The 60,948-nt window shown below is 42.7% G+C and overlaps 3 protein-coding genes across 3 annotated transcripts; 2 read left to right on the forward strand and 1 right to left on the reverse strand.

Moving 5' to 3' along the window:
• The first annotated feature begins 7,160 nt into the window (after positions 1-7,160).
• On the forward strand, positions 7,161-13,381 carry SEBOX (SEBOX homeobox). Its single transcript, XM_073669301.1, has 3 exons — positions 7,161-7,245; positions 9,016-9,209; positions 12,816-13,381. Exons 1-3 carry the CDS (start codon positions 7,161-7,163, stop codon positions 13,356-13,358), a joined length of 822 nt encoding a protein of 273 aa, XP_073525402.1. The 3' UTR covers positions 13,359-13,381.
• A 5,878-nt stretch (positions 13,382-19,259) lies between these two features.
• On the reverse strand, positions 19,260-36,012 carry VMA12 (vacuolar ATPase assembly factor VMA12). The gene is made up of 6 exons (XM_073667668.1): positions 35,762-36,012; positions 31,083-31,156; positions 28,643-28,732; positions 28,231-28,270; positions 28,022-28,134; positions 19,260-22,762 (listed from the first exon to the last, which is right to left on the reverse strand). Exons 1-6 carry the CDS (start codon positions 35,931-35,933, stop codon positions 22,667-22,669), a joined length of 585 nt encoding a protein of 194 aa, XP_073523769.1. The 5' UTR covers positions 35,934-36,012; the 3' UTR covers positions 19,260-22,666.
• Positions 35,982-60,187, forward strand: POLDIP2 (DNA polymerase delta interacting protein 2). Its single transcript, XM_073667667.1, has 11 exons — positions 35,982-36,211; positions 38,419-38,500; positions 48,959-49,056; positions 49,160-49,256; positions 49,716-49,791; positions 53,832-53,939; positions 54,269-54,405; positions 55,716-55,742; positions 57,782-57,907; positions 57,995-58,074; positions 59,747-60,187. The coding sequence occupies exons 1-11, from the start codon at positions 36,051-36,053 to the stop codon at positions 59,859-59,861; spliced, it is 1,107 nt and encodes a 368-aa protein (XP_073523768.1). The 5' UTR covers positions 35,982-36,050; the 3' UTR covers positions 59,862-60,187.
• Positions 60,188-60,948: the final 761 nt, after the last annotated feature.

The raw sequence follows: 60,948 nt of genomic DNA on the forward strand, positions 1-60,948 counted from the left end.
ACCAGCAACCAATGGGCTCCTACCTACGCTCAGGAACCAACCTCTATCTGCTCCTACATCACTAGGTATTCCTCCCCCCTCCCCACTCCAGCCAGGGACATGGTCTGTCGTACCTGCATTTCTGTCTAATGGGAGTAACGTTGAGCTGTCCCTCGGAAATGGGGTGAGTGTGCTGTATGCAGCTAACTGAGCCCTGGTCCATACTCCATCCTTACCCGGGAGTGGAATATCACACCTCTGGCAGAGGTGCAATACCCCTGTAGCGGCCGAGCCCTCGGGGCGCTACACTGTCATCTCTGGACAGGCCGTGAGGGGAGGGTCTGTACAGCAGAGGTGATGGTGCTAGGAGAGGAGAGCTAATAGAAGGGTTTGCAATATGGCACTGCTAAACTCAGTTGTACTGCCCTCCCCCACAGGGACCTTATATAAAAGGTGAGAGTCAACTGTGCTCTAATCTCCCAGTACTTCCTAATCATGCAGGAGGTTAGACCAGGAGAGCAGAGCTGTATCCTTACATCTCACACGCTGAGAAACCTGCTATAAGCTATGATGAGGGTGTTCTTTTCGATTGGTCAGCATCATACATGGAGTAGAAGTACATGCCCATGATAAAAAATGTCTCATAAAACCCACTTGGATTTAAAAAAAGGTTAACTTATTAGGTGCCAAATACTGTGATTGCCAATACCTCTGCAATAAAGGAGTGAAATTTAAAAAAAAATGTTTCATTCTGCTCTGCAGCTGCTATTGCATCCTGTGTACAGTTCAACATGAAATATTTGGTGACCGGTCCTGTCTATGGAATTATGGGTCAAGGAGTCTATCAGTCACTGTTTGAGACCATTGAGCTATAGGTCCAGCACATCATTGTGGCGTGCATTAAAAATGCAGATGTCTTTTATCAAAATCAAAGCTCCAACATTAGGTAGTGGTATACAACCCCAAACTTGCACTGACCTTTGACATGGTGGTAGGCATAATTTTAAAGCTGGATTCGCACTTGCATTCAGAGTTGATTCTCTCTTTTCTTTTCTGTTTTTTTTTTTTGCAAAAAATGTTTCTTACAACTGTGACATAATGCCTATAAAGGCGTCTGTTTGGGTGTCCATTCTTTTTTACAGAAAAGATTACAGTGATAGAATTTGTGGAGGTTCCAACACAAACGTGAACTTTGTTTTAGTCTTTTTCTTTTGTGGGGGACGCATGGTAGATTTTAGCATCATGTCTATACCAAAAGCCAGAAAACTGGTCTCCAAAAAGTTGAAAAATAAGTTTAAAGTAGTATTTTGTTCAAAAATGTTGTGCTATTTGTGCCAGGGGGCATGGTGCATCTCAGTCCGGTTTCCCCTGGAGTAAGGTTTCTGGAGGAGTTTTCAATTTGGAGCATTTTTGCAACTTTTTTAAGGACTTGCGATAAATGTGAGCAGCCTGTGTGGCGCCCCTGAGGTTTCGGTCATCACAGAGGTACTGCATCTCACCCAGAGGTGTGGTATCTCACTCTCAGGTAAGGAAGGAGTAAAGCCCGGGACCCTAACACCTGCATCCAACACATTCCACTTCAGTGGGTGCAGGGCGAGATTGATCCTAAGGGAGAGCACAGTCCCTGGTCCCTAGCTGAAGGGTGGAACCATGTAGTGGGTGTGGGTAGAGGACGTAGTTCAGGGGAGCACAGGAAAGGAAGTGATATAAAAGAGGGAACCATCTTGAAAGGATGGGTCAGTGAGAAGTGAGTTCAGTCAGAGGAGGAGTTGGGAGCAGGAGCTCTGTAGGAGCTCTGCTCTGGAGGAGGGCCTGAGGAGAGGCCCAGGACGGAAGGAGAGAGGAGCAGGAGAGAAGGCTCCAGGAACTCGGAAGGGACCCCAGGGGTACGGGCAGTGCTGAAGGCCACCCGTACGCCCGAATCTACCAGGAGGTGGAGGGGTCAGGCCGCACAAAGGGAGCCGGTCCCTCAACTAGCAGAGTACTTCATGTCTCAACTAGAAACCAGAGGCTGCAGTATTTCAAGTCCTGCAGCCAACAGTCCACATCAGTCTCACCAAGAAGGTAGCCATAGAGGACCCAGGGGACAGAAGAGACGTCGCCCGACAAGGCCCGCGGTTACTGGATTGGGACACTAGGTGTGAAGTGTAGGAAGACGGCCAGAGAGAGAGAACACACAGAAAGGGGTCCCGCTAAGTACTCCGGAGATATCTGAGAGTGGACTGAACCCCTCCCTGAGTAAGCGCAGCACGACGAGGGAAGTTACACCGGTACCTGTAACTTGGATTGCAACAACCGTGAGTAAAGACCCTGAAGACTGCACCCCACTGTCTCTGTGATTATTATCTGCGCCATCACCCCTGCACTACAACGCCCAGCATCATCTATAACATCTACAACATTTCTACGCTGCCCTGGAGCTAAGCTCTACCTGTGGAAAGCCAAACCAACTCTGCTGCCTTAAACACCAGCTCCAGAGGACCTGCACAGCAGCGGCGGCTACCCATAGCCGCATACCACAGGTGGCGTGACGAACTTTATACCTAAAAGCTATAAATCCCCTGTAAATAAACCCCTTTTGAATGACCGCCCTGGGTCACGGACCGGGTCACCGCCACTGTGACATCTCCCCAAGCAAAGACCGGCCCAGCACCGAGTACCCCACGGCCCAGGGGGCGCGTCACCTGCGTGGCCTAAATGTGTTACCATGGCCTGCAGCATTTCCAGACTTATTTCCCATCGATCACATCTAGGACGTCATTGGTCGGCAATTACAGAGGGAGCTGACAGTAAAGCATCTTGATGATTTCACCAGGTGAGGTGGATCCACTAAGCCACTGGTTTGGGTGGGCACACAACCCCAGACATTGGTGCAGCTTTCAGAGGACACGGGGAATCGTTGGGACTAGGACTAAATGGAAACTCAGGAGCTGACTAACAGAGAGTGGAACCCAGCAGGGATGGATGCAAGTTGAAAACAAAGTAGTACAGATAATGGAGCATACCCAGGTTAATGGAGTGGAGCCTGGAATACCTGGGACAAGTGTGTAACTGTACCCTCTGCTCTTAGGGCCCCTCACATATGAGTCTGTGGCAGCATAGAGAAGATACTTAGTATGATGTCTCTTGGGCAGTATAGTAGCATCTATGTCTTTTATAGGCACCCAAGATCTCTCCTCAGGACCACGAGTCATTTCACAGTCCAGAATTTGGTTAATTTCATATTCCGTGATTGGATCTGAAGCAGGAACTGTTTTGAATGTAGAAGACCCGTTGAGGGCCAGAAAACGACCTGCAGATGGAAAATTGGAAAATGAAGAGGTAGAAACATGGATATATTCACGTTTAATTACATCTTCCCTGCGGTTCTTTTTGGTCCAATGCTTGGAGAAGACATCTGCAGAGTCTTGATAAGAGGCTGGAATATTAGAGGCAGTGGATGCAGAGTAGAGATTCTGAGAAGGAGGTTGAGGCAAAATTTTGAATCAGTTATGAAAACAAGATGATCACCGTATAGTACACCAATATGAAGAGTTATCTTCACTGTCCGGAATTAGATGCCTCCCAGGTAGAGTGTTAAGCTGTGGAAGGTGTTGAGGAGCTGATGGTTAAACTGTAGGAATCTGGGACAGTGTATCCACACATGGCTTGTGTTTTTTTTTGGCAAGCACCAAAATTATTATAGTCTTGCAGCAAAGCTACATTCTTTTTGCATACATCCGGCAGTTGCTTCTTTTTTTTCAGACAAAATGGACATGGTTTAGCACGACAGATGGTTTTAGGCGTATACATTTATTTTATTTTACTGGCTTATAAAGCGCCATTCATTTCCACAGCTCTTTACAGACATCATCATCACTGTCCTCATTGGGGCTCATTTAGCAATTGTGACTTTTAAAAAAAATCATAAATTCAATTGAATCTATCAAAAAATGCTCCTGATAAGACATGAACCCCCAAAAATTTAGATGATAGATACAATAGATAGATAAAACCCTTGACAGTGACCCACCAACGATCTGTACAGAAATCCAAAAGTAACAGGCAGCTCTCCAATAGGTTTCAATATGTTTTACCAAGTTTTAATGGCTTAATAGCTGTTCAAATGGCCCATTAAAACTTGTTAAAATGTATTGAATACTATTGGAGAGCTGCCTGATTCTTTTCAATTTCTAGATAGATTGATATATAAACAGATGATCAAATTTAGATAGATATGTGATCGATAGATAGATAGATATGTGATAGACAGATAGATACATTGGTGGCCAAAAGTATTGGCACCCCTGCAATTCTGTCAGATAATACTCAGTTTCTTCCTGAAAATGATTGCAATCACAAATTCTTTAGTATTATTATCTTCATTTAATTTGTCTTCAATGAAAAAAACACAAAAAGAATTGTCCTAAAGCCAAATTGGATACAATTCCACACCAAACCTAAAAAAGGGGTGGACAAAAGTATTGGCACTGTTTGAAAAATCATGTGATGCTTCTCTAATTCGTGTAATTAACAGCACCTGTAACTTACCTGTGGCACCTAACAGGTGTTGGCAATAACTAAATCACACTTGCAGCCAGCTAACATGGATTAAAGTTGACTCAACCTCTGTCCTGTGTCCTTGTGTGTACCACATTGAGCATGGAGAAAAGAAAGAAGACCAAAGAACTGTCTGAGGACTTGAGAAACCAAATTGTGAGGAAGCATGAGCAATCTCAAGGCTACAAGTCCATCTCCAAAGACCTGAATGTTCCTGTGTCTTCCGTGCGCAGTGTCATCAAGAAGTTTAAAGCCCATGGCACTGTGGCTAACCTCCCTAGATGTGGACGGAAAAGAAAAATTGACGAGAGATTTCAACGCAAGATTGTGCGGATGGTGGATAAAGAACCTTGACTAACATCCAAACAAGTTCAAGGTGCCCTGCAGTCCGAGGGTACAACTATCCGTCGGCGTCTGAATGAAAAGGGACTGTATGGTAGGATACACAGGAAGACCCCACTTCTTACCCCGAGACATAAAAAAGCCAGGCTGGAGTTTGCCAAAACTTACTTGAGAAAGCCTAAAACGTTTTGGAAGAATGTTCTCTGGTCAGATGAGACAAAAGTAGAGCTTTTTGGCAAAAAGCATCAACATAGAGTGTACAGAAAAAAAAGAGGCATTCAGAGAAAAGAACACGATCCCTACAGTCAAACATGGCGGAGGTTCCCTGATGTTTTGGGGTTGCTTTGCTGCCTCTGGCACTGGACTGCTTGACATTGTGCATGGCATTATGAAGTCTGAAGACTACCAACAAATTTTGCAGCATAATGTAGGGCCCAGTGTGAGAAAGCTGGGTCTCCCTCAGAGGTCATGGGTCTTCCAGGAGAACAATGACCCAAAACACACTTCCAAAAGCACTATAAAATGGTTTAAGAGAAAGCACTGGAGACTTCTAAGGTGGCCAGCAATGAGTCCAGACCTGAATCCCATAGAACACCTGTGGAGAGATCTCAAAATGGCAGTTTGGAGAAGGCACCCTTCAAATATCAGGGACCTGGAGCAGTTTGCCAAAGAAGAATGGTCTACAATTCCAGCAGAGCATTGTAAGAAACTCATTGATGGTTACCGGAAGCGGTTGTTCGCAGTTATTTTGGCTAAACATTGTGCAACCAAATATTAGGCTGAGGGTGCCAATACTTTTGTCTGGCCCATTTTTGGAGTTTTGAGTGAAATGATCAATGATTTGATTTTTGCTTCATTCTTTTTGTGTTTTTTTCCTTGCAAGCAAATTAAATGAAGATAATAATACCAAAGAATTTGTGATTGCAATCATTTTCAGGAAGAAACTGAGTATTATCTGACAGAATTGCAGGGGTGCCAATACTTTTGGCCACCACTGTAGATATAGATAGATAGATAGATAGATAGATAGATAGATAGATATAGATAGATAGGCAGCACACCAACTTGTAAAGGTGAAAAAAGTGCTATTTAATAGCCCATAATGGTGACGTTTCTGGTCCAAGTGTGAGCCTTTCTCAAGCATTTATGGGCATTATAGGCTATTAAATAGCACTTTTTTCACCTTTACAAGTTGGTGCGCTGCCTCCATTTTTTTCTAATTGATAGATATGTGATGGCTAGGTAGCTAGATAGATAGATAGATAGATAGATAGATAGATAGATAGATAGATAGATAATGTGATAGTAGTAAAAAAGGCAGGCAGCACTCCAAAATATTTTTTGAAAAAAAAAAAAGGACTTTATTCGCAATGTTTCAGTTGTGACCAACCTTTGTCAAAAAAGTTTTTTGTTTTTTTTTTACAAAGGTTAGTCACAAGCGAAACATTGCCACACCATATGGGCGAAAAAAGTCCATTTATTTTCAAAAAATCTTTTGGCGTGCTGCCTGCCTTTTTTACTACTATTGCTACTACAAACTGATATTTGTTTGAGGGCCTTGCACCCAGGACTAAATCATACGGTACTGTTCCAATTTTTTTCTAAATATGTGATAGCTGGCTATAAGATGGCTAGATAGATAGCTATAAGATGGATAGATGGATGGATAGATAGATAGATAGATACTGTAGATAGATAGATGGATGGATGGATGGATGGAGGGATGGACTGGATAGATAGATGGATGGATAGATAGATGGATAGATGGATGGATAGATGAATAGATAGATAGATAGATAGATAGATAGCTATAAGATGGATAGATGGATGGATAGATAGATGGATGGATGGATAGATGGATGGATGGATAGATGGAGGGATGGATGGATGGATGGATGGATAGATAGGATTATAGATCATAGATTACAGATGACTGGAAGGATGGAGGGATGGAGAGTTATCTTACAGATGGTGGCCTGGTGCTGTATACATGTAGACACTGATTTCCTGGCAGTGTTGGGTGGGGGGCAGCCCCCTTCCTGTGTGAGGAAGTCTAGTGTAGTCTGGCCCAGGGAGGACGTGGATTGGAAGTGATGGGCAGCAGAGGACAAGGCAGGTGTCAGACACCTTGTATTGTTATCTATTGGGATCAAAGGAAGTGTGTGAGCAGCCACTTCACAGGCTGCGGGTGAGTGAGGTGGAGCCTGGACCCCCGGGGTCTTCTATAGACGGGAAGGGATTAGAGCTATAAAGCTGCGCTGCAGGTACAGGCAGATCTCACAGCCATCACACCAGACGCCATGGAGAAGGTCCTGCGGGCCGCCTTCTTCCCGAACTCCCAGCCAGCGCCACTGAGGAGCTGCCCGGACACTGTGCCAGCTGCGGGTATGTACGGGGCGCCCACTCCGCGGGGCACCAACCCCCCCACTCAAAAACTTTTCTCTGTTTTATTATTAGACACATTATTCTCATCTATATCTCATGTATTGATCTGCTTCATTTATAATTATACACATTATTCAGTTCAGTCATTTATTCCTCATTGCATCATTTAGTATAATATATAAATATTATTATTGTATTAGCATTTTATTAGTAAATAAGTATATATTTAATACTTCCTACTCGGTGACTATTGCACACATTTACCAGTGTAGCATTATTGATTGCTCCATGTTTTCCTGCCCTTCTCTTGGATGGTGATTGTGGCATATTTATCAGTCTGATATTAGAGATGCCGCTTTATAACAAGCATGTATTTATCATGACATATTACAATCACTATAGGCGGCCATGGATTTAGCTGAGGTTCTGCATGGTCAGATTCAGACATTTCAGCCTTCCACATTTTTTATTTTATTTTTTTTTAGTTCAAAAAGAAAGTCTGTGCATTGATATAGTAACATTGCGTTTTTCTCAATGGAGCATCATTCCTATAGTTAGAAACTATAAGTATTAATTCCTGACATGGGGAATTCCTAAGTGTAAAGGTGGTGAGTATAATCTAGTAAGAAATACTATTTAGGGCTCATTCAGACGTCTGTTTTTCATGTTCGCCTTCTATTCATGTTTTTTGTGATATTGCATTATAGCCTATCGGGGCTGTTCACATGACCATATTTTAAAGGTCCAAACATCCACAAAAAAAATGTGAAAATGTCTGTTTTTGATCTGCGTCATGGATCATACTCACCAATGCAAGGCGATGGCTCCATAAAAAATAGATAGTACTCAGATATCATCCGAGTGCTCTCTGTTTTTAATGTTTAGAAGATTCAAAAATTTTTTTGTGTACAAGAACAGATGTCACACTGATAATGATAATGGAAACAAACCAAAAATAATGAAAACTGGATCTAGCACAATGATGAAAAAGGTCTAATTTGCTTGTACTCAAAAAAATGGAGGCCTAATTCAGAAATGAACTGACAATTTATTGCAAGCTGTAATTTTGTAATGTTTCATGCGACTTTCTGGTTTTACCTTATTAAAGAGGTTGTCCACTACTTTAACATTGATGACCTATTTCCAGGATAGGTCATCAATGTCTGATCAGTGGAGGTGCTATACCAGGCACCCCCGCTGGTTAGCTGTTCTCAGTCCCGGCGGATGCTGGAAGCGCTCAGTTACAGAGCTGCTCCATCTACTAATCGTGGCCACGGCCGGTACTGCACATCCACCCTCTATTGATTTGAATAGGGGGAGGATATGCAGTATCCACCGTCCGCGGCCACTATCCGTAGATGGAGAAGCACTGAGCAATTCTGGCAGCCACCAGCACCTAGAACAGCTGATCAGCGATGGTGCTGAGTGTCGCATCCCCACTGATCAGACATTGATGATCTATCCTAAAACTTTATCACTGTGCAATGAAATTTATGCATAATTTTACTTCTTTTCTACCTCTGCTTGCTGGCAGTGGATAGGAACATCCATATTTACATCTACAGGCTGAAAACCATCAGACCTAAAACTTCACAGAGCTGAGATTTTGCTGTATATGCATTCATTCTAGATAACAAATTGCCTGATAAAAAGTCTGAAATTCAATTTGATATATTTACCTACTGATACATTATTGCCAACTTTCTTAGAGTTTGCAAAAAAGTTTAAACAAGCAGAAAACAAAAGCAAAATGAATGTTTTACTTTTCAGAAACAGGAGTTCAACCAAAGGAATCATGTATCCCTGTGAATGGGATACCCAGCCAGAGGAAGCGGAAGAGGACCTTGTACAGTAAATGGCAGCAGGTGGAACTAGAGAGCGTCTTCGAAGTGATCCCTTATCCAGACATCAGTACAAGGGAGCATTTAGCCAAGATTATCTGTCTACCCGAGTCCAAAGTTCAAGTACGTCAGGGGATGTTAGTCAATGATATCGTATGTGAAGTTATTGTAAATATATCCATGGGAATTTTTATTAGGTTTTATTATGGCACAGAATGATGCATTTCAGAAAAATATAAATGGAATCGTGTCCTACAATGTTGTAACTTACAAAAGTTATGTGTCCACAATGGTGGTGGTATGATACAAAATAGGGACCTGGAATGGGTTTATAAACATGCAAATCAGCTCTCCTCCAGGAAGAAAAACTCTCATATTAACCAATCCAGAGTAATATAAGACAGGTGTGTTCCTTCTATAGGGGAGCTAATTTGCATACTTATTTCACATGGGATATTGCATGTCTCTGTACATTGTCAATGAGAACCAATACTCCCAGGCCTTAGCAAGCAGTATAAGGGCTTCCTTCCACTTGCGTGTATAATCGACGAGTGAAATGCAAGAAAACATAACATTGCACTCACACTAATGTTATTAAATGAGGCAGTGCTCATCTGCGAATTTTTTCCTCCGATCTAATCGGACTGAGGAAAAAATCGCAGCATGTGATTGCGTAAATCTGACAGGACTCGTCAATGCAAGTCTATGGGGGGGCGAGAAAAAAATTGGACAACACATAGACCATGCGTATGCCGCCCGATTTTTACGCACACATCTCAAAGGAAACCCGAAATTTCATTAGCTGAGTACAGTAAATTCAGAGCCAGAATCCTCAGAATAGAGAGATAAAATATAGATAGATAGGATAGATGTCCTGTAACTATTTAATGTCACAAGTCCCCAACATATAATAAACTTGCACCCTTTATTGCCTTCCATGTAGCACTAAAGGGTGGTTAGCCTTATTTAATCTATTAAATAAATAGTTTAAAAAAATTACGTGGGGTGCCCCCTATTTTTGATAACCAGCAAAGGTAAAGCAGACAGGTGTGGGCTTATATTATCAGGTTGGGAAGGTCTCTGGTTATTGGGCCCTTCCCAGACTAAAAATACAAGCCCACAGCCGTCCAAGAAGTGGCACATCACATTAGATGCGCCAATTCTGGCACTTTGCCCAGTTCAGTAATGGTAGTTGGGGTTGATGACAGCTGCAATTTGTCAAAAATCACATCTGCCATCAACCACTGGGGTTTGTAATGGAGAGGTGTCTGTCAGACACCCCCATTATTAATCCGGTTGTCAAAAATAAAAAACACACACACACAGAAAGAAAAAAAATTATTTGAATAAAGACTCCCCCACACTATCCCTCGTTCATCAATTTATTGAAAAAAAAATCCCATGCAGGTCCGCAGTAATCCACCAAATCTGAAGTAGTCCAGAAAAGGATACCTCAAAAATATAAAAAAAAACAGAAAGAAAAACAAGAAACAGTCCCTCGTTCACCAATTTATTACCCAAAATGTTCCCACGAAGCTCCGCCGTAGTCCATGTTCCCCGAATTTGGCTCCAGCGACTGTGAATAACAGTAAAGTGACCGCTATTCACAGGTGCAAGGTAGTGACCACAACAATCATCATTGTCGCTGGCTCCCGCAGCGAGACCCGGCAGCTCTGATGAGCATTATCGTCACTACCCGGCGCCTGTGAATAGTTGTAACTTTACTGCTCTTAACAGTCGCCTGAGCCAAATTCGGGGAACATGGACTATGGCGGAGCTTCGTGGGAACATTTTGGGTAATAAATTGGTAAACAAGGGGCTGTCTATTGTTTTTATTTCTATATGTTTATGTTTTTCAGGTATCCTGTTCTGGACTTCTTCAGATTCGGTGGATTACAGCAGACCAGCATGGGATTTTTTTTCTTCATTTTTTCAATAAATTGGTGAACGAGGGATAGTGTGGGGGAGTCTTTACTCAAGTAAAGTGTTTTTTTCTGTGTGTGCTTTTTTATTTTTGATTACTGGGTTAGTAACAGGGATGTCTGATAGACACCTCTCCATTACTAACCCCAGGGTTTGATGGCAGATGTGATTTTTGAGAAATCACAGCTGTCATCAATCCCAACTACCATTACCCCAATTGCCACCACACCCGGGCAGTCGGTAAGAGCCAAGGTAAAGCGCCACAATTGCCTCATCTCATGTGATGCGCCAATTCTGGGGTGGGTTGTAATTTTAGGCTGGGAAGGGCCCAATAACCATTGACCTTCTGAGCCTGATAATATAAGCACGCAACTGTCTGCTTTACCTTGGCTGGGCGTCAAAAATAAGGGGGGACCCCACATTGTTATTTAAATTATTTATTTAATAGGTTAAATAATGCTAAACACCCTTTAGTGCCACATGAAAGGCACTAAAGGGTGCTAGTTTATTATATGTAGGGGACTTGTGAAATTATATATTTACAAGATATCTATCTATTCTATTTATCTATTCTATTTATTATCTATTATATATCTAATATCTTTCTATCATCTCTCCATATCTTTATATAAGATTGCTTTAATACATGGTGGGCCATTTATATGGATACACCTAAATTAAATGGGAATGGTTGGTGATATCAACTTCCTGTTTGTGGCACATTAGTATATGGGAGGGGGAAAACTTTTCCAGATGGATGGTGACCACTGACCATGGCTGCCATTTTGAAGTTGGCCATTTTGGATCCAACTTTATTTTTTTCAATGGGAAAAGGGTCATGTGACACATCAAACTTATTGAGAATTTCAAAAGAAAAACAATGGTGTGCTTGGTTTTAACGTAACTTTATTATTTCATGAGTTTTTTACAACTTTATGACCACTTATAAAATGTGTTCAAAGTGCTGCCCATTGTGTTGGATTGTCAATGCAACCCTCTTCTCCCACTGTTGACACACTAATAGCAACACCGCAGAAGAAATGCTAGCACAGGCTTCCAGTGTCCATTGTTTCAGATGCTGCACATCTCGTATCTTGATGGTATGGTGTGGTACATGGGGTACAAAGATAGTGGGGCCATTCTTCATCAGTGTAAACCTCAATGCCACTGGACATCTGAAATTGCTACATGATGATGTGTTGCCCTCTTTATGCACTGAAGATGGCACGTTCCCTGAGTTTTTCCAACATGATGGTGCACCACCACATTATCATTATAGGTGTCAGGTCCGAGCATTTCTACATGAACAGTTTCCTGGAAAGTGGATTGGTCGTCGTGGGCCAGTTGAATGGCCACCAAGGTCTCCCGATCTGACCCCCTTAGACTTTTATCTTTGGGGTCATCTGAAGGCAATTGTCTATGCTGTGAAGATATGATATGTGCAGCATCTGAAATAACGGATACTGGAAGCCTGTGCTAGCATTCCCCCTCCCATATACTAATGTGCCACAAACTGGAAGTTGATATCACCAACCATTCCCATTTAATTTAGGTGTATCCATATAACTGGCCCACCATGTAGTTTGTAAACTAGCTTTAAATTAAATAGAGAATTACTGTATGTAAAAGATTATGTTAAAAATGCATTGCATACGGATTTCATATGCATGTCATACAGATGCTAGGTGAGAAAAATCGCATTGTACTTGCATGACACTCGTCCTACTTTTCTGGATCAACATCTGAGCGATTTTTTTAATGCTGATGTGAGTGAGACCTAAAGGTAATTTTTTTGTTTGCCCACAGGTTTGGTTCCAAAATAGGAGAGCCAGGAAAAATAAGAGTGGCAAGTTCAACAGGTTTCTTTATAGAAGAGGATCTTCATTTCGAGCTCGTCATTTCTGCTGGAGTTCAGCATCACCCTCTCGGAGTTGTAGTCAAAGAGACCCTCTAATTCCCATGCCCCAACCTTCAAACCAGTCTGTAACACATGGGCATCCTAGTCACCAAGTATCCTCGATGCAACAAAGTGGATATCCATCCTTTGTCCCACCAACAGAAGCCCATCAGATATCCCCTCCAGTTCCAGAGCAGTTCTCTGATGAGTCTTATGTGCACACCTACGAGGAGCAGAATCTGCAATGGCAGAACGTCACCTCCAGTTCTGAATATGGCTGTGATGCCATGTTGTGTGATACCCAAGGTGAGCCATTCACCATTCCTTCACAAGGCTCATATTGGGAGATGTTCCCTCAGACAATGAATGAAAATGGGCAGCAGACATCCCTAGGGTATATATCTGATGTCATATACAATGCAGCCATACTTACTAACATAGGAGATGTCTAGATTGGTCATTATATTCCCATGAAACCTCTAGATCAGTGTTCCCCAACTCCAGTCCTCAAGGTCCACCAACAGGTCATGTTCTCAGGATTTCCCTAGTATTACACAGGTGATGGAATTATTGCCTGTGCAGGTGATGGAATTATCACCTGTGTAATACTAAGGAAATCCTGAAAACATGGCCTGTTGGTGGGCCTTGAGGACTGGAGTTGGGGAACCCTGCTCTACATGATTACTGTAAATGCCTGTTCTTACTGCACAATCCATATCAGATACATTTATAAGATTACATGGTAATGATGAACCTTGATAACCTCTCAATCATGTTATCGGGTGAAGGCTATCCAGCTGTTTTTTTATGAATACATTTGTGGACAAAAACTATAAAAAAGGAAAAATATATTTTACTGTTATTTCATTTATTTGGTAGAATGTAGAATGAGTTTGAAAAAATAAACTAATAGATTAGAGTGTGAAACTTCCTTACCTGTATCATGAAGTCATACAAATATCACACCATGCTCGGGACTATACAAAGAGATGGGTAGAGGAAAAGCAGTTATGCTTAGTAGAGCGCAAAGAGATGCTTTCTTCAAAGCACAGCACCACTGTTATACATAGGCTGTGACTGGTATTGCAGCTGGGTCCTATTCAATGAATGGGGCTGAGCTGCAGTACCAGAGACAGACTGTGGTCAGTAAGGGGCGCTGCGGTGTGCGGAGTATCTGCCATGACTGAAGTCCACAGTGCATTCTGTTCACTGCTATTACTGTTATTGGGGGTTCTCAGGGCTATTAGGGGGCATGGGCTACTGGGAGTCTTGTGACTATTGTTCTTATGTTATTAGGATAGGGGTAGCTTACCACCCAAAAATTTGCGGATGATTGTGAATTTTGCCGCATTGTTGGAAGGTTCACGTCCCCTATATCATTCAGTCATTACCAGACTTTGTGGAGTGTTTTTCCTGGTGCAGGAGGTTTGTAAGGCTATGGACCCACTATCAGTATTTGGTCAGTATTTGGTCAGTATTTCTTCTCAGGAGTGGGAGCCTAAACCAGGTGAGGGACAATCAGAGAAAAGATATAATAGAAACAAGTCACCAATTCTGCATTTATCACCCACTCCTGGTTTTGTCTCCCACTCCTGAGAAAAAATACTGACCGAATACTGACCAAATACTGATAGTGGGGTCGTGGCCTTACTCTGTAATACCACTCTCTGCACAATCATAGAGAAAACCATGGGGAAGTCCGCTCTCCGCTTTGTATTCCATCCATGTGCCAGTGCTCAGAGCACCATGAAGTAACTGGCTTAAACACACAAATAATGAAGTGTCCAGCATCACAGCAGATTTTTGGTATTACAATTTTGTTCTTTTTTATTTATCGATATATGTGACATAAAATCACATCCAAGCTATGGAACTCTGGCCCTGGTCGGCTGGCATGCCTCCGATCTCATGGACCCTTCAGCTATGACTAAGGGCCCTTGTGAGCAGAAACGAGTCGGCTATTCATGATTAATATTCCATATCTTAGATGTGACAGTTAAATATCCTCGTTATAAAAAAAATATGGAAAAAAAAGAACCTGCACACCTATAGTAATAACTTAATATGCAGGTGCACAAAAACGCTGAGGCCGATATACAAACATCTACAAGAGAAAAATCTTCAGCTCACCCAATGTAGTAAATCCAATTAAGTAAACTTCCCATTATGGACGGTAAACGGATCAAGGCTTTGTGTTGATAGCAAGCAGAATAAATCCAAATAAAGTGAAAAAGTCCAAAATATGTTCAATATATAAACAAGATTTATCAGTATGGGTTAAAAAGTAGCACGTTAAAAGAAAAAAAATTAAGAAAGTGACTTTCTTTTTAGCCTATATTAATACATTATGTTTTTATATTGAACGTATTTTAGACGTGATACCGGACTTTTTCACTTTATTTAAACATATATACATACACTATGTATCATCACACTGCGATTAATAAATACATGAATTCTATTATTGCTATACACATAAAAAGTGTATAAGTCCACCTGCCAGCGACAAGGTGACCTCAATAGATGGACCCTACATCTTTAAATTGACCTCCCCTTGTGCCAACATGGCCTCAAATAAATGGAAAAAATATGGGATGCAACTTGGCTGTAAGTAAAATCTCTCTGGGAAAGATGGGTGAATAAAGGTGAACGGCACAGGAGGCCACTACACCTAATGCACAAAACAAAAACAACTTAAACCTAAAACAAGGATAGCACACCGATAATATTGAATTAATCACAGGGGCACAAATACGATGTGGCCAATATACAAACATGTATGCACACACTGTGCGTCAGCGCACTGCAATCGTTGTGCCCTCTGAACCATGCACCATTGGCACCCAACTTTCCAAGACAGGTTTTAATTAGATCGAAGTCAGAGCCTAAGTATTTCCAAAGTTTATATTGAGGCCTTTTTGGGCACATGAAGAGGTCAGTTTTAAGATGTAGGGACCATCCATATGAGGTCACCTTGTCACTGGTGGGTGGGCTTATACACTTTCTGATCAAAAAATGTTAACCAAGTTAACCAACATTTTTTTACATGTATTGCAATTGTGTAAACATTTATTCATTAATTGTAGTGTGCTGATACATAGCGTATGTATGAATATTAGTTATATATCCTCGTTCTGAAATTATGAAGCACCAACATACAGCGGAGTGCCCCTATGTGACCAGTAGTGGCTATGATCATTCACTTTGACAATTGTGTATTCACTCATTTTACAACTCCAGCATTGAAGCAATATTCTTGGTGTGCATGGTTACATTACAGAAGGGTTTGTACTATCTGGGACATTTATGGCATATCTACTGGTGGCACGTACCCTCGAGAACAGGACCTGTCATTTGAAGAGGTGCCCATGCATGTTTAGTTTTCTCTACTAATTTTTTATTAGAGTTCCCAAAATTGTCTAGTAGGCATGCTTGGCAGTTTTCAGAATTCCCAGTTGGTGCGCAACAGGACTCCATTTTTTTAGATACATGATGGGACCCGTATATATCAGACATGCCCTACACAGGAATAACCATTTAAATGTCAATTAAAACAATAACTATCATTTTTGTTGCCATTCCTTCATAACGCATAATAGGAAAGGGTCTCATAATAGGTGTGCCTAAAATAAAAAGTGATCTACTAATTCAATTGCTTAATTTGCCCTCCTCTATTAATATGTTTATTCTGCTGTTTTCTATTTATCTGTCGCTTGAAAATCAGGGTGCCATCAGGTCGTTGAATGGTGGTCTGACATTTTATGCAACATCACATCCCTCAGAATATTTGTTCCCCAGAGGCGACTCAAGCAGGTGAAATGGGACTTTTGAAGTGATGAGTATAGTTCTGCTTGGTTTGATCCCCTTTGGTGGTGAAATCCCATGTAGAAGCCCCCATTACAAGAAGAAAAGCATTGGCAGGTAGGGGGAGTGAAATATGGGCCAAGGATCGGAGAGGTGGTCTAGCGGAAGCTATAAATGTGACCACTCCAGCCATACTCCAGCTTTTCCAGAACTATATATACCTGTAAACACACAAAAGAATTGAAAGAGGTGATTTTTGGCAGAAATACGCTGAGCAGGTCTACACCTACTTTACTAAATAATGCCTAGCTTTTCCAGCATATTCATCCCAATGATTGTTTTACCATAATATCTCCTAAAGGACAAGTACACAATAATATTTAGGTCTAAAATCCTCTAATCTTAACATTGTAAATCAAGGTTTTCCGCCTTATCTTCTATCGGGAGACTATTTATTAGACCTTTGTATTGTTTATTACATTGGTTATAGACAATCTTCCTCTCTGCCATCAGCTTATCTCTTATTTTAATTTTCGATAGCATTATATTTCAGTTGATTCTTGAGGAACTTCATGTTATGAGCCGCAATACCAGTGAATATCACAATCATCTGTAATACCAACTAATCTTCATGAACATTACTTTAATCCAGCCCCTAATTTCCAGATGATTGTGAGAGAGATGGAGCTGTGGATTTACTTACATTACCTAATCCCGCCATAACTTTACAGAGCCAGGTTAGAGCTGTACATACCGCAAAAATAAAATATTAAGTGTCTTTTAGAAGGGGCTTAGCAGATATCAAAACATTAATCGACAATGTTAAAGTCCCACAGTCTGTCTCATGTGTGGGGTTTAGCTGCAATTTCACAAGCTCATCACAGCAAGTGGAACAAACGTCACATCTATGTGAGCAAGTGAGACCACCAGCACATTACAAGGTATATGCATCTATATGGCCAACGCTCTTCTGTATACACTGAAGAGCAGGAAAACTGCACTATAGTGGTAGTTAAAATTACTTCAATCCAGCATCAATAAGACTTGATAAATGTTGGATTAGGAGACATTCGGAATTATCAGATGGAGCAGGCTACTTGGATGGTTAAAACAGGTGTAGAATAGTTGAAAAATAGAAGGGTCTGATGGGGTAAGGGTTTGGAGAGGGAGGAAAAAAAAAATAGTCCTCTCCTCATCCCTAAAATTATACTTATCTGGTCCTCTCCTCATCCCTAAAGTTATACTTAGCTGGTCCTCTTCGATCTGGAGATTCTTCATATTAGAGGTTTCAACAGGATTCTCTCTTCATTCCCAAGTAGTGATCATTGCCCGCCCAGGAAATAATTCTCTGCATGCCACATATAAAGATGAGTCTAAGAATGAAACCAGTGACGTGGATAACATTTGATATTTTATGAAAATGGCACCTGTGAACAGGTGGAATATTAGCAGGTGAATAGTCAGTCATTGAAGCTGATATGTTGGAAACAGGAAAAATAAACAAGCAAAGGGCTCAAGTGACTTTAAGGCCGAAATTGTGATTCATAAAGGACTGGGTCAGAGCAGCTCCATGACGGCAGATCATGTGAGGTGTTCTAGTTATCAGTTTGACATCTATAAAAGATTTATTCCCAAAAAAGCATGCCCATAGATAGATATGTGAAAAACATGCATAAAACAAATACTTTGAATGGGGCATCAGAAGCAGATGCAACATGGATGACATTATACAGCTATAATGTGGACAGTATTAGTCTGACTATAGCTCCAAGGTGAGATAAGATTGTTACTAGATTTTGCACTTCTACCAGCTCTCTGATTCTTCTCTGCTCTATGTAGAAACAGGAAGTCTCTTGTCCATGCATTTATCATCCCCTCTCCAGCTACTGACCTGACTCAGCTGGTCCCTCCTTCCTCCCCCTGCTATAGACTTTTGCAGCGAATCGTGAGTCATACAGGGAAAACTGACCTCCTGTTTCTACATAGAGCTTAGAAGGATTCAGCTAGTCAGTTTTTAATCACATGATGTCATAGACCTACTGGAAAAGAGAAGAAGTAGCTGGGTAGAAAGGTAAAATGAGCAATTGTAAGTACATAGTGTTATATAAATATGATGACTGTAATATATTAAAGAGGATAAAAACTTTGATGGGAGGAGGAGTGCTTCTTCAAAAACAAAATAACACCCATCACACACAGTGGCAGAAAGAGGAAGCAGTCACTGGTTGCCACCAGATTCCCGAGGCGGCAGGTGGTCAAAAACAATATATGGAGTGACTAAAAGACCTGCAGAAATATTTGGCAGCAGCAGACACAGAGGATTCAGTTTGCACAGCATCTGTATGACGCGAGGTACCGCATTATATGTACAAACTACCTAAACCACACAATATAATCTATAGTTTGAGCAGTTTGTAGAAAGAATAACTTTCCAAATATTGTAAAACTAGAAATAAAAATACTGAAATACATTTATGGTGAAATAAAGAATAGAGAACTTTTTCTTTTATTATGTAGTCACTAAAAATTCAAGGGTCATGACACAAATATGAGGATTTGTAATGATCTTTATTGTGGTCAACTTGAAATATAAAATTAATAGTGGGACATTTTCTGAAAGGTTTTCAGATGAGCCTGCAACAATAAATACAAAATCACAAAGAAAAGTAATGTAACATAACACATTCAAAGACAGTAATTAAAAGGATTCTCCATGTCCAGTAATATAACAGAGCTCTATATACATTTACCCTGCATCTTATACATATGCGCTAACTTTTAGAAACTCGTCTCCAGAGAAATCAGAAATGTGGTGCACTATGAGCAAGGACTTTTTTTTTTTTTTAAAGCATAAGCACGCTGCTTTTGTAGATCACGCTTTATTCCACAATCAAGTCACACCACATGGATAAGATTTTTGCAAGCTAGATTCATTCCAGCATTCTGCCAGGGCAGAGACTGCCAAAACACTCAAAGATCTCCGCTGATTTACCGTAGACTCTGTGGTACATTGGCGATTTCGAAAATAGTTGGCAAATCTCCAAATCAAGCTCTATAAATTAACGAAAAATATTTAGAGATTTGTGATCAGTAGTTTGGAAGAGAATAAACCACAAGACACATTGTACCTCAAGAAGTGCAAGTTTCTATAGCTTATATGGTAGCTATGAAACAGTGCAAAAGGTTAAGTGTATGGAAGATGCTTTCAAATGTCTCCCAGAGGCTGAAGATTGTTATATGTATCCTACAAAACACATGTAGGAGTTTCTAAACCATAGAAATGGATAAACGTGATATAAACAATTGCTCTCCAAGGCTAGATTTAACTGTTGTGTTTATGAATCTAGGAAACTATGGGTCAGTGCGCTATCCAGCACCTGGACATGTCACACGGATGTGTGAATGGAGCCCAAGTGTGAGTTTTTTTAACCAATTGAATGAAATTGGAGCATCCAGCAAGAAACCTCACACATTTTAAAGATCTTAAGATAATACAGACTCCCTGCAATCAATGCCAGATTCATATACTCATTCCTGCCATACGGTGGATACATCAGCGGCACATGCTCTCCAAGTGTTAAACTCGGAGACAACAGCCATGAAAGTTGTTCCTTGACATAAATCTCATTCATAAGACCGGTTTTGTGACACAGGTCCGTATAGCAGGCTAAATGGGAAGACATTGTGTGTAACCATGGCAAGTGCATTTTGGCATAGTGCAATTATTTTAGCGACGTCCATACAATCTCAGAGGAATTCTAAAGCGGCATTTCAGAAAAAAAACTGTATGAAGAGCCGGTTGCGGACTATAGGGAGAGACAAGAATAGTCCACTGCCACTACTGGCTGGCTTCTCTCTGCAATGCTCCAATTGATTGACAGGTCTCTCCCAATGAACACACATGAAAGAGACCTGTCAATCAACTACAGCAGAGCAAGTAGAAACCGGGCAAGCGCAGTGCCGGGCTAACCTCATCTCTCCCTATAGTCCCTTGCCAGTTATTCAAATTATGGTATGTTTTCTCTGACATTTTTGGCATTTTAGAAAACCACAGCCAAGCTCTGATTCATGTTAATTGTGGGTTGTACATCTGTTAAAAAGCTGTAAAAACCTTTAGATTTTGCAGTTCAGTACTACAGTAAGTAGCAATAGTTTGTCTCATTTATAAAGCTTTTTTTTCATTCACAATTGTATTTAAATGGGATATTCCAGCCCCAAATGTATAAACTAACTAAAAGGAGTACTAATCCCCAGCTGATCCTGGTTTGCAATGATCTAGTTTACCAGGCTACAGCACTGACATGTCAACATGTTACCACTGCAACCATTTGTTTCTGCTCTTCCATCTTTACTAGTGCACAAGTCAACGCAATGAAGAAAATCACAAAGCAGAACCAAAATGTCCCAAATATTGTGATAGGGGCTCAGTCTCTCCTTTTGTTATTTTTTATCACTGTAAACATTTTGTACAAACTGTCTAAAGGCTAGAAAATTCCTTTAACCTTTGGTCCACATCATACCAGTGACCGGTATATGTTTACCATATAGTGCCCCGGTAACAATGCTCGGCATGGACAAAATGTCAATGTAGAAGGCACATTTTGGATCCTGTTGCTCATTTACTAGAAAAACAAGAGGTGTCTGTTCGACTTCTACACAAATACTTCAGGTGGTCAACAAGAGGATCCAAAAAAAAAAAAAAAAAGGTCTTGTATGTATTCACGGTACAAGTGTGCCATTACACATGCCTCTATATCTAAACTGATACTAACCATGTTGGGCAGTAGATATACCGGAAACAACGGCCAATCAAAATACAAGATGAAAAACTGTACTTTCCAGACAAGCTTAGACTGTGTACGATCCGGCTAATAAGTTTGTGTTTCAGAAGCCGACCAGGAACAACTGATTGATGTTTATCAGCTGACCAGGTATTTCTGTGTACATGGGTTTATTAGGCACCTCTTGTATTGTATGGGATGTGATATTACCACCTTATATATACTCAGTACAGGAAACTGGCTAATGCAGATTATAGAAAAATTCCTAATATATCGTTTTCTGAAGTTGTAAGCCATTTTATGGTGTATACCCCCATTCGCGGATTATATAAAAAAAAGTGACCAACCCCTTTTCTCATGCTCGGTTCTTCAGGAGTGCAGCACTCCTGTGTCTACCAGTTTCCTCCTGAAGACTGACAGTTCAGGCTGGTGGTAGGCAGTGGTGTGGGCCTGAACTGTGCCCCTTCCCGTGCTTCTAGTAGAGGCAGCCTTGCCTCTGCAGCACAGGAGAAGCACAGGGGCACCGAGACTGGCCACATCCCGCTTTCTTCAGAACAGCACTTGCAGTTGGATAGTAAACAGCTTGCAAGCATGAGCTGCTTCCCTAGGAGACTGGTTCCGGCCACCTTTAAAGATGGACAAATGCAACAAACCATAAAATATAGAAATATTAATTAATCCCTCTGTTGTGGAGAACAAGAGGATTTTTAATAAGAGGTAAATTGCAAAAGTTGCTTGCACATGCACTTAGCAATTGTACGCATTTAATTGGATGAGACCAAACTTTTATAGCCAAGTACATAAGATCGTGGTCTTTGCAGGTTTAGGCAGGTCTCTGGCTACTACCACAATCTGCACACTGAGGGACTGGATTCACATATAAAAGCAGTAAGTGAAGAAAAAAGAAACAAACCCTGCCTGTTGTTTTTTGCTCACTCATTCACTTTAGTAGCAATTTGGTCTGAGCAGTGTTAGATGTAAAAACTGAGGTTTCTTTACACTGTATTCTCCCTAATCTTAAAATAGAAGAGCTCTAAACATTTCTTTAAAAATGAGAATAGGAATCATGTAATCTAGCAATGTAAAGTAGAGTACATCTAATGCAGTCACAACAGGTTCATTTGGAGTCCAGTTTAGTAATTTAGTAGTCATTTTAGATTTCTTGAAATGCATTACTAAAGTTCTCCAAGTTGCCCCTCCATAGTCCGGACCAGTACGTACAGCTCTGCTAATCCCACTAATGAAGCCACAATCACAGAGGACAGGACCCGCTGGAAGAGAAGGAAGAAAAGTATATTGAGAAACATATTTCATTATTCTGAGATTATAAAAAAAAACAAATTTCAAAATAGTTTTAGATCTGAAGTTCTGTACAGATTAATTTCCCAATACATCTTTAGTGGCTAGAGCTCTGCAGGACATGCAGCCACCACTAGAGGGCACTCAGTGCATGCAATGTCATTATTGAGAACAATGCCCATGTATTCTGCAGTGAGCTCCTCTACTCATCACCGCATGTAGTCAGCATGTGTTCATGAGTGATGCCCACAAAACATATAAATTATGAAACTGTTGAGCCTTTGCGCAGAATATATATACAGTGGGGAAAATAAGTATTTGATACTCTGTCGATTTTGCAAGTTTTTCCATCTACAAAAAGTGGAGAGGTCTGCAATTTTTATCGTAGGTACACTTCTACTGTGAGAGACAGAATCTAAAAAAAATAAATAAATAAAATAATCCAGAAAATCACATTGTATGATTTTTACACATTGCATGCAATAAAATGCAATTTAATTAAGTATTTGATACACTAGAAAAACAGAAATTAATATTTGGTACAGAAACCTTTGTTTGCAGTTAGAGGTCAGACGTTTCCTGTAGTTCTCTACCAAGTTTGCACACACTGCAGCAGGAATTTTGTCCCACTCCTCCATACAGATATTCTCCAGATCTTTCTGGTTTTGGGGCTGTCGCTGGGCAACATTGAGTTTCAGCTCCCTCCAAAGATTTTCTATTGGGTTCAGGTCTGGAGACAGGCTAGGCCACTCCAGGATCTTGAAATGCTTCCTATTGAGCCACTCCTTAGTTGCCCTGGCTGTGTGTTTCGGGTCATTGTCATGCTGGAAGACCCAGCCATGACCCATCTTCCTTGCTCTTACTGAAGGAAGGAGGTTGTTGGCAAAAATCTCAAGGGAAATAACCACATCCATCCTCCCTTTAATACGGTGCAGTCATCCTGTCCCCTTTGCAGAAAACCACCTCAAAGTATGTTGTTTCCCCCACCATGCTTCACGGTTGGGACGGTGTTCTTGGGGCTGTACTCATTCTTCTTGCTCCAAACACGGCGAGTGGAGTCAATACCAAAAAAGTTATATTTTGGTATCATCTGACCACGTGACGCTCTCCCATGCATCCTCTAGATCATCCAGATAGTCATTGGTGAACTTCAAACAGGCCTGGACATGTGCTGGCGTGAGCAAGTGGACCTTGCGTGCCTTGCAGGATTTTAATCCATGATGGCGTAGTGAGTTACTAAAGGTAATGTTTGAGACTGTGGTCCCAGGTCTCTTCAGGTCATTGACCAGGTCCTCCCGTGTAGTTCTGGGCTGATTCCGGACCTCTCTCAGAATCATCCTTACACCACGAGGCGATATCTTGCATGGAGCCCCAGACTGAGGAAGATTTGACAGTCATCTTGTGTTACTTCCATTTTCTAATAATTGTGCCAACAGCTGTTGCTTTCTCACCAAGCTGCTTGCCTAATGTCCTGTAGCCCATCCTTGTGCAGGTCTACAATTTTGTCCCTGGTGTCCGTAGACCGCGCTTTGGTCTTGGCCATGGTGGAGAGGTTGGAGTGTAATGGAGTGTGTGGACATGTGTCTTTTATACAGGTAACGAGTTTAAACCAGTGTAATTAATACAGGTAATGAGTGCAGAGTAGGAGGGCTTTTTAAAGAAAAACTAACAGGTCTGTGAGAGCCAGAATTCTTGCTGGTTGGTAGATGATCAAATACTTATTTCATGCAATAAAGTGCAAATTAATTATTTAAAAATCATACAATGTGATTTCTTGGATTTTTTTTACATTAGGTCTCTCACAGGTGAAGTGTACCTAACATAAATAAAATTACAGACCTCTCCATTCTTTGTAGGTGGGAAAACTTGAAAATCGGCAGTGTATCAAATAAACATTACAATGGAGAAAATAACTAAGTGTGATGTCTGCATGCATAGCACAAGACCACCGACATCAATGATTGACTGCAGGGGTATTGTGCACAGAAGCACCAGGTCATCACTGTAGGACAAGTTAGCAAGAAGACTAGTCAGACCACTGGTGCTACAGCGGAAAGGGAATTACCCACTAAATGTATTTATTTTTTTACCCACTACATTCCCTGCCTTTAGTCATTTAAACAACAATCCCTTTAACGTTGTTAGCAAATCCAACTACCTGAAGAAAGAAGATATACTACCGTATTTTTCGAACTATAAGACGCACTTTTTTCCTCCAAAATTTTGAAGGAAAATCGGCGGTGCGTCTTATACTCCGAATGTTGGGAGGGGGGTGCATGTGTGAGATTATATATATATATATATATATATATATATATATATATATATATATATATATATATACATATACAGTACAGACCAAAAGTTTGGACACACCTTCTCATTTACAGAGTTTTCTGTATTTTCATGACTTTGAAAATTGTACATTCACACTGAAGGCATCAAAACTATGAATTAACACATGTGGAATTATATACTTAACAAAAAAGTGTGAAACAACTGAAAATATGTCTTATATTCTAGGTTCTTCAAAGTAGCCACCTTTTGCTTTGATGACTGCTTTGCACACTCTTGGCATTCTCTTGATGAGCTTCAAGAGGTAGTCACCGGAAATGGTTTTCACTTCACAGGTGTGCCCTGTCAGGTTTAATAAGTGGGATTTCTTGCCTTATAAATGGGGTTGGGACCATCAGTTGTGTTGTGCAGAAGTCTGGTGGATACACAGCTGATAGTCCTACTGAATAGACTGTTAGAATTTGTATTATGGCAAGAAAAAAGCAGCTAAGTAAAGAAAAACGAGTGGCCATCATTACTTTAAGAAATGAAGGTCAGTCAGTCTGAAAAATTGGGCAAACTTTGAAAGTGTCCCCAAGTGCAGTTGCAAAAACCATCAAGCGCTCCAAAGAAACTGGCTCACATGAGGACCGCCCCAGGAAAGGAAGACCAAGAGTCACCTCTGCTTCTGAGGATAAGTTTATCCGAGTCACCAGCGTCAGAAATTGCAGGTTAACAGCAGCTCAGATTAGAGATCAGGTCAATGCCACACAGAGTTCTAGCAGCAGACACATCTCTTCAACAACTGTTAAGAGGAGACTTTGTGCAGCAGGCCTTCATGGTAAAATAGCTGCTAGGAAACCACTGCTAAGGACAGGCAACAAACAGAAGAGACTTGTTTGGGCTAAAGAACACAAGGAATGGACATTAAGCCAGTGGAAATCTGTGCTTTGGTCTGACGAGTCCAAATTTGAGATCTTTGGTTCCAACCACCGTATCTTTGTGCGACGCAGAAAAGGTGAACGGATGGACTCTACATGCATGGTTCCCACCGTGAAGCATGGAGGAGGAGGAGGTGTGATGGTGTGGGGGTGCTTTGCTGGTGACACTGTTGGGGATTTATTCAAAATTGAAGGCATACTGAACCAGCATTTCTACCACAGCATCTTGCAGCGGCATGCTATTCCATCCGGTTTGCGTTTAGTTGGACCATCATTTATTTTTCAACAGGACAATGACCCCAAACACACCTCCAGGCTGTGTAAGGGCTATTTGACCAAGAAGGAGAGTGATGGGGTGCTATGCCAGATGACCTGGCCTTCACAGTCACCAGACCTGAACCCAATCGAGATAGTTTGGGGTGAGCTGGACCGCAGAGTGAAGGCAAAAGGGCCAACAAGTGCTAAGCATCTCTGGGAACTCCTTCAAGATTGTTGGAAGACCATTTCCGGTGACTACCTCTTGAAGCTCATCAAGAGAATGCCAAGAGTGTGCAAAGCAGTCATCAAAGCAAAAGGTGGCTACTTTGAAGACCCTAGAATATAAGACATATTTTCAGTTGTTTCACACTTTTTTGTTAAGTATATAATTCCACATGTGTTAATTCATAGTTTTGATGCGTTCAGTGTGAATGTACAATTTTCATAGTCATGAAAATACAGAAAAATCTTTAAATGAGAAGGTGTGTCCAAACTTTTGGTCTGTACTGTAATATATATATATATATATATCTACACATACATATACACACACACACACACACACACACACAATCTATGTGGGGGGGAGCGGTAGCGGCAGAGGAGCAGGGCACAGGAGGCAGCAGCCGCCTGCTGCAGCCTACGCTGTCCCCGCTGCTAAAGAAAGCAGTGGGGAGCAGTGAATATTCATGCTCCTTAATAGCAGCACACAGTGTATCTGCAGTGCGGCTCCTGCTGCTGCCGGGCGACCACGTGTGCCCGCTGTTAAAGGGCATGAATATTCATCCCCTCTCCACGCCCATGGGAGTGGAGAGGGGGTGAATATTCATGCCCTTCAATAGTGGGCACACGCAATCACCTGGCAGCAGCAGGAGCCGCGCTGCGGCTAAGCTGTGTGCCGGCTATTAAGGAGCATGAAGTCACAGCTCCCCGCGCACACAGTCCCGGCGTGGGGAGCAGTGACTTTCATCAGCTGATCTCTCCTTTTGAGCCGCGCATGGCAGTGAACCCATGCGCGGCTCACATGAAGAGATCAGTGCGGGCAGACAGGACGCAGCGCTGGAGGAGAGAGTAGAAAGGTGAGTAGGAGTGTTTATTTTATTTTTTTTATGTGCAGCGTGATGGGGATTAGGGGGACCATACATACCAGGATAAGGATGAGGGGGTGCCATGCATACCAGGATAAGGGGGGCCATGCATACCAGGATGGGGATTACTGTGCCATGCATACCAGGATAAGGATGAGGGGTGCCATGCATACCAGGATGGGGATGGGGGCCACGTATAATAGGAAGGGGGGGCATATATACCAGGATGGGGGATATTATCAGAATTGGGGGACATTACCCCTATACCAGTGTCAGCAGCAGACCCCCTCCCCCTTAACAGTGCATTGTGACCACATTTTTTGCTTAAATTTTTTTTCAATTTTCCTCCTCTAAAACCTAGGTGCGTCTTATGGTCCGGTGCATCTTATAGTCCGAAAAATACGGTAGTTACTGGCGCTGCAGCCAGTGTCTACAAAGATCAGGAGCAGCAGCAGAGAGCCAAGCCAGTGCTAGAGCACTTAGTTTGTTCTTGGAAAACTCCTTTAATTATAACCTGAAAAATACATGCATTATGTAAAAAAAACAAACAAAAAAAAAACTCTAATGTATCAATACCCTTTAAACTATAGAAAGGTCCATTAATTGCTGGGTAATTTACTATGAATATTTATATAAAATCAGGAGATGTCACAGCATAAACTCCACTCACCGCAGCAGTCTCTGTGAAGATATACTGAGTTCCAATATACGAGCAAGCGAAGGCAGCTACAATTGTGACCAAGAAGTTGAAGATCGTAATGATAATTGTCTTTAACGGCCGCACTGCAAACAAAGGACAGAAACATTACAATCCTGCAGGTCATTGCAGGCACGTCTGCTGCAAAATAGCAAATCTGGTGTTGAGAAGTGTCACCTTACCTTGTCTTCCAAGATCAGCCAGAGTTCCCTGCTGATAGGACTGTACCAAGGGAAAAAAAAAATATTTAACTAGTTAATAAGGGGGAAAAAAAGGGAATCAGACGCCCCTGATTCATTAAGAAGCTCATGGAGCGTCGGACAAGTGCCGTGCACCTCGCCACCAAACCCATTCCAGTCCCTGCTGGAGTAAGATTTCTAGCGTAGCAAATGCAGCCGCTCTTCATGAATTTGATGAGCTGTGTTCACCACACCAAGCTCGATTCACTTTGTCGAAGCTTGGCGAAAATGGCGTTGGGTGCTTTATGTATGTATCATGTATGTGCATAGGTCTGAATGTTCTAATGTGATCTTCTCAAGTATCACCATGATGACCTTGTATTTATCACTATAGCATCATAAGACAGATCCGTACCTGAAAGGTGACGTTCTTTGTGATCCTCTTGTACTCCTCATTAGCCAGCTTAGCCTTTATCTTTTCTAGGCGAGCCACAAGCTCTGGGTTCTGAAAGAATAGGATTTTACATAAAGAAGCAGCCCAGAAATATAACTAAAAAGTGCTAATATTGAGATCTGCAGGTGTCGAAGTATGACGTAGTTAAGACAAGTGGCTTCTCCTTGCTCAACCGCTATGTTCCCACCATATATAATAGTTTATCTCTGATTTCATTTTTTTTCTGCTGTAGAAATGTACAGAGATCAGCTATGAAAATTTGCCTTGGCATTCCGTTTTAAGAAGCGAGGAGAAAAAAGAAAAAAAGCAATATCTATGGCAAGGTGTGATTTTAAGAAAACCTGTCATGTCAGGAAATGCTATTTAACTGCAGATATAGGATTAATCTGGAGGTAAATCACGTTAAAACCATGTCTGACTGCTTTACTGGAGCAGCGGCTACAGGGAGAAAATGAACTTATATCCACTCTGTAGCTGCTCGCTTCCAGTCGAAGGGGCAGTCTGTGCATGGAGGGGTGATCGTCACTCCTCATTATACTATGAGTGCACTATAATCACTTCCCGGCACTGACCGCCCACACTGCGTGCACGCACACTGCAGATCAGACTATCACAGTGCTGGGTAGTGATTACAATGTGCTCACAGTATAGTGAGCGGTGACGGTAATGACCCCCTGCTATGACTGATAGTGAGCAGCTACATGGAGGATATAAGTTCATTTTCTCCCTGTAGCTGTGACTTCAGTAAGGCGACCAGGCAGGATTTTAATGCCATTTACCTGCAGATCAACCCTATATCAGCAGGAAATAGCATTTCCAATGTGACAGGTTCTCTTTAATATAATAAAAAGAAAAAAACTCTAAAACTACCATAAAATACAGCAAAAAGTAATGCATAAAAAGCATAGAAATTCCTACTACAAAACTCTTTATATAAAAGAAAACCACCAAGAAGAAAGTGTGATCTAAAAAGTAGTGAAAAACATCATCTTAAACTATGTGCACACAGACAAAGCTTCTGTTTTTAACAAAAACCTCAATGCCGTGTCGGATCTCTTAAAGACGCATTAAGGTGTGAATTAAAAAAAAAAAAAAAAAAAGTAACCCCTATATAACATAGGGGAAACCATGCTGATCACTGCAGAGGTAGTCGATCACAGCAATAGGGGGCAACTTGTTATTTTGGGAATAAGGTCGGTTGGAGTATGCATAGTTTTGATAGAAAGAATACAACCCCTGTCAAAAATTATGGAATCACCGGGCTCGGAGGATGTTCATTCAGTTGTTTAATGTTGTTGAAAAAAAGCAGATCACAGACATGGCACAAAACTAAAGTCATTTCAAATGGCAACTTTATGGCTTTAAGAAACACTAAAAAAAATCAAGATAAAAAATTTGGTACTCAGTAAGGGTAATTTTTTTTCAGACCAAGCAGAGGGAAAAAATTATGGAATCACTCTGCGGGATATAAGAGTCTATGCAGACCATTTGCACTTTTTTTTCCCATTTACATTTGACATAAATGCTGAGGCAACTGCATAATGGCAGAAGGTATGGACAGATCCTATTTTATTACAGACACTCTTCGGCCATAGTACAGTTATGCATTACCTTTGTCTCTATGCCTGCATAAGACAGCGAAAAAAATCGCAACAAGAGTTACACATTACAGCGGATTTGTCATCAGATTTCACAATAACACCATAAATTTTGAAAGAGTATATTTGAGCCCTGATGAAGTTGGTGTATTTACTTTGAATGGCTGTATAATTTTTTTTTAAAGGCCTTCCTATCGGCTATAAAAAAAGAGCAAAGCAAAAGCAAATGCATTCTAGTTCAAAGTTTAAATGGGCAGCTTTATTTTGACATGGTAAGTACACCAGTCTCATTAGAATAACATATGCAGTTTGTATTGTAGAATCTGGTGATCGATCCGTTTTAAAGCTTCTGAAGTTTACCCACAGGGTAACGTGCTCATGCTCTCTACCGCCTCAATAGTTTCAGGGGAGTGAGCAGTGCTAATGAATGGAGATCTGCTGGGAAGCTGTAGGCAGGGACACTACAGAGAGGACATAGCTCACATTGGTCCGGCCATTAGAGAGATGACCGAGCCTTACTGATCACAGCAGTCTAACAATAATAACATCTAGTTGCGCACAGCAACCTATCAGAGCGCAGCTTTATTTCAGAACTGGCTGTGAAGAAAAGAAAGCTGTGCTGTGATTGGCTGCTTGTTGCAATAATTCAATTTATTCTGTTACATAGGTTTAATAAACAAGGCCGAATAACTTGCATTGAACGGAGCAGTGTGTTATATATTAACCCCTTAGAGGGCACTATAGCTCAAAAAGGCATCTTTCTAGAAATGAAGCGTTTGTATTTGTGAATTGGCTGAAATTACCCGTTCAGGTAACTTGACCTCCGGTAAATGGATCTCGCTGCCTTCCAGCAGTTCATGCAGGTAGATATTGGAGCCTAAAACAACGTGAAACATAAGTAAATAATATTAATAATAAAGAATCAGAATATAATACACCAATAAGAAAGTAGCCTGAAAGTTACTTGGGGTTCAGAGAAATCCATAAAAATAACAGAGCAGTTAAAGAAGCCGGAACGTTTTATGCCCGAAACCTGTGTAAATGTGTATGCAATGCAAGTGTGTTAATATCAATCTCAGTCTTCCCTGGTTTCCAGCTCCAGTCCTCTCCTCACTCATGTAACTGCAACTCTGATGAGCCGGATCACAATGGGGTTTATGTGTGAGCTAGAAGTCGCTTTTAGGGCTCATACCCATCACCATAAAAAAAAACAAAAAACCACAAGCATGGTCCGAGTGTCGTGAGATTTTTTTCTCACACCCATTGACTTGCATTGGCGAGTCTCATCCGATATATGGCGCCGCTCGCAGCATGCTGCAATTTTTTTCTCAGTCCAATCTGAGATGAATAAAAAAAAAAAAAATGCAGATGGGCAGGGACTCATTGAACAACATTAGTTAGAGTGCAATGTGATTTTCAATCAGATTGCACTTATCTGTTTTTTCTGCAGAGGAGTATGACCCTTACAATGTAAGCCTATGGACTGTAAGAATTCGGCAGCATAGCGAAGTTCAGCTCACATATCGGACAGGTCTGGTTATGCAGCAGAACTCCGATCACAATAATGACAATCTAGAGTGGAAACTTTCCATCTCTGCGCCCCCAAATATCTATCACAGTCTGGACTTATTTTATATAGTCTGTGTTCACTTCCTCAAAGTTCAGCATCTTGTCTCCTTCTGATAAGACGCCATCTTGAATTTTATATTTTACCCTGCTTTCACCCCACCCCATTATGGCAGGGAGTCCTAAACTGGCTGACTGACCTGAATGGAACAGCTCTCCGGACCCCACAGACCCGCCATCACAGCTGTCCAGACCCCACAGACCCGCCATCCCACCATCACAGCTGCCGAGAACCCACAGACCTGACATCCCTCCATCACAGCTGAAAGGGAACAGGACCTGGGATCTGTTATTAACTTTCGCTGTTTTTGATCTGGAGCGAAGTTTGGATCCAGGATTGAAAACAGAAAATCCTCTGTGTGTAGTGAAGTTGTGGATGTCATTACTGGCATTCTGATTATGTTGCAGATTTCCTCCTTTGCAATGCAACTCAATCCTATGAGGCACCAGCACATAGTCACGAGTAGCTGCAGTCAGCACCACCTCTGCCGCTCTATGTCCTTCCTCTATAGCAGGGGTCTCAAACTCGGCTGGGTATATGGGCCGCACATGGAAAAAATTTGAATTTGGGGGGCCGCATTCTTTGTTCAATGTGACATTTTTAGTGATACCATTTTTTTTGTATACACCTTTTGAACATTTTTGCCGTGTTTATTTTTTTATGGCTTGGGTCGTTATGGATGTGGCGATAATAAACGTGCACTTTTTTGTGTTTACTTTAGTTTACATATAAAACAGCATTTTTAGTGCCCAATATTTTTTCATGCTTTATTTTATTTTTTTTACAATTTTATTTCCCCCAATTGGCCACATACAGTAATATTGTCTTACAATTAGCATCATATAGTAATAATGGAAAACATCTTGTAGTAATGTTCCCCATCCAAGTCCCCATCTTGTACTAATGTGCCCCATCCAGGTCCCCATCCTGTGGCAATGTGCCCCATCCAGGTCCCCATCCTGTGGCAATGTGCCCCATCCAGGTCCCCATCCTGTGGCAACGTTCCCCATCCTGGCGCCCATCTTGTACTAATGTGCCTCATCCAGGTCCCCATCCTGTGGCAATGTTCCCCATCCAGGTCCCCATCTTGTGGCTCTGGTCCCCATCTTGTGGCTCTGGTCCCCATCTTGTGGCTCTGTGCCCCATCCAGGTCCCCATCTTGTGGCTCTGTGCCCCATCCAGGTTCCCATCTTGTGGCAACGTTCCCCATCCTGGCGCCCATCTTGTACTAATGTGCCTCATCCAGGTCCCCATCTTGGGGCTATGTGCCCCATCCAGGTCCCCATCCTGTGGCAATGTGCCCCATCCAGGTCCCCATCTTGTGGCAATGTGCCCCATCCAGGTCCCCATCTTGTGGCTATGTGCCCCATCCAGGTCCCCATCCTGTGGCAATGTGCCCCATCCAGGTCCCCATCCTGTGGCTATGTGCCCCATCCAGGTCCCCATCTTGTGGCTATGTGCCCCATCCAGGTCCCCATCTTGTGGCTCTGTGCCCCATCCAGGTCCCCATGTTGTGGCTATGTGCCCCATCCAGGTCCACATCTTGAGGCTATGTGCCCCATCCAGGTCCACATCTTGAGGCTCTGTGCCCCATCCAGGTCCCCATCCTGTGGCTATGTGCCCCATCCAGGTCCCCTCTTGTGGCTATGTGCCCCATCCAGGTCCCCTCTTGTGGCTCTGTGCCCCATCCCGGTCCCCATGTTGTGGCTCTGTGCCCCCTGTGCTGTTCTTCACACACATAAAATAGAAAAAAAAAAAGATGATTCTCACCTGTCCTCCGTTCCCTCGGCGGCCTTCCTGCAGATGTGGCCCGCAGGCACCACAGAGTCCGACCCCTTGACGATCCCGACCTGGTCCAGGAGGAGCCGCCGACAGCAGCGCTGCATTGCCGCACAGAGACTGTCTCCCAGCACAGCATTTTCAATGTCAGCCGCCGGCCAATCAGAGGCCAGCAGCTGACATCTGCATATGGCAATGACATCATACTCGCTGCGCCGACACGCAGATATCAGCTGCTGGCCTCTGATTGGCCAGCGGCTGGCATTGGAAATGCAGTGCTGGGAAACAGTCTCTGTGTGGCAATGCAGCGCAGCTGTCGGCGGCTCCTCCTGGACCTGGTCAGGATCATCAAGGGGTCTGTGCCTGCGGGCCGCATAAAGCGGCCTCAGGGGCCGCGTGTTTGAGACCCCTGCTCTATAGTCTCCTAAATCAGATGGAATGAGGAAGGAAATATTTACTGGTTGCGAGGGGGAGGAGGGGGTCTGATAGGGGGTATGGTGAGGTGTCGGCCTGTTTTTTTTATAGCGTTTCCATTTGTCAGTCCATTTTCAGGAGACACAATCAGAACAGCTTCAAAGCAGATCAGTTTCACAAAAAATACAAACAGAAGCAGAAGGTCTATCTGGGTTCCGTTATCTGCCCAATTTTGGAATGGAAGAAAAAGTGCGGCATGGAGAACTTTATCTTCTGTTCTAGAAACAGACACAGAAAAGAGCTCATTATCACCAGTGTTTTTTTTTTTTTTTAATTACATTTTTCAAGGGATCCATTGACAGTCAAAACATCAAACTGTAGGGTTAACCTCAACCAATACTATCAGCTCTGCCATAGGATATAGTGCTCTTAAAGGAGCCAACCAGTGTTCAAAATTTTAACTAAACACCTTGTAAAAATCCATGAACTCCACTGATTCTGTGTCCCTTTTCTGTTTTGAACTGCGTCACTCCATTGCAGAGATATTCACAATTGTTGCTTTTGGATTGTTGCTTTTGGAGAGCAGAATGTGAAATTTCTGCTTGCAGATCAACTGGGCATCTCTTCACTTTTCTCTGGGGGTTGGGGAGGTGCAATTTCATCCCTCCCAGACAATCACAGCTTGACAGTGTTTGAGACAGCCACATCAGCTGCAGAGATCTGTGATTGGCAGCTACTGGGAAGCAGGGATGAAAGAGCACAACACAAGTCTCTGAAGAAACGCCCAGTTGATCTGTAACCAGAGATGTCACATACTGCGCTCCAAAAAAAACAACAAATGTGAATATCTCTGCAATCTGAATATCTCCATTCATTCTCTATGAGACTGTGGGACATGGTGAATACAGAGATCAGCCATCCCTGAATGGAGCAGTGCGGACCCCTGGGCTAGTGATGGGGGAAGTGGCGCAACTTGAAGCTCATGAGCCCCGATGCAAAAGCTCCAACGCCCCCCAATTGGTCCAAGTCTTTCATAGTACTGATCTTTTCGTATAGACCAAAGGGACTTGTTTGGCCCCAGGGCATCCCTGCACCTATAGTAGTTACACCCTTGACAGTGGGGTCTCTGCACAGGAACCCCCCATCCGGTGCAAGTTAAGGCTGTGTGCCCACGTAGCGTTTTACAAGCGTTTTTGATGCGGAATTTCCGCAGCGGAAACGCTTGTAAAATGCTTGGTAACCCGCACCCCATGATCCCCAATGGGTTTCCGCAACTTCTATGCACATGCTGCGGATTTTTCCGCAGCGTTTATGCCGCGTTCAAAAATCCGCAGCATGTCATTTAATTTTGCGTTTCCGCAAGCAGAATTGCCTTTGTCCAATGCATAAAAAACGCAAGGCAATTCCGCATGTGGAAAACGCGTGATAAACGCGCGAAAAAAGCGCGATAAACGCGTGCGGAATTCCGCATGCGTTTTTCCGGGAGAGGACTTGCATTTATGCAGCAGAAATTTTCTGCTTCATAAATGCAACGTGGGCACATAGCCTAACTGTCAGCACTGCACTGCAACCTGTGGTCAGTGACGAGAGAGCGCTGCGGACACTGTCATTAGCACATATAGGGGACACGTCGTATGACTCGACAAGGTGACTCCTGCTCACCTCTCTCCCGCAGCAGCGAGTGCAGCTCCCGCAGGACACGGAACGACACTGAGGACCCGGCTCCTGCAGCCAGGATATCCCGGACGGCGGCCCTGGAGTCCGGCGGGAAGCAGGACTGGAGCTCCCGCAGCGCCCGGAGCAGCGGCTCAGTCACCCGGCAGTCACTCGCCATCTCCACTGCGGGACACGGCGCACTGACTGCTGGGAAGAAGGTGAGCGCCTACAAAAACGCGTCTACGTGCTGAGCGCCAGTGCGTGTGACGTCAGACGTGCAGCTCTCCGGAGCACCATGGCGGCGTGTGCAGCACGGCGCAGCCTGTCGGTGCTCACTCGGCTTCTGCGGGGAGGCCTATCCAGCAGTGTCGGTGTGGAGCTCCGGCAGGCCCGGTCCGCTCTGCTGAGGCCTGTGTGCGGCTGTCGCTTCCAGCAGGACCGGACGCTGTCCTCTAGGTAACGCGGTGTTATAGCAGGTTACGTGCAGTGGTGGCTCCAGAGCTGCGCGGTACTGTACTGTTTATATAACACAAGGCGCCACCGGGGGGCGCTGTGTGCTGTGCCTCCTGCTGAGCTCAGCTGTCAGAGGTGACACCCGGTTCTGAGATCACCTTGTGCTGACTCCACAGGCTGGAAATACTGTCAGGCCGGAGGTGCGGGCTAATGAGCTGCTGCCGGGCGCTGACCGCTGCTGGCACACAGCGCAGGATGACACTGCCCCGCTACTATAGCGCCTGCATATTCTGTAGCGCTGTCCTCCCAGCAGAAGTCATGTGACAGTATCCTGAGAAACCAACTACAAGCAGATGTTGGCTTCTGTTAGATAACTTGTCCAGATACGTTGCCTGGGGGCCCTCCCCATGGGAGCCCTGTGCGAGGAGTGGTGGTCGATCATGTGCACTGCTGCTCCATCACTTCTAAAAGGGGATATCAGGGACTTGGTGCTTATTCATATTTTTTCTTTTTCTCAAACAGGCAAGTAGTTGCTACCTATCTGCCTGTTGTGCCCGATGCCGTTCTTTGCCGGCACAGAACAGTCACAAACCGCTTCTGCTGACGTCACATTGACTGAGCGGCGGCTTCTTTTCCGCTCTGCTCTGTCGATGGGGCGTGACTTCCGTCATCATTCTGATTGACAGTCAGCTCCCCCAGTTAGGCAGCAGGAATCCGTCTGTCAATCAGAATGACCTCTGAAGTCCTGCCCTGTCAACAGAGCAGAGCGGAAAAGAAGCTGACACTTTTGATGTGACATCAGCAGAGGCAGCTGAATTGTCTGTGACTGCTCTGTACCAGCGAAGAACGGCGCTGGGTACAACAAGCAGATAGGTAGCAATTACTGCCTGCTGGTGCGTGGGCATATTTTTTGTTTTCTACAAAGTCCCGGATGTCCCCTTTAATGGGAGCGCCGAAGACCAGGCGATTGCTCCTCTTGGGTATCACCAGCAGTCCCTTTAAGAATGAATGGAATGGAGGTGCGCATTATCACCACCTCTCCATTTACATGAGGCTTTCAGAGCCCCGGTGTTGGGATCGGTGGGAGCCCCAGCTATCGGGATGCTGTCCTCTATCATATGGATAGGTGATATCTTCCAAACTTGGTTCAACACCTTTAAGGGGTATTTGGGGTTTTCCTGATTTATAAAGTGATGGCTTATCCCTAGTGTATGCCGTTACTTTGGTTGGTGTACGACTTCTGGGACTCACTAATCCTGAGAAGGATTGGGACAATAATGCTGGTGTAATACTCAATCCCTTGTTGTCGCTGGCCACCTCCTGTGGAGCAGGGCTACAGCTGGCCCTATATAATAGTATGTGACCAGCTGTAGTTCCCTCCAGAGCTGAAGCTCCTTCATTCTAAGAAACAAGAAGTTCCTGGAGTGACGTCACATCCTAGTAATAAACAATCACTTACGGAGATGGGAAAATTCCTTTACTATATATTGACTTTTTTCAGGTACATTTTAGGTAAATTGTAGTTCTGGCTCCACAGGGTGAGGGGAAATGCAAAAGATGGTAATTTTCCTGATTGTATGTAATGGGAGTGTTGAGGGCTCTTTTCACTTTTATTACCTCCACATCTTTGTTTCTTCATTTTTATAGTGAAATATTTCATTCAATTGCTGCATTATTTTCTATCAGCTTAAATAAATATTGCAAATCTAGGATTCACTGAAGTTTTTTTTTGTTTTTTTTCAAAGGTATCTAAAAATAAAAGTGCTGGTGTATGAATAGGTGTGCAGATCCAGAGTAACTTGCTGTCCGCCTACTCGTGTAAAGTTGTTTTGCAGACTTCATGGTGAAAAAACAAACAAAAAAAAATATTACGTGCTTGACATTTAGCAAGACACAATTTTAAAGTGGAACTGTGTTTTGTTTTTTTTGTTTGTTTTTTTATAAATCAATAATGCAGATGAACATGAGAAAGTTTGTAATTTTATTAGAGAAGTCTGTTTCTTTCTCGTCCTGGACGGATCATTCATTCTCAATTTGTGGTCGTAGATACATTACTGAGACAGATGAAAGTTGGGGCCCATAAAATTCTATGGAGGAGGCAGAAACTGACATATTACTGTAAATTCACCTGAAATGATGATTACACTTTAAAATCATATTCACGTGTGTATGTAATTCATTTTTTTTTTTAATTTCTTTTTCCATCTTAGAAATCGACCAGAAGGTAAAGTCTTGGAGACCGTGGGGGTGTTTGAGGTGCCAAAGCCACAGGGGAAATATGAAACGGGTCAGGTAAGAATATGTATTGGATTGATTTGCTGTGGATTTCATTAAAAAAAATAAATACTCTGGCTAATCTGCATCAAAATTCACATATATGGAATGTGGATTTTGATGCAAGCGTTCCACAATTGTCACTTTTTTCATGGCAAAGAATGAAATCTAAAAAAAAAAAAAAAAAACGGATAAGTTCGCTCTAACTGCCGTAAAGGTTGGTGCTCAGAAGAATAAAACAGTCATCAATGTATACAAATACTTCGTCACACGTGATAAATATAGGTACAATATTTTTCTAGAAATGTGAATTTATTCAAACTGACTGATGCAAAACAGGAAAAAGACAACATTTTGGCCAGTTAAGGCCTTTGACAAGCTACAGTGGCAACCAAAATTGTGATGAATTGAAAGTGCATGAAGTTGTCGTCATGGAAGACCTTTAAAGGGGTTGTCCACTACTTATTATTATGCCCCCAATGTATCCCACAGGGGCCCTCAAGGGTTTTTGTAAATGCCTTCTGTTGCAGTTACTGCCTATGAGCGGCACTATCACAGGCATCACGTGGCCACCGGCTGCAGCCGGCTCTGACATTCGCTGATGTGACATCATGGTTCCGGCTGCAGCCGCAGTGACTGACTTCTGCGTTTCACGGTGGATGCTGGGCTGTGGGCGGGGTTACCCCACGCGTCATACCTGGCATCCACCGCGTGCTCTCCCTCTCCCCGTTTGGTACCTTACATCATTACAATTGGGCGATGTGTATATATAGTGCTTGTTATCACTACCAAACAGATTGAACTTTGGTCTAAGGTATCGTGGTCGGATGAATCAATCTGTCTTTCCATTGGCTGTGTTCTTTTGCAAACTCAAGTCGGACCTTCCGGTTCTTTGCAGAGATGAAAGGCTTCTTGACTGGAACTCGTGCATTCAACCCTACTGCTCTTAACTGTTGCACCACAGTTTGGTGACTCACTTTGACCCCATATTCTTCGTTCATTTTGTGTGAAATCTGTACAGCACTTTTATGGACATCATATACTGAATTTTTCTTAATAATGTGATCAATTCTGGAGGAAGTTTTCCGTGGTCGCCCACTTCTAGGTTTGTCAGCTGCTCCATAACCTTCTTTTTCCCCTTCTCCCATGACAGCACCACCTGAGAGAGGGTATCCGCCCACCAAGGACAGGAACCTACTGAATAAAAAGGCGGTACCTCCTCCGCATCAGTTTTTGGTTCCTGTCCCTGATGGGAGCCTCACCAGGTGGTACCTCACGTACCTGGATTATGGACGGTGCGGCCTGGAGGCCGTGGAAGCAGCAGATGGTCCCTGTTCCCAGCCCGTCTGGCTGCTGCCCGGGTCTGCGTGTGGGGAGGAGGTGCTATTTTCTTTTGGATGCCTCCCCGCGTGCGCCGGGGCCTGCGGCCGGGTCTGCGCCTCGCAAAGATGAACTGAGCTCGCCGGCCGGCAGGTCTTCCGGGCTGCGCACGTGGGGGTCGCGTCGCACCCTGTGACGGAGCGCGCCGGAAGTCCAGGCTGCGCACGCGCGGGGTGCTGACGCGCCCTATCACGGAGTGCGCCGGAAACCGGGTCTGCGCATGCGCGGGTGGGAAGCTGTCATCCCGCTGCAAGCGCGCCGGGTGCCGCTGGGCTGCGCACGCGCAGAGGCAGGTGGATCTGCGGGTAGCGTGCCAGCTGGCTAAAAGTTAAAAAAAAAAAAAAAAAAAAAAAAAAGAGAGATGAGCACGCTGCCGGAAGGGGAGGAGCCTAAAGGAGGTGGAGCCCTACTGCTTTTAAGGATGGGGAGCAATCAGGATGGCGGTGTCTGCATCCCCGCCATGATGAATGAGGAACCGCAGTCACCTGGGCAGCAGCTGTCACCGCCACAGGAAGTACAGCAGCAGCCACAGCCATCAAAGCAGCTCAAACAAATGGAACGGGAATCTTCCCATCGACAAAGTCACAGCAGTGAGGGGCGTACGAGTTCCGGCAAGACTGGTCAGAAAAGACTTCGTCAGTCCACCTCCGCCAGATGGGAGCCCTCATGTGAACGGCAACCACCGCCTCCGGTACCCTAGTCTGAACGGCAGTGTGGTGAGTGATCTTCGTGAAAGTCTCACCTTGAATAATGTGCTCTTCTCTCTCTCTCTTTTCCTCCTTCTTCTCCTTTTATTTCTTGGGGCAGGAGGCGAAGAAGTGTAGTGCTAAAAATAAAAACAGGGAGTGTGCTTTATGCAAAATCGGTCTTCCCACCTCCTATGCCAAAAACCTATGCTCAGACTGTATTCAGAAAACCATTGCAGAGGAGTCCCCCAGGTTTTCTTTAGAATTAAAGGATCTAATCCAGACAGAGGTCAGAGAGTCTTTAAGAGGCTTAACCTCACTCAAAAAGAAGAAGCGAAAACTAGTTTCTTCAGAATCAGAGGAATCAGTGGAGTCCCGTTTTACGAGAGAACTGCCTTCCTCCTCTAATCACTCCTCATCGTCATCGGAGTCTTCGGATGATGATGGGGGTGGGGGGGGCAGACCTTGTTTTTCGGTTGATAATACTGAGAGACTAGTTAAAGCCGTCAGAGGGACTATGGGTATTACCGATGCCAAAGTGCCCAGAACAGTCCAGGATGTTATGTTCGGGGGCTTAGACCAAAGGAGGAGACGCTCATTCCCGGTCAATGACAGGATTAAATCTCTGATAGAAAGGGAATGGAAGAAACCGGAGAGGAAGGGTCAGCTGCCGTCATCCTCCAAGCGGAGGTACCCCTTTGAGGATGAGGATGCGGCTAAATGGGACAAAACCCCTAAGATTGACGTGGCCATTTCAAAATCTTCAAAAAAATCCACTCTGCCCTTTGAGGATTTAGGAGCCTTAAAAGACCCGCTGGATAAAAAAGCGGAGTCCTTCCTTAAGCAAACCTGGGAGTCGTCAGCAGGGGCCCTTAAACCGGCGGTAGCAGCGACCTGCACTGCTAGATCTATGATGATCTGGCTTCAACAATTGGAAGACCAGATCAGGGGGAATGTGTCCAGGGAGAAAATTCTATCAGACCTTCCTCTTGTGCAGGGAGCGGCTGCATTCCTGGCAGATGCATCGGCAGATTCAGTTAGGCTGGCTGCCCGGTCTGCAAACCTCTCTAATGCAGCCCGTAGGGCGCTATGGCTCAAGAGCTGGCTAGGAGATGTGCAGTCAAAGTCTAAACTGTGCTCAATCCCTTGTGAGGGGGACTTCTTGTTCGGCAAAGGTCTAGATGACATCCTAGATAAAGCCGCAGACAAAAAACATGGATTTCCCACGGTGTCTGGTTCCCGATTTAACAGTTCCTTTCGGAAGCCGCAGTAAAGCTCCCAGAGACCAAGGTAGCTGGAAAGACCGAAAGCCGTATAGCAGAGGCTTCATGTTTGGGGGTCCCTCCTCCGAGAATAAGAAAGGGAATTGACAGCCCGCCCCCAGGTGGGAGGAAGATTGTCCCACTTCCTGCCTGCCTGGAAGGAAATTTCATCCAATTCTTGGATCTTAGGGATAATCAGGAGGGGGCTCACACTAGAGTTCAAGAGCAGGCCCAAGAACACTGTCAAAATATCAGCCCCCAGAGGTTTAGCGGAACAGATAGCCTTACAGCAGGAAGTTCTCTCTCTGCTCATGAAAGGAGTTCTGGTGGAAACACCTGCACCCGAGCAAGGAAGAGGATTCTATTCGACTCTCTTCCTAATAAAGAAGCCGGACGGCTCCTTCAGGACCATTGCGAACTTAAAGAGACTGAACGACCATTTAATCTACAGGCCTTTCAAGATGGAAACAATAAAATCGGCCATAAAGATGTTATTTCTGGACTGTTTTATGTGCGTCCTCGATCTGAAGGACGCCTACTACCACGTCCCGATTTTGCCAGATCATCAACAGTTTCTAAGAGTAGCTGTACAATTCGGCAGGCACGTAAGGCATTTTCAGTTCGCAGCTCTTCCCTTTGGCATTTCCATGGCGCCGAGAGTCTTCACAAAAATCATTCTGGAGGTCACAGCGCACTTGAGGGAAAGAGATATTTTAGTCATCCCTTATCTGGACGACTTCTTAGTAGTGGGCAGATCAAGTCAACTCTGTGCTCTAGCCCTGGCGGACGTCATGGCCAGTCTAAGACGCCTAGGTTGGCTGTTAAATCTGGAGAAGTCAAGGCTGGAACCAAAGAGGGTTCAGTCTTTCCTGGGTCTCATTCTGGACTCTGAAAACCAAACCTGTCTTCTGCCAGAGGAAAAGAAACTGAAGATCAGATCCCTAACATCTCAGGTTGTCAGCAATCCGACCATGACCCTGAGGAGTGCAATGTCTCTGTTGGGTACAATGACGTCTTGCATCCCGGCGGTTCAGTGGGCCCAGCACCATTCCAGATGTCTTCAACAGGAGATTCTGGCAGCGGACAGGCGGCTCAAAGGTCGCCTGAATGGGAAAATATCTCTTCCAGATGTTGTGATCAACTCCCTGGACTGGTGGACATCTCCGGTCAACCTATCTTTGGGGGTTCCTTGGACCTTCCAGGTGTCGGATACAATTACAACAGACGCAAGTGCGGAAGGTTGGGGAGCTCACCTAAGAGATCGTTCTGTACAAGGCCTCTGGTCGGACAGCGAGACCAGCCTCTCTTCCAACATGAAAGAGCTGTTGGCAGCCAGAAACGCGCTAAAAGAATTCAGTTCTGTTCTTCAGGGTCCTCACGTCAGGATAATGTCAGACAACAGATCAACAGTCGCCTACATCAATCATCAGGGGGGTACCAGGTCTCTCCCTCTGATGTTAATAGCGGATCAGATCTTCAGGTTTGCCGAGAGTCTGCTGGTTACGCTCTCGGCACTGCATATAAAAGGGGAAGAGAACATAAAGGCCGATTTCTTGAGTCGTCACATCTTGAAACAAGGAGAGTGGGAGTTGAATCCAGCCGTTTTTCAGCAGATTGTGGATCGGTGGGGACAGCCCCAGATAGATCTGTTTGCAAACAGACACAATCGGAAGACCGAAACCTTTTGCTCCCTGAATCCAAAAGAGGGGGCGTTTGCGGTGGACGCGCTGCAGATTCAGTGGGATTTCACTCTAGCTTATGCCTTTCCCCCTTTAGTACTGATCCCTACTATCCTGAGGAAGATCCGAGAGGAACGGGCGAGGGTTATATTGATCGCCCCGTTCTGGCCCAAGAGACCATGGTTCACTTGGATGAAGAGAATGTCCCAAGCAGATCCATGGGTTCTTCCGGACATCCCGGATCTCCTCAGGCAGGGCCCAGTCTGTCATCCCCAAAGAGCGGGCCTGCATTTGACGGCTTGGATTTTGAGAGGTCTCTATTGACGCAAAGGGGGTTTTCTCCGGATCTTGTTACTACCCTTCTAGCAAGTAGAAAGCCGATAACAACTAGAATCTATGGTAGAACCTGGGCTAAGTTCTTGTCTACCTCGGGTCAGTCTGCCAAAGGGAGGGTTCCTATTGAGGCCATACTAGAATTCCTCCAGAAGGGGTTAAACATGGGACTAGCCACCAGTACTCTTAAGGTACAGGTATCGGCTCTGGGGGCACTGTATAATTACGACTTGGCAGCAAATAGATGGATCATTAGATTTATAAAAGCCTGTCATAGATCCAGACCTATTCCTGTTCCAAGAATGCCTCCTTGGGACCTTAATTTAGTTCTGGAAGCATTAACCAAACCTCCCTTTGAGCCCTTAGAGAAGGTTTCAGAAAAAATCTTAACTTTAAAGACTGTGCTATTGGTGGCCCTGACATCAGCTCGTAGAGTCAGTGACTTACACGCACTATGCGTTAACCATCCATTCACTCAAGTATGTATGGATAGAGTAATCTTAAGACCAGACCCGGCCTATCTTCCAAAGGTAGCCTCCAAGTTCCATAGGACGCAAGTAATCACTCTCCGTTCCTTCTATCCTAATCCTAGGGATTCTGAGGAATATAAGCTTCACACCTTAGATGTTAGGAGGGTGTTAGTCCAGTATTTGGAAGTGACAAAAGCCTGGAGAAAGAGTGACGCTTTATTTATATCCTTTCAGGGGGCTAGGAAAGGACTTAAGGTTACAAGGGGGACCATAGCTAGATGGGTCAGGGATACTATTACCTTAGCCTACTCTTCTAGCAATCTGCCGGTTCCTGAGAACCTGAAGGCCCATTCCACCAGAGCGGTAGCTGCTTCCTGGGCTGAGAAGGCGGATGTGCCCATCGACATTATATGTAACTTGGTCATCCCCTGCTACATTTTACAAACATTACCGTCTTGACCTTTCCTCTTCTACTGATCTGTCCTTTGGTAGAAGGGTGTTGCAAGCGGTGATCCCTCCCTCTGGTATTTGATCTCTATAAATCTCTCAGGTGGTGCTGTCATGGGAGAAGGGAAAAAGATCCTAGTTACTTACCGGTAACGGGATTTTACAGAACCCATGACAGCACCCTATTAATTCCCTCCCCTTTATCACTGTGGTGTGCACTTTTTTTAAGGTGTTTAGTACATATGTTGAGGTGGTGGTTATGTATTAACCTGTCTTCGGAGGCCCTCTCATGCTCTGAAACAAAAACTGATGCGGAGGAGAGGTACCGCCTTTTTATTCAGTAGGTTCCTGTCCTTGGTGGGCGGATACCCTCTCTCAGGTGGTGCTGTCATGGGCTCTGTAAAATCCCGTTACCAGTAAGTAACTAGGATCTTTTCTTTCTTTAATATACGGAACAGTTGAATTCCATAGCTACCTCTCTTTGGCTTTTGCCTGACTTCACTCTCAGAATAATAAGCTTCCTGACATCTGGAGATAAATTTGGCTTTGTCTTTGGCATGTTTTAACCTACAAACACTCACATAAAAAAAATATAGGCAAAATTCGACTACCCATGATAAAATATGCAAAACATTTGGCCCAGCAAATGTTGAAAACTAACACATAAAGGGATAAAATAATGTCAAACACCATTTTCGTCCTTATAGCTGACAACCATTTGCGTCCAGTTTACTAAAATCACCAGGAAAATGGCATCACAGCAACCAGACAGAGGTAATCACAGTTTCAAAAAACAAACAAACTTTTGGTTGCCACTGTATATCAAAGTACAGAAAAACATAACAGCGGTTTGTACAAAAACCAAAGTATATACAGTACTTATGTGTATAGAACAGTTCTTGCACAGTATACAATATAGGCAAATCATGACCCAATGGAAATATTCTGATGCTTTTAAGGATGCAGCTGAGAAAGTGAGATCCTGGGTATAAATTGAGTAGTTCATATACATAAATTAATGTTACAAGTACACTTAATAATCAGATCCTGGAGTTCCGGCACACGCATGGACAGTTGCTGCTGAGAGCAGCTTCACACATCCACCACTAAATTTGGGTTTCCTGGGCTCAAATCAAGAAGAAAGCATTGTGAAACCTGCCCAAGATCTTCCCCAGGTGTCTGTGTTTGATGGAGACATACGGGATCCCGACAAGAAAATCCCCGCTTGCACAAAGAGAAGGCTGAAGCAAAATGGCACCGGACACGCAGCGATCAAAAAAGAAGAGCAAGTCCTCTTCACAGATGGCTCCACTGTCGGATGACTCTGAGGAGGGTGAGATGAACATCTCACAGGTCTTAACGTCTCCTGGCAGCAGAGCTAACTAAAATGCTTTCCTCTGACATCAAACAGTCTTTAGGACACAGTCTTGGCCTTGCTGCAGCAGATGTAAGCATCCATTTCGCAACACGCTGATAATATAAATCTAACAAAAAAAGAATCGGTTCAATAGTGGATGAACTGAAAAATACAGATCTGAACTGAGCAAAGCTAATAAGCTAAGCCAATAATTAATTGATAAAGTGGATGACTTGGTGAACATGTCCAGGAGCAGTAGTCTAAGAATTATTGGCTTACCAGAGTTAATCGTCCCTATTCAGCTCATGGGAATATGCGTGGAGGAATTAAGACATACTTGGGCATCACAGCCTCTCTAAAGGTAAGATCCTCCACACCCACCATCACACGGGTCATCTCCTAACAGACCGAGATTGTACAATATGTAGACAAATTATTATTTATTATTGTAGCGCCATTTATTCCATGGCGCTTAACATGTGAAAGGTGTATACAAAGCACAAGCAATTACAATAATTTTGAACAATACAAGTCAGTGACTGGTACAGGAGGAGAGAGGACCCTGCCCGTGAGGGCTCACAATCTACAAGGGATGGGGGAGGATACAGTAGTTTGGTATTGAAGCTGTGTAGTGGAGCGGTGGTTACTGTAGGTTGTATGCTTGTCGGAAGAGGTAAGTCTTCAGGTTCCTTTTGAAGGTTTCTACGGTAGGTGAGAGTCTGATATGTTGGGGTAGAGAGTTCCAGATTAGGGGGGATTTATGGGAGAAATCTTGGATGTGATTGTGGGAAGAGGAGATAAGAGGGGAGTAGAGAAGGAGATCTTGTGAAGATCGGAGGTTGCGTGTAGGTAAGTACCGGGAGACTAAGTCACAGATGTATGGAGGAGGCTGGTTGTGGATGGCTCTGTATGCCATGGTTAGGGTTTTGAACAAATCAAATATTCTTCAAAACTACAGGAAAAAAAAATCACCTGTTTTTAATACGTGGTCACAGGGTCCTAATATTCAGCAACTACTCAGTGGAAGTTACCAAAAAAGAAGAGCTTTCAGTGAACTTTGCATGGAATTGGTGAAGAGAAGGATTTGATCATCAATTCCCTGCTGTTCTCCAAATATTTTCTCCAGGAGGAGGGACTGAATCCTTTACAACTCCAGATCAAGAATCTGAATTCGTGAGCGGTTCTTTTTAAGAAGGAAAAATGACGCCAGCATCAAAACCCCAGGCTACTGCACAGGCGCAAGATCTCGGTGAGCCATGTGGATGACGCAGGACATGTCATCCACATCAATCAGAGCAGAGAGGAGGAACAGATGCTGCAGTGATGACGCCCATCAGACCGGACCATCCTTATTTACACAGAACAGGAGCATATCAAATGGTATTTTTGGGGTATACAGGGAGAGTCAGGAGCTGATAGACACGTTTGTAGAATGCAGCACAAGTGCAGTTAAAGGTGGTGGCATTTGTTCATAGTCTCAAATACTCGTGAAATACTCGTGACCGGTTCCCTTTAACATCACTTCCAATGGTCAACAGAGTGGAGCTGGACACTTCTTGACAATACAGCATAGAACCGTAAGCTTGGACCTTCCTGTTTTTGTTTCTTTTGTTCTCACTCTGTGCTAAAAGGTACAATTAAACATGTGACATGATGGAGAGCGGAGGTTCGCAGACGTCTGGTCACTGCATAACAGCTTGTGGAAGCAGTAAGGGACAAGCAGAGATCCCCTAAACTCGTGCGCGAAAAAAAGTGAAGTTTGTATTAATTTAATACTATTGTGATACAAACATGAAAATAGTGACTTGGAACATAAAAGGGTTAGTTGCCTCATAAAAAAACTAAAAAAAAACTTAGCGCAGATGATGCACTACTACAGGAAACACCTCTAAAAGAACAAGACTTACGTAGAATGAACAAGCTTTGGGTGGGAGAGGTTTATGGGTCTCCAGGAAAAAATAGAAAAGCAAATGTAATGCTCCTAATACATAAACTGTAAGGTTTTATTACATGAGTCAGATGATTCAGGGAGAATATTAATGGTTCTATTGGATAGCCTGATTGGTCTTATAATATATATGCCCCAAATGAGAATAACAAAATCTTTTTCCAAGAATTTGAGCAGCAGATACTGGAAGATGAGGGGATCTAGTCCTCTTCTAGACCATACTAACCTTGTAGATGCATGGCGTATTGCGTTCCCAGTGGGACGAGAGTGCACCCATTTCTCACAAGTACATACCACTTGGTCGAGAGTGGTTAATTTCTTAATATCTCATGAACTGCGAAACAGAATTGATATCGGTATAAGAGCTCTTATCTCAGACCACTCACCAGTTTCATTATCTCTGACGGACATCTTCTCAAAAGGCACTGATATCTTATGGAGATTCCACATGTATTTAGCACAAGATGACCTTTGGCCTTTCCCCGCACGTGCACAGAATGGTACTTGTACGTTGCTCTGCCCTCGGCAGGACAGAGAGAAGTGTTCCTCCTCAGGATTGAGATGAGGAGCACTGTGTGGATGACGTAGGATGCGTCATCCACACTAAGCAAGATGGAGGACGGCATCACAAGAAGGAGGCACCGGACCAAGACCAGAGACGCCCAACGGGCCGGACCGCCCCATAGGTGAGCATAATAAAAGGTGTGTGTTTTGTTTTTTGTCTTACAGGGTGAATTGTGGGCCTATATACAGCATTATAGAATGCTGTCATATGGGGTTGAAAGGTGGTGGCTCTGGGTTATATGAGAAAAACCTGGTGACAGGTTCCCTTTAACACTTTTCAATATCTGCTAGTAATGTAAATGCTCTGTACGATTTCTTGTACCAATCTGCATGTCCGTGTTTCTGTACAGCTTTTCCTGCACAGCATCTTTGGCTACAGAGGCATCGTTCTGTTTCCATGGCAGGCAAGATTATATGATCGTGATGTCTCTTCACCTGTCTCAGAAAAGTGGGTTTAGTTTTGTTTTTTGTTTTTTTTCTTGCTTCATTCAGTGGGAAGTTTTCGCAATAAAGTGAAAAGTATTAATGAATATGTTGATTTTTATTTTTAGATCAGAGACTTCACCAGTTCATGGCTCCAAAGAAGTCAAGGGCAAAACGCACACCTATTACCAAGTACTAATAGATGCACGGGACTGTCCCCACATAGTAAGTACGATTTATTAACCCTTGGCGTTGCATGTGCAGTGTCTTCATCTTTTATCAGTGCTGCTCCTTTCAGTCTCCAGCAGTCTGACCTGCTGGATTGCTCCAGTGTTTGCTGGGTGATCCAGAAGTCACAACTCAATGTCAGTCTGCGAGAGCCAGGACGAGGCCCATAGACTTGCATTTAGAGCTTGTGACCTTCCTGACTTTCGGTCAGTCCGACTATTTGCTTGTATTTCTGCAAACTTCATTTAGATTATGCAATAATTATGCCAGTTGTGAACATATATAGGAGAACCTTTTGTAAAGTAAAAAGTCCAAATATTGCTTTACATCCCGGATTCATTGACACATCACATTGCAGGTTTGTATACATATCTGTCTATCTAGAGGTATTTCTAGCCATGTGTATTAGAAAAATAGCTGAAAAATCTAAATGCTTGATACTGTTTTCTGCAACAGTCACAGAGGTCACAGACAGAAGCAGTGACGTTCCTTGCAAATCATGATGATAGTCGAGCTTTGTATGCAATTCCTGGTAAGTGTTAAATGATAAGATATTGTTTTATGGAAAAAGGGCCTATTTATCAAGTCTTGTCGTTTTACGCTAGTCTTGAGTAGGTGTCATAGTTCAGTCGGACGCTCCTGATTCAATAAGAGATGCACGTCTCTTCATGAATCTGAAGCGTGCTAAGCCAGAAATCTTATTGCAGTCAGAGAGTGGAGTGAGATTTGTGGCATGGGGAACGCCACAGCTCATGAATCAGACTAGCTTTTTCATCCTGTCCCAGCTCTGCCGAATTACTCCTAAATGTTGTGACTTTTTAAAGCTTTTACTCAAGAAACCAGGCATGAAAGCTTTGATGAACCGGGCACTAAGCATTAACTTCTGGTTAAAATTTGTGCTTCGAAAGACTAAGTAAAAGCAAGTCACTAAGAATTGGGTATATGTGTTGCACATAGTAACATACACTCTTCAAAATTGAAATTGTGTGCACAAGTTCATTCAGTGAGGCAGAAAAATCCTCAGACAACCATTAATCTCTTTGGGAGCAGCCAAGAAAGGTAACTGTGTATTTCTGTGTGTGGTGTTCAGACTAGATACTGAATAAATAGAAATGTTTGTTTTCAAAAATAAAAAATAATTTCATTATTTTCATATAATTAACTCCTTTAAAGCCCATGACGTACTAATACGCGTCAGTGCCCTGGGCTTTAAGAGCCTGACCCGAATTAGTACGTCATCGCGATCGCGTGCGCACACAGGCTGTGCGGGCGCGATAGCTGCCGGGTGTCAGCTGATTGTTACAGCTGACACCCGATACTATGTGCAAGGAGCGGTCCTGCACTGCTCCCAGCACATTGACACCCGCAATGCTACGATTGAAGTCGATCGCAGCATTGCGGTGGCAAGGGGAGGTGATCGGTATACTCACCTCCTCTTCCATCCTCCAGCGCTGTCTGCCGCGGCTTCCCGGGTGTTGCCATGACGACCCGATGTTGTCATGACAACATCCGGGTCACGAGACAGCAGGAAGATTGTTTGGACATGCACTGTGCATCTCCAAACTATCTTCTCCCTGTCCAGCGCTGACTGCTTGCATAGCACAGGGATGGTGCTCCATCCCTATGCTGTGCAGGTGATCAGAATAAAAAAAGTGAAAGTACCATAGTGGGACAAAGTATAAAAGTAAAAAAACTCCCAAAAAGTGAAAAAAAAAAAAAATATATATATATATATATATATATATATATATATATATATATATATATATATATATATATATATATATATATATATATATATATATATATATATATATATATATACCCATCAATAAATATTATTATGAAAAAAAAAACAAAGAAACAATACAAGCACACATATTTGGTATCGCCGCGTCCGTAACGACCTGGCCTATAAAACTGTTCCACTAGTTAACCCCTTCAGTGAACACGGTAAAAAAACAAAAACAAAGCAAAAAACAATGCTTTATCATACCGCCAAACAAAAAATGGAATAACACGCGATCAAAAAGACGAATATAAATAAAAATGGTACCGCTTCAAAACGTCATCTCGTCCCGCAAAAAACAAGCCGCCATACAGCTCCATCATCCGAAAAATCAAAAAGTTACAGCTCTCAGTATAAAGCGATACTAAAGAATAATTTTTTCTATAAAATAGCTTTTACTGTGTAAAAGCGCCAAAACATAAAAAACGATATAAATGTGGTACCGCTGTAAACGTACTGACCCGAAGAATAAAGCTACCTTATCAATTTTACCACACGCGGAACAGAATAAAAAAAATGTTAAACACAATTCCTCAATTGTTGGTTTTTGTTTATTCTGCCTCCCAAAAATAGGAATAGAAAGCGATCTGAAAATGGCACCAATAAAAACGTCAACTCATCCCACAAAAAACAAGCCGTCACATGACTGTCGGCCAAAATATGGCAATGCAAAAATGAGATTTTACAAAATGTGTCTTTTAGTGTGTGACAGCTGTCAATCATAAAAACCCGATATGATTCTGGTATCGCTGTAATCGCACCGACCCGAAGAATAAAGTAATCTCATCACTTATACCGCACGAGGAACAGCGTAAAAAATAAACGCTAGGGCTGGGGTTGTGCTAATGTTAGGGTTGGGGTTGTTTTGTTTGTTTTTCAAAAGTAAAAAAAAAATGACGATATGGCGACTAGTGTTGAGTGCAAGTGCTCGCTACTTGAGTTTGCATCGGGTGCTCGGGTATGCACTGAGTATCGCGGGTGCTCGAGTCTCCGCCCCATATGCTTCGCGGCCAAAAAAACCTCGCGGGGATTGCCTGCCATGCACGAGCGATCCCCGCATGGTTTTTTTTGGGGTGTCTAATAACCGTGAAACATGCGGGCGGGGACTCGAGCATTTCACTTGAGCACCCGTGATACATGGTGCATACCTGAGTACCCGATGCAAACTCAAGTAGCGAGCACTTGCGCTCAAGAGTAATGACAACTTATTCAATATGATGACCTAATGTTATCAAATTCTGTGTCGTACCTCTGGGTTCAAAATGTTCACTATACCCCTTAACAAAATCCTTGAGGGGTATAGTTTCCAAAATGGGGTCACTTGTGGGGGAGCTCCACTGTTTAGGCGCATCAGGGGCTCTCCAAACGCGACATGGTGTCCGCTAGCAAATTGAATGGAAAATCTGCTCAAAGTGTTAGCGGACACCATGTTGCGTTTGGCGAGCCCCTGTGTGCCTAAACATTGGAGCTCCCCCACAAGTGACCCCATTTTAGAAACTAGACCCCCCCAAGGCACCAATCTAGATGCATAGTGAGCACTTGGAACCCTCAGGTGCTTCACAAATTGATTCGTAAAAATGAAAAAGTGGAAAAAAAAAATACTTTTTCATTTTTACGAATCAATTTGTGAAGCACCTAGGGGTTCCAAGTTCTCACTATGCATCTAGATAGGTGCCTTGGGGGTCTAGTTTCCAAAATGGGGTCACTTGTGGGGGTTTTCCACTGTTTAGGCACATCAGGGGCTCTCCAAACGCAACATGGCGTCCGCTAATTATTCAAGCAAATTTTACAATCAAAAAGTCAAATGGCGCTCCTTCCCTTCCGAGCCCTGCCGTGCGCCCAAACAGTGTTTTTTTCCCACATATGGGGTATCTGCGTGCCCAGGGGAAATTGCACAACAAATTTTGGGGTCCATTTTTTTTCCTGTTACCCCTGCAAAAATAAAAAAATTGGGTCTAAAGTAACATTTTTGTGAAAAAAGTTAAATGTTCATTTTTTTTCTTCCACATTCCAAAAATTCCTGTGAAGCACCTGAAGGGTTAATACAAGGGGTGAAGTTTTTAGAATGGTGTCACTTTGGGGTATTTTCTGTCATAAAGTCCTCTCAAAGTGACTTCAAATGTGATGTGGTCCCTTAAAAAAAATGGTTTTGTAAATTTTGTTGGAAAAATCGAGAAATCGCTGGTCAACTTTTAACCCTTATAGCTCCCTAACAAAAAAAACTTTTGGTTCCAAAATTGTGCTGATGTAAAGTAAACATGTGGGAAATGTTATTTATTAACTCTTTTGTGTGACATATCGCTCTGATTTCAGGGCATAAAAATTAAAATTTTGAAAATTGCAAAATTGTCAAAATTTTCGCCAAATTTCCATTTTTTTTCACAAATAAACGCAAGTGATGTCGAAGAAATTTTACCACAATCATGAAGTACAATATGTCACGAAAAAACAATCTCAGAATCGGGGATCCGTTGAAGCGTTCCAGAGTAATTACCTCATAAAGTGACAGTGGTCAGAATTGTAAAAATTGGCCTGGTCATTAACGTGCAAACCACCCTTGGGGGTAAAGGGGTTAAGCCACACTAATAAAACAAATTAAAGTTAGTAATTCAAATTGGGACTGCTGGATAATCTCCCTTATCAATACTTCATTAGTTGAACAAATATACCAATTATTGCATGTTTACAGGACCGCAGAGTAAATTTGATAAGTAGCACATAGGTTGGACTATGAAATACCTGCATTTACTTCTTGGAAATCTTTTTCTTCTCTGCCTTTTTAGGTTTAGATTATGTAAGCCATGAGGATATACTTCCCTACAATTCTATGGATCAAGTCCCCATACAACATGAACTGTTTGAAAGATTCCTGAGTTATGATCAAACAAAAGGTAAGCGTCCATACGACCTTGTCTGTATTTAATATCCGATGAAAGGGGCATTCCTACCTTGTACATTTGAAGCATATCCACTAGATATGTGTATAGGATGTGAGTCCCCCGACCTGTCTTTTAGAATTGTTGCTGACTACTTGACCCCCATTTGTAAGCTTGGATGCGGTGGCTGTTAGTTGCCTCAGCAGGAAGGTTGGAAGCAGCCCATTCTCCATAGATGCATGTCCCCATAGACATCAAAGGTTTATGACAAATCTTGTGGATATGCTGAGGTGAGAATACATGTACAAGTCATTTCTATTTTTTATCGTCCTTTTCCTTTAAAGTGCCACCGTTTGTAGCTCGTGAAACACTTCGTGCATGGCAGGAGAAGAATCATCCTTGGCTTGAGCTGTCTGATGTGCATAGGGAGACCACTGAGAGTATCCGTGTCACAGTGATTCCCTTCTACATGGGAATGAGGGTCTGTGTTATGCTTTATTAATCTGTGTTGAAGCCACCTGGTGTATAGCAGTTGTGTGGCCAAAGAGAACTTTACAGCTAATCTTATACTGTATTTAATATTACTGCCTTTACTTAAAGGGGTGTTCCCATCTCCAAGATCCTATCTCAATATGTAGTAGGTGCAATAATAATAATCTTGGCAAATAACTCCAGTTAGAAATGTTGTATAGTTTTTCTGATTCGCTGTGTCACTTACCTCATGTGCAGGCATTGCAGGACTTTAGGTATCCATGGTTACGACCACTGATATAGTGAGAGTTAGCTAGTTGCTAGTGGCCGTAACCATGGATACCTAAGGTCCTGCAATGCCTGCACATGAGGAAAGAGACACAGCGAATCATAAAAACTATACGACATTTCTAATTGGAGGCATTTGCTAATATTATCATTATTACACCTATTACATATTGGGATAGTAGCTTGGAGATGGGAATACACCTTTAACATTCAGGCCGTCACCTACCTGCTACAAACCTGATTTTTGGTTTTGTATGCTGGATCATATTTTAACTTTTGCCCCATGCATTGATCTCTAGCATCAGTATGACTTCAGGTTTCGTTATGTACAAAGAGAAGGAATGGGTTAATCTTATTGATAGATGACTAGTTAGACTAGACCAGCTGGGTGTCAAATGGTTGGCTCAGCAACTATCTCTCCACCTTGGGTCAGTCAGAAAGAGAGTGGATGGACAATCCCTAAATGTTCTTAAAATCCTCTGCTGTTCTTCACCGGTGTTTGTGTGCACTGCTGCCGCAATGGCGTGTCTGACCTCACCAGATGTGGTTGGTTATTACTAGGTTGTCACATCTGCACTGCAGCCAGTGACTCTGGCATGATTTTGAGACAAAACTCAGTTTTTGAAGAGGTGTATATAGAGATGGAACAAGGGAGATTTGGTGGGCCATTTTAATTGTTAAACATTATTGAAGAGAATCTTCAGGACTTAAAAATTAATGACCTATCCAAAAGACAGGTCATCATGAGATTGGTGAGCGTGCCTGGTGTCTGATCCCCACCGATCAGCTGATAACTGCTCTGTCAGCAGCTGGAACTAAGCCAAACACGGGCTGCAGTTTATCTCCCATTGGCTTGCATCACAGATCAGATATCAACTGATCAATGGGGGGTGTCTGACTCCACTGATACTGTTGATCCATCCCAAGAATAGGTCTTTACTTAAGACCCAGACAACCCCTTTAATCATTTGAAAGTTGTTTTTGATTTTTTTTGTTTTTTGATAATTAAGACATTTATTTTCCACTTTACAGGAAGCTCAAAATTCCCATGTCTATTGGGTAAGTAACTCTTCCTTATCACACAGGTAATAAAGCAAAGGCGAAGTTTATAGTCTTCTGCAATTCTTAGTTTTTCCACAGTTACAGATGTATGTGGGTGTAAAAACAACTATAAAATTCTTCCCTGCAATATAGACTTCACCACTCTAGCCTTGCATATAAACCGCTTTATTACACATGCAAATGATGCATCCTTGGTGTAGTTATGCCCCCCAATCGGCATCCTCCACCCTTGGGACTCATTCAGACATCCGTTTTTCTTTTTGTGTATGAGTGCTATGCATGTTTTTCACGGATAGTACTTGTACTATAAAAATGAATAGGATTGTTCAAGTGTCCCTTTTTTTTTTTTTTTTTTTTGTCAGATCAAGATCAGCAATGCGGGTCTATGGATCCGTGATAAAATTTGAACGCACTCAGATGTAATCCAATGATCCAAGTGCAGTTTTTTTTTTTTTTTTGCATTTTTCATCCGAAATTGAAACTCAGATTGTAAAGACTGACGCTGACCAAATTCTGATCAAATGCTAATGATATTTAGAAAGATTTTTATTTATTTTTTTCCACGTACAAGAAAATCCCTGACTATTGAATAAGCCTCCAATTCCATTGACTGGGCTCGCTTGCCCGGAGCAAGCCCTGCCAGAGTTGAATCCACAGCCCTGCACGGACACTGCAGTCATCAGGAATTCAATTCATACAGTGCTTGCTTTTGCATCAGCCCATTACCCCCTTTGTCATTTTTAAAACAAAAAAAAAGTGTGCATTTTTTTTTGTGCCTAAAATACAAAGTAAATGTGTCATCTTTAACGTTGGCCCTTTTTATAGATCATTTCATCTTCAACTTGCCTAACTGTTCACAATAACAGTAATTTTGACCAGGGGTGCCCAAACGTTTACATGCCACTGTACACCTGTCAGTCATAACTTGAAAACTACTAACCGGTCATGTGAATAATATTCCTTATCTTGATACATTGGCAGATTTCAATGAGTGAGAGATATTAGGCAGGAAAAATGGGAAGGTGTAGGCATCCGAGCTAGATGGCAAGGGCAAAATTGTGATCGCTAGACGATTGGGGCATAGCATCTCCTGTATGCAAGGATTCCTAACTAGCAAAAGTGGTCCAAGGAAGGACAACTGGTGAACCAGCAACCAGGTGAAAGACTAGCCCATCTGATCTGTCACACAGAACTACTGTAGCATATTGCATTTTGGCTAGCTGTGTTTGGGCTGCGTAGCTATAGACTGGTCAGTGATCAGCCTATAAAGGGAAATAATCTTCAGAAAATTACTTATTGTTTAAATCGGATTTTTGTTAAATGTGTATATTTTAAAAACTTTTGGCATTTTTTTTCCCCCCAAATTACAATCTTTATTTAAAAAAAAAAAAAAAAAAACCCTCTTAAATTCTCATTCTGTTTCAGATTCTATACATTCTAACTTTCTATTGTTTCAGGAAACAACCCTTGAATATAGCCACAATAGTTGGGTCCTGACCCGATCTTTTGTATTGAAGGATCTGATAAGCTTGTGCACTGTAAAGGGAGGGGAAGCGGGGACATAACAGAATCCACCAATCACATTGTGATCAGCAGTGCATAGAGGTGTTATCCATCATTGTAAACCTGTCCGTAATATGGAGCCTTGCTGTAAACCCTTCCAAAACGGACAGCATTTGTGAGTCTATTAAAAAAAAAAAAATACATAGCACAAAAACGGATTTTAAACTCTAGGTAACTCTGATAATTCCCTTAAATGAATCTGCTACTAATGTCTCGATGCCAGTTACCACAGGATACCTTTTAGAAGTCTTGGAGTAAATGCCTCAATGTTCAGGGATGGTTGGGGTGCACAATATTAGTGGATTAAATATCACAGCTGATGTATATTTGTCTGCAATTACATTGACATTTTTCAGTTATCTGCTGTATACTTTGAGCTAATGACTAAAACTCTGGAAATACTGTCTAATAAAAATTGCTCCAATGATATTATGCCTGTCAGTAATATATTCCTATTCTCCTGACCTATACAGTGGCGTTACTGCATCCGCCTGGAGAACCTCGGTGTTGAAGTAGTTCAGTTGCGGGAGCGTCACTGGCGCATTTTCAGCCTCTCGGGTACACTGGAAACTGTGAGAGGTCGTGGTGTTGTGGGCAGGGTAAGGTCACCAGTTGATTTGCTTCCATGATTTTGGCTTTTAATGGCTTCTATTCCCACACTGACATTTGTTTTGTGCCACTTTTAGGAGCCAGTGCTTTCTAAGGAGCAGCCAGCTTTCCAGTACAGTAGTCATGTATCTCTGCAGGCTTCCAGCGGCCATATGTGGTGAGAAACTTTTTTAGTTATTGCATCATTGTTTCACTATGTAATAAGATGGAGACATTACTGTTGTGCATATATGAAATCACAGAAGGCTTTCCCAGTAGTTTAGAATTGGCCAGGATAACCTTTTTTAAAGCCCCACAATAATGCCTATACTGGTCAGTATAATCAATCCTCTCTTCCCTTTTCAAATATGGGATTGCAGTTCTTTTGAAGTGTAAATGCATCAACCCCTTTTATGTCTTCTATCTGCTGCTGCATTCCCAAAAAATTGGTGTTTTAATTCATATGTAGATAAGGTGTAAGTGCTCTGGGTGTGACAGAGGACTTCCCGATGTTATTTCTTTACCTAGCACCAGACTTGTTTACTTGATTTTTACTTCACTGTCTGATTTTCTTATCTATAGTCACACATGCAGTGAACTATCGATGTGAATTTTATGTAGTTTCACCACAATTGAACACTCGGAAACAAATTCCCAGGACATTAAATAGTGTCATTTAAAACTACAATTCGTCTCATAAAAAAAACAAGCACTCTTATGGCTATGTGGACGGAGAAATAAAAAGATTATAGATTTTGGTAGAAAACAGTGGAAAACTAAAGCTGAAAATCGCCCAAATCGAAAGGTGTTAATGAGGAGTAGTTGTGGTCATTTGTCAGTCTGTGATTTAGGTCTGCTTTTGCTTACTGTAACTATATAGATGGTATATAGTACGGGCAGCATTTGTGATGTTTTCTAGCCCCAGATGATGTGCTTGGGTTGAAATTAATTTCTGACCCTATATAAGCTCCTTTTCCCTTGAAGGGAACCTGTCGCTTTGTCAATGCAATACAATCTGTGGACAGCGCGGTATAAAGAATAAGCTGGGTAGAATGATGTATAGGTTTGTTGGAAAAGATTCAGTATGATGTAATATTTTGTTCATTGGCATCCATGGTGTTTGTATGCATAGGAGTCGAGTGGGCGGTCCCACTCAGTGATTGACAGCCATCTCTGCATGCAGTCAGAGTCCAGTGGGCGGTCCTACTCCAACACCAGAGACTTCCAAAATATAGATCTGATCAGCACTTTCCTGCTTCCTTTTTTCCCTTTTACATTTTAAGGATATTAGAATAAAATTGAGGATTTAATCTATATCGTAACCACTTTTATACCTCTGGAAAGACTTTCTATGAGATATTTATATTAGTATTTTTTTATGCTAGTGTGGGTGATGTAGCACAGAACTTTGAGTCACCCGTAAATGTGTGCATATAATTGCTTATCCCTACATGGGGCTATGGAGAAATCTAATTTAAGTGGCTGGCCAGTTTCTTTATAAAATGCCATAAACTGTTGCATTTTTTTGCAGCAGTACTTTGTCTGCTCCTCCTGCGTGACTAAAATGGGTAAATTGCAACACTGCTACCATCTTGATCCCTATGGATGAGGAGACCACCCCATTCATTGTTTAAACCCATTTGTTTCTTCAGTCAAAGGATAGCATTGCATGTCACAGAACACAAATGTTAATGGCATTTTAGAAACCTTACCAAAACACACCCAGCCACTTAGATTATTGTTTAATAATTCGCTCGCATTAAATTAAAGGGGATTATTTATACTGCTCTTTTTTTTTTTTTTTTTTTGTACATCACTGACTCTTAAAATCACTTCTTTCTGTGTTTAAGGGGAACTTTTCGGTTTGAGCGACCTGATGGTTCACATTTTGATGTCCGAATTCCTCCTTTCTCCTTGGAAAGTAATAAGGATGAGAAAACTCCCCCATCTGGTCTTCACTGGTAGAGAAATTGTCCACACACAGCCTTGACTGAAATGCACTTTGTAGAACTTTTATCAGACCGTTTTATTCCTCTAATTGGCAGAAGGGAGCTCTGTCATATTTGCAACTCCAGTCCCTTTATGTCTAGAGTCTGACAGGAGGATTTGTGTTGGCATTCTCCTTCTTAACAAAGAAGAGCTGCAGCAGCTGTGCTCTTAGTGAATTCCCACACAGCAGAGCCTTGCCCCGGTCACACATCCTTCCAAAACACCCAAGACCAATTGGAAATTTTAGTTTTGTTTTTTTTTTCCCAGTTTTTATTTCTCAATAAAGTTATACATTTACTGAAGTGAGCTTTTTGGTGATTTATTGAAAATTACGTTTCTTCTAGATTTATTACATAGAACAGCAGCTCTATAAAAGTCCTTAATGTGACCTAACACAGAGCCCAACACCAGACAGAATCCCTGTCAGAAGAGGTGTGGTTGTGTGTTTTTTTTTTTTTGTTTTTTTTTTTCCCATTTCTTATAAAGTAATACAGTAATTATCAAAGGGAATCCATCAGCGGGTTTTGTCATGTAATTTGAGAGCAACATTATCTAAAGCAAGAGAGCCTAATTAGGTTAAGTTCACTTGTCCAGTAATATTCCATTTAAAACAGATCCAGCAGAAAAAAAGTTGTGCAAACTTACCGTGCAAAACTTTTTTTGGCCTGCTTAAAACTGATTACAACTGGATCCATTTCTTGTAACATTGAAGTCTATAGAAAATGTGTGTTTTGCTTACTGCATCAGTTTCAAATGGATGATTACTTGACTGAAAGGTCACAATGGAGAGGGACACAATCTGTATGATAATGGAGTGCTAGCCAAAGTACGTGGTACAGATAGACAAATGCAGTTCAAAAAGAGGAAAGACACATACAAAATATCAGTTGCACTTCCTAATGTTAAAACCTTTGTAAATCTTTATGTAGCAAACACACAAACATTTTAAAATTGTGCCAGAACCTGTTTCTTCGTTTTTGGCCTAACACTGGGATGCAACCCATATGACCGGAATGATATAGCCAATAGAGCCATCTAAATGTGGTAGATGTCAGATAAGTAT

This window comes from Phyllobates terribilis, unplaced genomic scaffold (assembly GCF_046119375.1).
Source record: "Phyllobates terribilis strain yellow unplaced genomic scaffold, ASM4611937v1 Scaffold_2__4_contigs__length_985480577, whole genome shotgun sequence".
NCBI classification, from domain to species: Eukaryota; Metazoa; Chordata; class Amphibia; order Anura; family Dendrobatidae; genus Phyllobates; species Phyllobates terribilis.

Bases quoted from the DNA above. Each gene is read 5' to 3' on its own strand.
- POLDIP2 (XM_073667667.1), top strand. From the start codon at position 36,051: ATGGCGGCGTGTGCAGCACGGCGCAGCCTGTCGGTGCTCACTCGGCTT. The intron at 36,212-38,418 runs GTAACGCGGTGT...TTTCCATCTTAG, and splicing joins GACCGGACGCTGTCCTCTAG to AAATCGACCAGAAGGTAAAG. The intron at 54,406-55,715 runs GTCTGTGTTATG...TCCACTTTACAG, and splicing joins CCTTCTACATGGGAATGAGG to GAAGCTCAAAATTCCCATGT.
- VMA12 (XM_073667668.1), bottom strand. From the start codon at position 35,933: ATGGCGAGTGACTGCCGGGTGACTGAGCCGCTGCTCCGGGCGCTGCGG. The intron at 31,157-35,761 runs GTGAGCAGGAGT...ACGTTGTTTTAG, and splicing joins CTCGCTGCTGCGGGAGAGAG to GCTCCAATATCTACCTGCAT. The intron at 28,733-31,082 runs GTAATTTCAGCC...CTATTCTTTCAG, and splicing joins AGGTCAAGTTACCTGAACGG to AACCCAGAGCTTGTGGCTCG.
- SEBOX (XM_073669301.1), top strand. From the start codon at position 7,161: ATGGAGAAGGTCCTGCGGGCCGCCTTCTTCCCGAACTCCCAGCCAGCG. The intron at 7,246-9,015 runs GTATGTACGGGG...TTTACTTTTCAG, and splicing joins GGACACTGTGCCAGCTGCGG to AAACAGGAGTTCAACCAAAG. The intron at 9,210-12,815 runs GTACGTCAGGGG...GTTTGCCCACAG, and splicing joins TACCCGAGTCCAAAGTTCAA to GTTTGGTTCCAAAATAGGAG.